This window comes from Sceloporus occidentalis, unplaced genomic scaffold (assembly GCF_023333645.1).
Source record: "Sceloporus occidentalis isolate IW3139 unplaced genomic scaffold, rSceOcc1.0.p SCAF_43, whole genome shotgun sequence".
Lineage (NCBI taxonomy): Eukaryota > Metazoa > Chordata > Lepidosauria > Squamata > Phrynosomatidae > Sceloporus > Sceloporus occidentalis.
This window is the reverse complement of record NW_028317023.1, coordinates 2,257,521-2,329,609: the sequence shown is the minus strand read 5'-3', so window position 1 is coordinate 2,329,609 and position 72,089 is coordinate 2,257,521.

Sequence of the window (72,089 nt, the reverse complement as noted above, 5' to 3'; positions counted from 1 at the left end):
TAATACAAGATAATTGCATTTTGTTTATCGGTGGCATTTTAGAACTGGGCAGTAACTTTCCAACCTCTGCAATGTTGCATTGCACCATATCAGATCTAGCACAACACATAATAATACCTGTAAAATTAATCTTTTAACAGTACTGTTTTATCTGTCTAGAAAACGTGTTTTATAATAATGGTTATTCATTTTTAAATCTCTTCTCCCCCTTGGTATGTATGCAGTAGAATGAAGGTATATTAAATCAATACTTAAAGGGCTAGACAATCCTTATAAGAAACCAGTTTATTACTGAAAAGGTTTATTTGTAATTGTTAGAGTGTCAACTCTAACAGTCCAGGTTGACAGTTTTTCCAATGTGTTCTTGTTATTACCCTAACCCTATAGCAGCAGTATGCTATTTTGTGCTTAAATTTGAGGTTTATGTGATTGCTATGAACTTAAATACACTTGCTCCAACCATCCAGTGTATGAATCAGGTAAAGGAGCCACCTATGTAGATTACCTCAATTTCGTTATTTTGCTATTACAATTTACCAGGGCCATCTTTAATTATAATTTGTCCCACGGCAAGCTTCCCTCATGAAAAACTAACAATAACATTGGTTTACGTTAACTGACATTTTCCATCTTGTTGCTTCCAGCATTTGATTTCTATGCTGACCACAGAAATGTATCAGTATGGCCGTTCAATTGAACTGTGTTGCTGTTTTTTTACAAAACAGAGCGTAGGTCTTTTTTATTGAGGTGCTGACACGGTGATTTATCAAAGTATTTTGTGTGGATAAGGTAAGGTGCATTGTCGGAACTAACGCTTTGAAAAATTACTGACACAAAAGCTGGAAAACTGTAAAACGAAACAAAAATGATTCTTTAAGGCACAATGGCACAACAGTTTACTGGTTATGATAGAGTTGTATTTTTATTATATCTAGTTTGCAGATTGGAGATACTAGATTTCTGTAGTCATTCAGCAATATTGCATTCACTGCTGAGATAATGGTCTTGGAATTCTACTAGCTGCATGTATATTGCCGCTTGGAGAATTATTGAAGTGCCCATCAATTCTTACTTGTCTCTGTGTAACATATAGCAAATAATAATATAGATATCACTGTTTTTTTCTCTTTTTTTTGTAACTTTTTTAGTTTTTAGTATGAAAAAAATGGTTAAAAAATTGAGAAGTGTTAAGGATTTTGGAGTTTGATCATATATATAAATGCAAACTATGTAAAGCAAATTTACTATGAAAACATTTATTTCTATTAAAAAAAAATACATTATATATTTTTTAACCTGATCCTAAATTTTTTCATGAATACTTTTTAGTTGATATTGTGTGGTTAGTGTGATGCGGGTTAGATAGTGGGGAATAGCCCTGGTCCTTAACGGGTTAAACATGGCAGCTTTGATCTATTGTCAGTAGCATGGCATGTGGCACAAAAAAAAAAATACGCTAAGTATATGAATTAAGCTAAAAAGTCATCATGCAAGTTAGTAACGTATTTGCACTTCCAAGTGACTGTACTATCAAATGCATCAAGTTATAGATATTCACCCTGTAGCGTAACTAGGTCGTGGAGCAGACTTTACCTACTTACATCTGTGCAGAAGGTGAAAAGAAACGTCTTTTTTAGGCCACAGATCTTCCCACTACCAAAGACTCACCAGTTATAGAGGATCATAAGGGGTTCACAGTGTGAGCTGCAACACCTGTAGTTCGACCACTGCGTTCAACTTTTTTCATCTGATCACCTGTGCCTCCTGGCTCCAGATTATGTTTTCTGTAAAGAGATGATTTTTATTATTCTGTTTGCTGTTTTCTTGTCTCTCCTCTGCTACAGGACCTATGCTACAAAATAAGCCGATTAAGCAGCTAGTTAAAGCCCCCTTTGGAGGATGACAGAGACCTAGAAATGTGCACCAGAAGTTATTTCACAATATATTCTTTTGAGCTATACATTCCTTAGACTATTGGTTTGTTTACAACATGTAAACATGGGGTGGATATAATATACCATATGTTGGAATCTCCTCTGATTTTTTTGAACATATGCTTGTGGGCAATAACAAACATTTTTTTTGCAAGCTGATTGTAAACACCGATGTACCAAAATATATGTACAAAAATATAAAATGGTTATAATGGATAAAATTATTATTTTTTTGTACTATAGTATATATACTTTTTTTTATTTGGCTCACACATGGAAAGCATATCAGTTTTATAGTTTTTATATTAGCTCAGCTAGTCTGAACAATATCAAAAACCAACTATACATTTTGTATTCTTTTTGAGTGACATTGAGTAATCAATGAAAAACAATGTCTTCTGGATGCTCCTTTAATGAGGAGCAGCTTGCTGTGATAAATTTTTTTAAACTTTTTACTTTATTCAAAAACTAATCACAGAATTTGCTTAGTTATCCTTTATTTATTTATTTTTTTTAAATTAGGTATTCACATTCTCCACACGCGTAGGGACAGAAAAACAAAATAATCCCAGGTTCACATAAATCTATTGCTTCTCATGGTATCATCATCCTCTTTTCTGAAAAGTTTAAGCTTTTTCCAAAAGCAAAACCTTAAGGTATCATGAATATAATTAGATGTGGAAACATCATGGGGAAAAAGCTTTAAAGTTGCTGTTTAATTTCTTGCTGAGGGGTATGTACTGTATTTGAAGTAATGACTTCCTGCGATGGGAAGGCCCCTCAGGAAAAAGAGGATGGAGTGTCTTGGTAGCAGATAAATGATGCTGTGGTGATGTAATTGTTGAATATCATTTGTATGTCTTAAGACAAAGAACCAGAGGAAATTATATCAAGAGCATCATTAAAGTAATGCAACTGCTATATATATAGATATATATATATATATATATAGATATAACTATATATTTGTAAAAGCACCCTGGGGTTGAGGTGTTGCACAAAGGTGGTAAGTAGTAGGGATGATTTTGTAAAAATAGATGTCACTTCTATTTAGCCTAGAAGTTGGCATTAGATGTCCCATACACATTGAGGTTCATCATGTTACTCATGGAAAGATAAGGATGTGCATCAGTGGTTACTATATTCTCAAGGGATCAGAATAGTGGACCAGGTGTGACCATGACAATTAGCAACAAGAACACAGTTTGTTAGATTCCAGTGATTTACTTATTTGCCACTGATATAAAGAAAGCATTGTGTTATATGGCAACAGTTTTTGTTGGTTTGAGTGTATAGGTCAAGAAAATCACTGTATCCAATATTTAATATAAGAAATACACAATTTTTTGTTCATAGTTTTCTAAAGAAAAATATGGCCTACATAATGATAAAATGAGAAATCAATGGGACACTTGTATAGTTGTCTGAGATTCATAAAAGCCCCAGTCTAAAGGATCATTTAGAACAATTGGATCCCTATGCTAGTGTTATACTTTGCCTGGCCCAAAGTACAGTCTTTCAGCAAAATGGCATCTGAATATTGGAGGATCCAGGGTGAGGGCAACAGGGCAATTGCTCCTACCTCCAGAGACATACATAGGTATGCTTTGGGATTAGGTACAAAGAGGATCCCTAAGAGACGGGAGGAGGCCGTGTAGGAGGCAATGTAGGCTGAGCTGTATAACAGTCTGAGGCTTTGCGGGGTAAGCGAGCTGCATGTATGTTAGTGTGTGTCTGGGTATGCATGTTAGTAAGTGCATGTATATGTGGCTGGGTGTGCACATTCGTGTCTGTCTGGGTATGCATGTTAATAGTGTGGCTATTAGTGTGTGTATGGGTATGTATGTGTATGCATGTGTGTGTCTGAGTATGTTAGTGTGTGTCTGCCTGGGTATGTTAGAATGGATGTCTGGGAATATTAGTATGTTAGCATGTACACTCACTGACCTCTTTATTAGGTAGACCTGTTCAGTTGCTTGTTAACACAAATAGCTAATCAGCTGATCATATGGCAGCAACTCAATGCATTTCAGCATGTAGACGTAGTCAAAACAATTTGCTGAAATTCAAGATGAGAATTACAATGGGGAATAAAGGGGATTTAAGTGAATTTGAATGTGGCGTGGTTGTTGGTGTCATGAGGGCTGGTCTTAGTATTTCAGAAACTGCTGATCTACTGGGATTTTCATGAACAACCATCTCTAGGGTTTACAGAGAATGGTCCAAAAAAAGAGAAAATATCCAGTGAGTGGCAGTTGTGTGGACGAAAATGCCTTGTTGATGTTAGAGGTCAGAGGAAAATGGGCAGACTGGTTTGAGATGACAGAAAGCCAACAGTAACTAATTTAACTACTTACAACCAAGGTATGCAGAATACCATCTCTGTACACTCAACACTTCGAACCTTGGAGCAGATGGGCTACAGCAGCAGAAGACCACACCGGGTGCCACTCCTGTCAGGCTCACCAAAATTGGACAATGGAAGACTGGAAGAATGTTTCCTGGTCTGATGAGTCTAGATTCCAGCTGTGACATTCAGATGGTAAGGTGAAAGTTTGGCATATGTCACGTCCTCGGGTCCTGCTAGCCGCGGGCGGGGGTCTGCTCGCAGATCACGGGGACCCGATACTTCTCCCTCCGGACCCGTGGTCGGCGAGCGGACTACCTCTCGCGGCGCACAGGCACCCGAGGGACGTACACGTTCTCTCCGTGCCGGCGGCGAACAGACCGACCGCCGACACGGGAGAAGGAGGGTCGGATCCGGGAACTCCTCGACGAGCAGATCTAAGGCTGCCCGTCTATGCAGGAGTTCCCAGAGGGGTTCCCTTACCTGCTGCCCGGCCGCCGGTCCGTCCACTAGGGGCGCAGCTACTCCTTCTGGCTGGTGCCGTGGACGTGATGGACGTCTGGAGGCGTGGCCTTGACTCTGCTCGGGGCGGGATCTTCTGTTTGGCGCCAGATTTAAAATCCTTGCTGTCCTTTCACAGGCACCCTGTTGTGGTCTTTGCCTGTGACTCTGAGTTTTGCTGCTGATCTTTGTTTTTGGACCCTTGCCTGCTTGACCTCCCTTTTGCCTTTGTGATTTTGTACCTCTGCTTACCTGCTCCTGTGTACTGACCCGGCTAGTCTGCTAACCTGCTCCTGTGTACCGACCCGGCTTGTCTGCTAACCTGCTCCTGTGTACCGACCCGGCTTGTCTGCTAACCTGCTCCTGTGTACCGACCCGGCTTGTCTGCTAACCTGCTCCTGTGTACCGACCCGGCTTGTCTGCTAACCTGCTCCTGTGTACCGACCCGGCTTGTCTGCTAACCTGCTCCTGTGTACCGACCCGGCTTGTCTGCTAACCTGCTCCTGTGTACCGACCCGGCTTGTCTGCTAACCTGCTCCTGTGTACCGACCTGGCTTGTCTGACATCCTCACCTGTACCTGTTTGCCATACTCAGTACTTACCTGCTACCTGTGTTCACGGAGAGTGTCTCACTGTTGTGATCATCTAAGTCCTGGATTACCACTGTTGGGGCTTCTCCCTATTCAGCAGTTTTCTGGGCAGAATAACTCCTGCGGTGAGTACCTCTAGTGATACACGAGCGACAGCATAAACAACATGAGAGCATGGATCCATCATGCCTTGTATCAAGGGTTCAGGCTGGTGGTGTAATGGTAGAGGGGACATTTTCTTGGCACACTCTGGGCCCCTTAGTACCAATTGAGCATTGTTTAAATGTGACAGCCTACCTGAGTATTGTTGCTGACCATGTCCATCCCTTTATGACCACAGTATACCCATCTTCTAATGGCTACTTCCAGCAGGATAAAACACCATGTCACAAAGCTCACATCATCTCAAACTGGTCTCTTGAACATGACAATGAGTTTACTGTACTCAAATGGCCTCCACAGTCACCAAATCTCAATCCAATAAAGCACACTTGGGATGTGGTGGAAAAGGAGATTTGCATCATGGATGTGCAGTTGTCAAATCTGCAGCAGCTGCGTGATGGCGTCATGTCCAAATGGACCAACTGCTCTGAGGAATGTTTCCAGCACCATTAAGAAAGTATGCCACTAAGAATGAAGGCAGTTCTGAAGGCAAAGGAAGGTCCAACCTGGTACTAGCAAGGCGTACCTAATTAAGTGGCCAGTGAGTGTATATCTGGGTATGTTAGTGTGTGAACATGTGTCTTTTGGGTTTACTAGTGAAACTGTGTCTGTGTATTTTAGTGTAGCCTACTGGCAAAAACAGGAACAGATCTGCTTTGCAAAATTAAACAGGACGCCCTCTACAAAATGAGTCAAATATACGAAACAATCCGATAGGTGAACCAAGCAGGGTGAAGAATGCTGAGATAATAGCAAATTGTAGTTGGGTAACGAGCAAAGGCAGGGGCCAGGCAGCAAACAGAGAAGTCCAGTATACAGGCACGAATGAGCAACAGAAAATCCAGACAATAGTTAAATGCTAGTGAACAGTAGCGTCGGCAGGGGGGGGCCAGAAGGGGCCATGGGCCCCCCCTACATTATGCTGTGCCCCCCCAATTGAAACGATATATTACCATGACCCGGCCCACCGCCGGGAAACTGGGACATTTCCCGGTGTGCCGGCACATTGAGCTGAAATTGCAGCCGATGCGGCTGACAGTTTCAAAGCGGCTGTAAAACCGAAGCAGTTTTACAGCCGCTTTGAAACTGTCAGCCGCCGGCCGCTTAATGGCTTGCCGGCATGCCGATCACTGAGGCTCTTCGTCCCGCCCCTTTGAAGATGCACCGTGACGCTCAAGGGGGCGGGCACTTACGGAACAGATGCTCTGTGGCAGGGAGCACGCGGTAGAAGAGCAAAAGCAGCGGTGTTAAGGCGGAAAAACGAAGACCTTCAAAAAAGTAATTATTTCATTTTAAAAAAATAGTTGAGTTGATAAGCAGAAGGAGGGACATTAACAAGGGGGGGCTGCCATGGGGAAATTAAATACAAAAAGATGGTGGCTGGCAGGCTGGAGACATAATTACACATCAGGGGGGGTTAATACTGGGGGCCATTATAATAACCATTACAAGGGGCTGGTGCATCAATACACAAGGGAGGGGGGCAGGCTGGGGGCATCAAATAAATCAATACACAAGGGAGGGGGCCTGGCTGGGGGCATCAAATACATCAATACACAAGGGTGTATAGCAAAAATGCACAAAGGAGGGTGGCTGGGGGGGCACAAATACACAAGGGGCAATACACACAAACAACAGAGCAATGTGGAAAGCATTTTTTATACTAGTAGTAGTAGTATAATATAATAATAATATTAGTAGGTTATCCCATCCTGATGTGGGGGTCCATGTGGCAGCAGAGCCTGTCCTGGGGTATGTGTTTGGGTGTTAGTGTGGCAGAGCCTGTCCTGATATGAGTTTGGTCATCTGTTTCCTGGCACTTTACTTGCTGTAGAGGGTTAAATAGAACTTTGTAATTTTTATTTATCCAGATTTTGTGGTCACTTCAGAGGACAAAACTTTCTAGGCCTAGAAATCAGTGAGAGGAAAAGTAAAGGTTGTGTGTTATTTACTCTTATTTCAATCTGAATATATTATTAAAAAGGAAACGTAGATGTTGGTTCAGAGTTTGTGAAACTCAATTCTTGATTACAGTATACAGGACGCTATTCCCCTTTGGTTTCACAGGCCTTCACAGACCAAGTGCTATTCAGCTTAGTTATATGCAGCTGTATGCATTGTGTTATCTGTGATGAAGTGTTCATTTGGTGACGCAGTGCTAAGATGGTTGTGTTGCATTAATTGCTAAAATATTTCGTTTTCAAGAATATTGTTAAGAATAATGCTATCACTGTTTTGTTGCGCTGAATAAAACTGGACTTTTTCATCTAAAAATTTTTGCAGTAGCAAATGTTTGATTCCATTATGTCTAATCTTAATTTATTTGGGCCTTTTAACTTTTTTGATTTCTGGGATTTTAATAATGTGATAAAAAAGAATGATTTATAGTTGTTTGGATGTCAAATTCTGTTGATCTGTATCGGCTAAGTTTCCATACATTATTTATTTATACCTGCAAATACAGTTTTTTTTTTTGTCTAATTCAGTTGCATGTGCTGTTTCCATGTGTTGTTTATTTGATCTATACCTGAACTACAGGGTGTAAGTAAAAGAGCGGTATGGTTTAGTGAATGAGGGGACAAAGGGACTCTGGGGATGATTACAGGGGAGAGGACCTCTCAATGTCATGGTGCAGTCAGAAGGAAGGAAGACTGTACTGACTCTCACTGTCTTCCCCTGATCTTCAGTCAGTGTGGCAAATATATTTTTTTCGGCGTGGTAGCGGAGGGAGTGATTGCATGCAAGGGAGCGTTGAGCAGGGCCCAAGGAAATGCTTGGGTAGGGTCCAGTTTTTTCACTATAAAATATATTGGCAGCAGGGGCAAATATCTATATATGTTTTGGCAGCAGGGGCTAATATTTATTTATATATGGGCAGCAGGGTCTAATATTTATATATTGACAGCAGGGTTTAATATTTATATATATTTGCGGCAGGGTCTAATATTAATATATATTGGCTGCAGGGGCTAATATTAATATATATCGGAAGCCGGGACTAATAATATATACCGGCAGCAGGGTCTAATATTAATATATATATCAGCAGCAGGGGCTAATATTTATATATATATATATATTGGCAGCAGGAGCTAATATTAATATTTATTGGCAGCAGGGTCTAGTATTTATAGTCATATTGGCAGCAGGGTCTAATATTTATATATATTGGCTGCAGGGCCTATTATCAATGAATATTGGCTGCAGGGGCTAATATTTATATATATTGGCTGCAGGGACTAATAATATATATCGGCAGTAGGGGCTAATATTAATATATGTTGGCAGCAGGGTATAATTTTTATGTATATCGGCAGCAGGGTATAATATAAGTATGTATCCGCAGCAGGGGCTAATATTAATATATATCCACAGCAGGGGTTAATATTAATATATATCGGAAGCAGGGTGTAATATTTATATATATTGTCAGCAGGGGCTAATATTAAAGAATGAAAAACACTTTAGCTGTTATTTTGAAATCATATTTAAATCACGGTCTTTACTTCAAAGAGATAAGTGCATATTATGTAGTTAAAAATGCACGTCTAACGTATATATATATATATATATATATATATATATTTTGTATATGTACCGTTTTATAATTGGCCCCCCTACTTTGGTCCCTGGCCCCCCATGTGCCCCCCCTAAATATGAAAGCTGGAGACGCCACTGCTAGTGAAGTACAAGAAATGCTATCACAGGTAAGGTCCACACGTATAATGAGGGTTTAAATGTCCCTATGACAATTTAGACACTACTACTCCCCTAATTGTGTGTGGAAGGACGTGGCAACGTTCCTGCATGCTCCGCTCTGAAGCAGATTCTTAGATGCAGGGGCCCATGCCTCCATACCAGGCGGCTAGGAAGCTAGGAAACCTGAACAGGTTTGTGTTAGAATGTGTGTTTGGGTATGTTAAGATGTGTGAATATGTGGGTTTTGTGAACATGTGTCTTTGTCTAGGTATGTTTGTGTGGGTATTTTAGTGTGGGAACATGTGGCTTAAAAGATGTTACTGTGTGTCTGGTTATGTTAGTATGTGTGTATGACTGGTTGTGTTTGAGTATCTGGGTATGTTAGTGTCAAGTGTGTTAGTGCCGAGTTTCTGAATGTGTGTTAGTGCTGAGTGTCTAGTAGTGTTGATGTGAATGTCTGGGTGTGTGCATCAGTGCGAGTGTCTGGGTGTGCGTTAGTGTGAGTGACCCTCCCAAGGTCAGGCTCTGGATCCAGCATTGCATCCATGGTTGATGCTTTTGTTTGTTTGTTTTTGGGGACTCCGGATAACTGCCAGAGTTGGCTCTTTGGGTATTTGACAGTCACATGGCCATTCATTTCCTTTACTAAAAAAACATGCAATTGTAATGAGAATATAGATAGAAGTCATTTCAGCTACCTTGACGTGTTAATGTGAGATTAATGGTAGAACGCAAACTTGAACTAAAATGAGAAGAATAATACTGAAGGCAGAAATACTAAAGAAAGTTATTAATGGTATTCAAAACCATTTCATACCTGAAACTTTTATACTGTGTTACTCACCTGGGGACAATTTACCTCTAATGGTGGCCAGGCCTACATCAGCTGCTTCTTCTGCATTTGGAAAAGAGAGCTATAAGGAGATAATTTGAAATCAACTAACTCTAATGACGTTGGAGCTATTATTTTATATAACCTTGTAATTTCACATTAAACTTCTATGCTAATGTTTATTTCACTTTCATCCATGTAACAATCCAACAGTATAAATTGTGCTCGTAAGCTTTAAATATAGCAGCTCATTTCTGCAGTTTTTTTTTCATGGCCACAGTAATTATGCACAAAGATAATACAGAATCTTAATCTACTCCGAATAGTCAATTAAGACTGGAAACCCACAGCCATCTCAAATGATTATTTCATGCTGATACTGTGGTAAGAGGTGTAATTTGCACTTTGCTCAGAGATGAAACATAATAAAAGAAACCAAAGGGGTTATCAGACTTTTAAAGGAGGGTGAATTGTGATTGGATTTCACATTTTCAAGAACTGCTACTAGTTTCTGTTGGCATTGGGTTTTTATAAAGTGTTTGATAATGACCTTAAAATGAAAATTTAAATTTTTCAGAGTTGGAAAATTTACTTGAATACAAACATATTTTGTATGGGTATCCATGTAGGCAAAGGTAATTTGGGGGGTTAGTGAATTCTTAATTCGGCCAAAATCAACATGCATGGATTTCATTTTCCTACAAGATCTGACCCAGTGGATTATATAATGTCAGAACGGTTATTGATATACTAAACCATAAACTTGCACATGGTAAATGTTAGATTGGTCTAACCTAATCTAGATTGAACTTTTGTTATTGGTATTTCTTGTGCTTCTCCAAGCTTCAACATTAAGCCAGTATCACAACCTCCTGCTGATGAGTCCCATTAGGGACAAAACAGCTGCCCATGAATGGTGATCTGGCTATTGCACCTCTTTCCCGAGTTTTGTCTAAAGGCTGTGGTACAGCGGACATTTGCTCTTAAGGGATCCATGTATAAAGTGGTTATAGAGGCGAAAGGTGATCATTGTTGATCTTATTTGCATGCACCTACCCAGAATCCCTTGTGGTTGTGGCAGCATCACAAGATTTCTGAGGGAAAAACAAGCCTTCTGGCTTGTCTGGTGAATGTAGATTAGTGCTTAATAATGCATAATAATAACCCCTTAATTTTAAGTGGAAGGGTTTTCCATCACCTTTACCCCACCATAACATTTGGTAATGGTATTTCCAGATTGAACTAGTAATCATTAGTTTAAAGTAGATCTGTAACATTTACCAAAAACGACATATTGCAGATCTGTACACGAAATAAACCTATGAAATGGTGTCTATATATTAAAGAATTTGAGCGATCACAAACCCAAGTTATATGTACAGTATAGAGTAATGATCTGCATGATTATTTCTCTACATTAACTTATCTGGGCCCTGTTAAGTTGCTGATTGTTGTTAACTGGTTCTGACAGTGTTAATGTTTATTTTAATGTTTTTGTTAATTTTGTATTCTCCTTTTTGTAATAGCAATTCTGAATGTAATTGTCCTGTGTAAATAAAATGTAATAAATATAAAAAAAAAAGTGTAAAATTGTTATCCTGACAGTTCCACTAAAGTACCCCTTAGGGGCTATTTTTTAAATGGCCACTTGGCATGGTATCTTTAAAAATCTACCACTCGATCAATATTATAAAAAATTAAATAGAGAAATGCACAATGAAAAAACATGCTAGAAAAATATTTTGGATTAAATGCACAAGAAGAATAATTTGTTTTGGTGTGATTGTTAATTAAATGTATTTTCACTTCTTGTGTTTTCATCAGAGATTTAGAGACCCTCTACAGGCTCCTATTCTTGTTGAAGCACACTCTGAAATTAATTGTTCTATTTACTTGAGAGCTCTCTAAATTGGATTTCATTTCTCTCTTCCGAGCATATCCATACAATAAATGACCGTTCTGCTCCTCATTCATCAGATGAACTCATGATTTTCCTATAATAATATGACATTTTGCTCTAAGCATTTAATAGCCAAAAGTACTTTTATTTAAGAACTAGTCATATATTTCCAGATCTGATCTGTTAGTGCTATTAGTACCATTATTGTTCCAAATAATCCCACCCACAGTAAATCTTTGTTTATTTTATTATTTGTTTTTCATGCTATGTATGTGATATAGGTGTAATTAATATTATGATAGGTTCCATGTTTCTCACAACTAACACACCAGAACATAATTTAAAAAGCAAAAGAAATTAGTAGAACTCAAAATCTCACGAATAAATAAATCTGAAATCCATACAGAAGTACAGGGTTGCCAAACGGGCTGGATACTTCCAAGTGTTCCTGTTTAGGAGACTCCCCCTTTGGGACCCATATTCCTCTACCCTCTTTTTGTCTCCAGATAACTCTTTTCTAGGAGCTCAAGGTGTTTGCTGGTTATGAGTGTATCAGTGTGTCTTACAGCCCTACAGGTACAGTCTAATGTTCCTGGAACCCCTCCTATAGAAAAATGATTTTTCAAGTAAGTGAGTACTTTGATATGCATTCCCCCCTCCAAAAAATTTTAAAAAAACTGCTGTAAAATCTTCTTTCTTCCTCCATGATATGACATTTCTTGCTACCAATTGGCTGCTTAAAGCTATCAATGGCAGAAAAGTAACTCAAATCAATAGGAAGACTTTACACGTGCACATTTGACTCAAAACCGCTTTACTTAGTAGTACGTTGCATATTTTAAATGAATGAAAAGATCCCCAAACATGATTTTGTATTGTCCAAGAATATACTTGTGTATGGTAATCATATCCCTCTATAGAAATCTTTTTTTCCAAGTAAACAAGCCCAGTTTGGAAAATCTGCCGAGATCTTAAATTTCTCTGATTAGTTTTATTGCCAGCCTCTGAGACCTATCTAGTTCCCTGATGTCTTTTTTTAAATGGCACGCAATACTGTACTGCATATCAAAGGGGTGGTCTTACCAATGATATAAAAGGAGGCAGCATTTTCTCATCATGTACAGTCTTTCATTAAAAAGCGTTAATAGGTTAAGGGTTAACTTAACTGACCAGACTGAACTGAGGTTGCATGCATATTCATGCAAATGCATTTAATTAAAATTTTACATATTTCAGGAAAGGGCATGCAAGCTGAATGTAAAATAAGAAAACATTGCTCCCCCTACCCCAATAATATTAAAAATAATAATACAAGGATAACAAATATAAATAATTAAAACATTAAATGGATGCCCTGACTCAGTGTAGACCTCAGCGGTACCCCTCTTATTCCCATCCCATGTTCAGTTAAAAAATGAGGGCTGAAGTGGTTAAAGTAGGGAAAAAAAATGGGAGAGGCATCAACCTTATCCAGTGTTTCTCCTCCATGTCACAGGGCAGGAGGCTCAATGAGACCCATTGTGCCGTGTTAACCCCTGTAATTCCACAATTGCACTAAAGTCTATGACACAATTGTGGGTTTCTTGGGACCCCTCCAAGTCATCTAGTAAACAAAAAGGAAACACATGCACACACATTATTACTAAAAATACTTTTTTTTTATTTTTTTATTAAAAGACTTGTTTAGTGGTAGGTATCCCCCAAAATCACAAGGCGCTCATCATTTGGGGGTCTCTCTTGGACATATAATGCTAGCACAGTAACGTACCTAGCGGAGGGCGGGGGGCGGTCCGCACCGGGTGCCGCTCATCAGGGGGGTGCCAACCTGCCGGCACCCCTCCAGAGACGGACAGCAATGTCCGCCGCTGGAGGAGAAGGCTCGCAAGGGAGCGGTATCAGAGGTCTTTAACAGACCTCCGGCTCCCTTGAGTGATTTTAAGCCGGTTCCCTTGAACCGGCTTAACATCACTCAAGGGAGCCGGAGGTCTGTTAAAGACCTCCGATACCGCTCCCTCGCGATCCGTGCGGCAACTGCTGCTGTGCACCGGGGTTTGTTGTCAGATCCCGGCGCACAACACTGAAGCCGCGCCCACCGCCGTCCGTGCCCTCTGAACCGGAAGAAGACAGAAAAAGAGGAGCGAAGAGGAAGAAAAGGAGCTGACTGCTGTAAGAAGAAAAGAGGAAAGGTAGGAAATCATTCAGTGAGAGTGACAGTGAGAGTGGATTGGTAAGTGTGGATTGGTATGCGTGGAATGTGTGGATTGGTAAGTGTGGATTGGTATGCGTGGAATGTGTGGATTGGTAAGTGTGGATTGGTATGCGTGGAATGTGTGGATTGGTAAATGTGGATTGGTATGCGTGGAATCTGTGGATTGGTAAATGTGGATTGGTATGCGTGGAATCTGTGGATTGGTATGTGTGGATTGGTAAATGTGGATTGGTAAGTGTGGATTGGTATGTGTGGAATCTGGATTGGTATGTGTGGAATCTGTGGATTGGTATGTGTGGAATCTGTGGATTGGTATGTGTGGAATCTGTGGATTGGTAAATGTGTGAGAGTGATGGGTGTTATGCTGTACCATTTCCAATGTCTTTTTCATTATATAATTATGCTCTAAAGTACATCATAACTCCCATCACTCTATACTGTTCCATACAGGGGCAGAGCTGGGAGACAGAGGCCTTGCACCCCCACCGCAGGACTCCTGAAAGGTAAGTGAACTTCAAAGGGGGGAGAGGGTAGATAGTTAGGAGGGGGTAGATAGGGAGAAGGGAGTGAGACGGGGGGATAGGGGGTAGATAGGGAGAATGGAGTGAGAAGGGGTAGATAGGGCAGAAGGGGGTGAGAATGGGTAGGCGCACTCATCATTTGGGGGTCTCTCTTGGACATATAATGCTAGCACAGTAGCGTACCTAGCGGGGGGCGGGGGTCCGCACCGGGTGCCGCTCATCAGGAGGGTGCGAACTTGCCGGCACCCCTCCAGAGACGCACAGTAATGTCCGCCGCTGGAGGAGAAGGCTCGCAAGGGAGTGGTATCGGAGGTCTTTAACAGACCTCCGGCTCCCTTGAGTGATTTTAAACCGGTTCCCTTGAACCGGCTTAACATCACTCAAGGGAGCCGGAGGTCTGTTAAAGACCTCCGATACCACTCCCTCGCGATCCGCGCGGCAACTGCTGCTGTGCGCCAGGGTTTGTTGTCAGATCTCGGCGCACAACACTGAAGCCGTGCCCACCTCCGTCCGTGCCCTCTGAACCGGAAGAAGACAGAAGAAGAGGAGCGAAGAGGAAGAAAAGGAGCTGACTGCTGTAAGAAGAAAAGAGGAAAGGTAGGAAATCATTCAGTGAGAGTGACAGTGAGAGTGGATTGGTATGTGTGGATTGGTAAGTGTGGAATCTGTGGATTGGTATGTGTGAAATCTGTGGATTGGTATGTGTGAAATCTGTGAATTGGTAAATGTGAATTGGTATGCGTGGATTGGTATGCGTGGAATCTGTGGATTGGTATGTGTGGATTGGTATGCGTGGAATCTGTGGATTGGTAAATGTGGATTGGTATGCGTGGAATCTGTGGATTGGTATGTGTGGTATGTGTGGATTGGTATGTGTGGATTGGTAAATGTGGATTGGTATATGTGGAATCTATGGATTGGTATGTGTGGAATCTATGGATTGGTATGTGTGCAATCTGTGGATTGGTATGTGTGAATTGGTATGTGTGGAATCTGTGGAATGGTAAGTGTGGATTGGTAAATGTGTGAGAGTGATGGGTGTTATGCTGTACCATTTCCAATGTCTTTTTCATTATATAATTATGCTCTAAAGTACATCATAACTCCCATCACTCTATACTGTTCCATACACTGGCAGAGCTGGGAGACAGAGGCCTTGCACCCCCACCGCAGGACTCCTGAAAGGTAAGTGAACTTCAAAGGGGGGAGAGGGTAGATAGTTAGGAGGGGGTAGATAGGGAGAAGGAAGTGAGACGGGGGGATAGGGGGTAGATAGGGAGAAGGGTGTGAGAAGGGGTAGATAGGGCAGAAGGGGGTGAGAATGGGTAGATAGGGAGAAAAGAGGGTAGCAAGAATATTGAAATAAAGAGTCAGAATGAGAGAGCGAAAATGAATGGATTAATGTGTGGATGAATTGTGTGAATGAGTGAGAATGAATTTGTGAGAATGCATCAATGAATACGTGTAAATAATTTGTGTGAAAGAATAAATGATTGTGTAAATGAAAGTGAATTAGTGAGTGACTGTAAAAGTGTTTGTGTTAATCATAGGTGTATAGTTGATTTGTCAAAAAGGCAAAGATGGTATAAGCAGGGTGTTTATGGGACAAAAATGGCACAGGCAAGGCGTTTATGGGACAAAGATGGCACAGGTAGCGTGTTCATGGGACAAAGATGGCTGTTTGGGAACAATGCTGACTCATGCTGGGCTGTTTGGGGGCAAAGTCCTATGTGTGTGTAATTTCGGTGCTGGTCAGGTTCTATGTGGGCAATGTGGACACTTTTTTTTAGAGGGTTATTAAAGAAAGCACAATTATATGTTCAGTAAATGTCATTTAAACATATTTATTTTACTTATAAGTTATTAATTTATTTTTTCAGATTTCTTGTTGTTTACAGTTGACATACAGTTTACAGATTGGTGCAATAAATATTCTTGCCAACATAATTTTGTAGATGTCTTTACATTTGGGGGGGGGGGTGACACTTACAGGATCGGCACTGGGTGCCAAATACTCTAGGTACGCCCCTGTGCTAGCATATCACACATATGTGGCAGCTATATGTTTAGGAGACATGAGAGATATTTTTTGTGTTTCTTGCTTTCTTGCTCCAGGTAGCCCTTTTATCCATAAATATGCCCGGAACCTGAAAAATCTTCCTTTTTTGAAGGACTCCTGGTTGCTGAGAACAATTAAAACCTCAATCTGAAAATAAAGGGGTGCACTCTCAAGTACAAACAAAATGTTAGTTTAATATCTTGACCTAAGATGCAAAATTCAGCTTAAATCAGCTAGCAATAAAAAGCTGAACTTCCAGCAAAAAAATATATATGGTTTTCCATGGGCAAAAGCAAAACTTTTCACAGTAATTGCAGTTAAAAAAATTGTTGGAAATCTGTGGTCTTCCCTGGGGGAAAAATTGACCGTATTTTAAGTGTTCAAAGGGCTAAATCCCCTTGAAAAAGGTAAATGAGGTCCATTAAAACAAAGTCCCAACAAATTAATTTACTATTTTGCCATACTTAATGTTCTACATTAAGCACTCTTTCAGTACTGGTTGAGAGTGGAAAAAAAAATAAAAATCATACAGGAGCAATCACTCAACAAACAGCAACAACAAATAAAAACCCAATGATACTTGTCTAACCACATAAGTCATTGCTTTTGGGATTGTTGGTTTTGGTTTCTCACATATGCAACAGAAAACTGCTTTTCATAAAAAAAATAATTTTCTGTAATGTTTGTGTATCTGAAGATGAATAAACAAACAACAGACAGTAGAATTGTGTATGACCTGGTAGGCTGACATCATGAAGCAGATGTCACAAACACTTTTGTCATTGTCAGCAAGGACACTTCCCTCTGCTTGAACATGTCATTGTTTTTCATACAATACTGTCAACGCAGCGACAGCTGGATTTGAAAAATCAGAAAAATGGTTGAAGCAGGCGGGTGCTTTTAATAACACCTGTGGATCCTGCAAATGATTCATCTTGACAATAGAACAATGTCAGGGCTATAAAAGGTATGTTGTTTCCATGTTTGATTTTTTAATTAAATTATAATTTTCAGACTTCTAGATTATAAAGGTCTTTTTTCCCCCTAAGAGTTTGTCATTCAAAGCAAACCAATGCTTTTGATTTGTGAAAACATATATTTTGTGCTAAATGTTATTGGTCTGTTCTGATTACTAGTTACGGACTGCACTTGCTTCTTATAACTAGCCTAAATCTAAATGTCTGTTTTTTTGTTGATGAGCTTTAAGTAAACCTTGTCATGATTGGGTTCTACACATGTCATATCAACAATGGGAAGGAGTTGGCCAAGCTCCAGTTGACGGTAGGGTGGCCAGCTATGTTTCCTTGGTACATGTAATTCTCACACATTGCTGACCAGTACACATAATGTGCCGCCCTGCAGCATGAGAGGTATATAACTTAGCGTTTCTCTTCTGCAGGATTATATGATCTCAATACTGCAGGGCATCAATTTATAGGTGCTGTTAGCAATGTGTGTTTATACGTGCACACTTTTGTCACTCCGTCTTTTGAATCTTTTAATATATTGCATAATACAAATCTCCCAAGTATCCTTCTTCAAGAAAGACAATCCACGTCCTCCCCTTAAGACCTGATGCACGAATTTGTCTAAATTCTAAATACCTCACTCAACTGAATAACTAGCTACCATTAGGTCATTAAATCAGTTAAAAGGCCTATGAAAAGCCAATATGACAGTCTTTTAAGCAGGATTCGCAGACCCCATACTTTAATGTATAGCCATCAACTAGATGAACGCAGTCACATGCTGCAAAAGTTCAACTACAAATACAAGATTTTATAAGGCAAAGGACTAAAAGTGCCAGGGCTGATTCTAATCCCCAGCCTTGATTTAAAATTTAACATGACACAGAAAAGCAGTGGGTTTGGCCAGTAAACTTTACAAAATTACATTTACACATAGCCTATTCTAGAATATTGTGTGGAAATGTTAAAACATGTTTTAAATATTCCTGATGTTTCATACAATAATCCAACAGTTTGAGGGTTAAATGACAGAACGATATCATGTCATGCAGGCTTTATAACCTTTGCTGTTTAGGGAAAAGTAGAGAGAAATTAAAGTTGTCAACCTCAATGAAGGAATCAGAAATAGAATTTACCCAGGGACTAACCTGATTATTCAGAAGAGATGAATAAAATGTCAGACTAATTTTATTCTTTGATTGCAATCTTGATGAAAAGAACACCATCGATGTGGTGTGTAATTAACATCGTCTCACCTTTAAACCAAATGTGTTACCCAATTCATATTTTCTAAAATTGGATAAGACCAAATGATAGCTACTTTTAAATGACTACTCGGTGGTATAGAGCTAATCAAAATCTGACAAGTTTTTCGGCCCACAAGTGATACTGCATGAGTTAAAATAATTTTTAATTAGATAGGTAGGATTTACTATGAGCATCAAATCAGGTTAGAATTTCCAGGTTACATTACTGACTGAAGTAACACATCCTTTTAGGTATACCAGATGGACTAATAAATGTGGGACTGCACAAGGCTGCCTATCTTGATATTTTATGCTTTAATTTGGAAATCAAAATTAAAAACTGAATATATTAAAAATACATGTGATAGAGTCCCAGGATACCTGTTACAGAGGGTGTGTTTTTCCTGTAGATTCCCAAATTATGCAGTGAATGTAAACTGATTAGCCCCAGGGATTTGCAAAGAGCAAAATAGTGATTTATTGTTTATTTTACTCTGGGCATTTTTGAGTCCCTGTGTAGACTAGTGCTTTCTGATGAATGTATGAACTTTATTTTTAACATATTTTTGCACGTTTGTAGGAAACTCAAAAAACAAATGGCAATCCAAATGAAAGATTTGTTCCCTTGTTTGCCTGCTGTGGTTGAGTCATCTCCTCCCACCTAACACATTTTCTGGGATGGTTACCATTTAATTAGAAGAGGTTGCTTTTGTTGGGATCAGACACTCTTAAACAAGCTGTTATTGGTATTTTGGCAATGTTCATAGAAAATGTGGTTAGGGTTCAATTTGTTAAGCTCAGGGGTTCTGGGAGTGAATGTGGATAGCGGGCAACGAATTTCCGCTGTACCGATGAGCAGGGAAGAAATTTGTTTGCACATGTCTAATAATCAATTCGTTTTTAGGAAAATAATAATGTGATAAAACAAAGTTTTGCAGTTTGAGTCTTAGTTTTTACTATTAGAAAGGAAAGTGACAGTACATTTATGAGTTTAGATATCTACAGTTCCGGCCAAAGAAATAGAAAAACCTGCAGCATCTGGATGCCTGCAGTATTCTTGGAACAAATAAGAAACCTCTGTCACTCACAAGACACATAAAAGATTGTTCTGATTTAAGAGATCCATAAATACAGATAAGTACTGTCATCTGCTTGCCTTTTCTCTCCTCCTTTAATAAACCCTGGCATTTTATACATGTAGGAGAGAAAACATTAATAATACTGTCACTTTTTCACAACTGTTGAGAGACGTTCCTGAAGCTTTAGATTTTGCACTTGCTGGAAGTTTAAGTAGTTAATCTCATCAAAGACTGTTGAGCTAAAGCCTTTTTTAAGGGCGATCTCATGCAGAGAATACAATACAACAAAATGGGTGAAGTTGAGCATATAGAGGTAAATTCAAGGTCTTTGATGTATAATAGCTGTATCTGAACTGTTTCCTTTTTGATATTTCCCTCTGCATCAGAAACAAAAATAAACATTGAAACAAACCTTGGAATAGAAACATGCCCAATTAACCCCTTCGTGACAAAGGCTGATTTTACTTTTTGTACCCTTCGTGACAATGGCCGTTTTAACATTTCTGCGCTGCTCGTGTTTAGCTGTAATTTTCTTCTTTCCCGTTTACTGAACCCACACACATTATATATTGTTTTTTTCAGGACAAGAAGGGCTTTCTTTAGATGACATTGTTTTGATTGTATCATATTATTTACTATTAAAAAAAGTATAAAATATGGTGAAAAATTTAGAAAAAAATGACTGTTTCTAACTTTTAGTTGAAAAATCTTTTACTCATCTATAAAAGGTAATAAAAAAACCTGCTAAATAGATTCTACTATTTGTCCTGAGTTTAGAAATACCCAATGTTTTAATTTTTTTTTTTCTTTTTTCTACACATTATGGGGCAATAAGTACACGTAGCGTTTTGCTATTTCAAAGCCATTTTTTCCAAATCTGGTAATTCTTCCCCCCATGTGACTTACCCCATCAAGTCATATATTTTTGAAAACTAAACAGCCCAGGGTATTCCAAATGCTAGTATTTTAACCCTTTCCAAGCACTAATTCTACCATCATCCTTTGTCAAACTTTATGGTAGTGTTACGTACCTGGCTGCCGGTTCCTCTGGGTCCGCGGATCTTCAGCCGCTGCGGAGAGGAGGGAGACCGCCGGCTTCACCGCAACGGCATCAGCCGCCACGGAGGAGGGGGAGACCCCCCACCTTGCCGCAGCGACCTCCACGGAGAAGGGGGAGACCCCCCGCCCTGCCACAGCAGCTTCAGCCGCCGCGGAGGAGAGGAAGACCTCCCTCCTCCGCAAGACAGCTTCTGCCGCCGCGAGGACGGGGAAGACCCCGCAGCTCCACACGGCGGCCGCCGTCTATTGGAAACCGGTCCGGACCTGCCGCGTGTACTCGTTCCTCATGCCACCTAGTGGCGCCAGCCGGTACTACAGGTCTTTTTAAGAATTTGAGACCTCGCCAATCCCAAGATGGCCGCGGACCGGAAGTGACATAACGGGATTTTGAAATTATGGCGGGAAAACACTAATTGAGGTCCAGACTTCCTCTTCCTATTTAAGAGCCTCAGAAACCTTCCAGCTTTGCCTTCTGATGGTTGTACCTATCTTGCATAGTGTCTTCTCAGTACGCGTTCCTGTTGATTTCCCGTTACCGACCCGGCTTGTTCCTGTTACCGATTCCCTGGTGTTTGACTCTGGCTTTCCTCACGACGATTCTGACCTCTGGCTTCCTGACCTCGGCTTACCCTGCAACGATCCTGACTTCTGGCTTCCTGACCTTGGCTTGCTCATTGGCTATTCTGTACTGGACTCTGGTATCTGTCTATTTGGACTTGCACACGCTGTTCTACCTGATTACAGGTTCTATCTTACGCTGTGCGTGACAGAATCAGAAGGCCAACATGAGACCTGCATCGGTGGGACAGCAGAGCTCCACGGAGGATCGTTTGGATGGGATGGACCACCGTCTGGATCAGTTTGCCCAAGCTCTCCAGACGTTATTGCAACGCACCGACCCAGCACTACAAGGTCCTCAGGCAATTGCGGTTCATCCACCCCCACCGGCACCGGTCCACTCTGTACCTGCTCATCTACCTCCTCCTCAACGTTATGGTGGCGAGCCTGCAGCATGCAGAGGGTTCCTGAATCAGTGTGAGATCCATTTTGAACTTTCGCCTTATGCCTTCCCTACTGAACGGGCCAAGGTGGGCTATGTAATTTCTTTGCTCACTGACAAGGCACTGGCTTGGGCCTCTCCACTTTGGGAAAGAAATGCTCCTCCGGTTCGGTCCTACTCTGAGTTTGTCTCAACCCTGCGCTCGGTGTTTGACGTTCCTGGAAGGAGGAGTACGGCATCCGCATCACTGTTCTCCATCCGCCAAGGTTCCCGTTCTCTCCAGGAGTATTCTATTGAATGCCGTACCCTGATGGCTGAGGTCAACTGGACCAACGAGGCACTAGTCGCCGCATTTCTTAATGGACTATCCGAATCCCTCAAGGATGAGATTGCGGCTAGAGATCTTCCTTCGGATCTGGATGCGGTAATTCAGTACGTCTCCCAGGTGGATTTGCGTCTTCGTGAAAGACAAACTCAACGGGAGAGACTGAGACGACAGGAGAGAGGAACGAGGGACACCGTACGTCAGTTTTCTCAAGCTCCGTCCCCGTCCACTATGCCTGACTCCGTGGAGGAACCCATGCAGCTAGGGGCGGCTAGACTCACGGAACAGGAGAGGAGCAGGAGAAGAAGGGAGGGGTTATGCCTGTATTGCGGCCTTTCGGGGCATTTCCTGAGGAGCTGTTCTAAGAGGCCGGGAAACGCTCGCACCTAGGTAGGCTGAGGGGACCTACTATAGGTGTGATTCGACCATCCCCTGAAACCAAAATCACCCGTATGACAGTTCCGGTTCGTATAGTCTGGGCTAGGGGCTCCGTGGACACCGTGGCCTTCCTGGATTCCGGCGCCGCCGGCAACTTTATTGACTCTGATTTTTGTAAACGGTTCCTGGTTCCCACCCTTCCCTTACCCAACCCGTTGTCTGTGGAGGCTATCGACGGGAGACCGCTCCTTCAGGAGCACATCACTCTTCACACATCGCCTCTTACCCTCTTGGTAGGAGTGGTTCACAGCGAGTCAGTACAGTTATTGGTCATCAGCTCTCCTTCTGTTCCGATTATTTTGGGGTTCCCATGGTTGCGCAATCACAACCCTACGATTGATTGGTTTACGAACCAGATTACGGCTTGGAGCAGCACTTGTATGGACCACTGCCTCTCACCTGTAAAGACTGTTCCTGTGACACTAAGCTCCATTGGAACCTCAGTGCTGCCAGATCAGTATCGTTGTTTCGCGGATGTGTTCAACAAGAAGGAGGCGGAGAAATTACCTCCACACCGACCGTATGACTGTCCCATTGATCTACTCCCTGGTACCATGCCACCCAGGGGTCGGACCTATCCACTTTCGGTCCCAGAGACTAAAGCAATGGAAGAGTATATTGAGGAGAATCTTCGTCGGGGATTTATTCGCCGCTCCACGTCACCCGCTGGAGCGGGGTTTTTTTTTGTCAAAAAGAAGGATGGGGGACTTCGCCCTTGCATCGATTACAGAGGATTGAACAGAATCACCAGACGCAACACGTACCCCATTCCTTTAATTTCCGAGCTCTTCGACAGACTGCGTGGAGCTACTATCTATACTAAGCTGGATCTGCGGGGTGCTTACAACCTTGTTCGAATTCGCGAGGACGATGAATGGAAGACGGCATTTAACACACGATCAGGACATTATGAATACACGGTTATGCCGTTCGGGCTATGCAATGCCCCAGCTGTCTTCCAGGAGTTCATTAACGATTGCCTCAGGGATTTTCTGCAACAGTTCGTCGTAGTATATCTGGATGACATCTTGATTTACTCCTCAGACCTTTCCACCCATCGCACGCAAGTCGCTCAAGTACTAGACCGGTTACGGCAACACGGGCTCTACGCCAAGCTGGAGAAGTGCGAGTTCGAGGTTTGCAAGGTGCTATTCTTAGGGTACGTCATTACCCCGGAGGGGTTTGAAATGGACCCTGCTAAAGTACGTGCTATCAGAGACTGGCCGCAACCTGTGGGTCTGAAACCACTACAACGCTTTTTGGGGTTTGCCAACTACTACAGGCGTTTTATCAGAGACTATTCTAAGATCGCGGCGCCCCTAACGGCTCTCACTAAGAGAGGGGCTGACACGATGGTATGGCCGCCGGCCGCGGTTTCTGCATTCAATCAGTTAAGGGAGAGGTTCACCACAGCTCCTGTACTCCGACATCCGGATCCCCTACTACCTTTTGTCCTGGAGGTAGATGCATCGGAGACTGGGGTGGGGGCTATCCTCTCTCAACGAGCCTCCTACAGTGGGCCACTACACCCATGCGGTTACTTTTCTAGGAGATTTTCTCCGGCAGAGAGAAATTACGATATCGGCAACAAGGAACTCTTGGCTGTCATTTTGGCCTTAGAGGAGTGGCGACATCTTCTGGAGGGTGTACAAGTTCCTACCTTGATCCTGACAGACCATAAGAACTTACAATATATAGAGTCCGCGAAATGTCTGAACCCTCGACAAGCCAGGTGGTCCCTGTTCCTGTCCCGGTTTCCCTTCGTATTGACCTACCGCCCGGGGTCCAAGAATGCCAAGGCCGACGCTCTCTCGCGGATGCATACCTTTCCTGATGAGGAGAATCACGAACCCGAGAGTATTGTACCCACAACAAAGGTCTTGGCTGCTACCCACCTCACCTGTCTCACTCCTCTCGTGGATCGTATTGCCAGGTTACAGTCTCAAGCTCCGGGATCTCTACCTACGGGCAAGCTGTTCGTTCCGGTTCGTTTTAGGTCTCGTGTTCTCCGTTTGTCCCATGGCTCCAGAACGGCAGGACACCCGGGGGTTACACGCACGAGGGATCTCGTTTCCAGAACTTTTTGGTGGCCAGGTTGGGCCAAGGACGTGGTGTTGTTTGTCCGATCCTGTACTAAGTGTGCAGCTAACAAGTCCTCCAGGAGAGCGCCTGCCGGGTTGCTCCGCCCTCTGCCACTTCCCTCAGCACCATGGACACACATTGCTATGGATTTCATTGTCGACTTGCCTAACTCCAGAGGGCATACAGTCATACTCATGGTGGTGGATCGTTTTTCCAAAATGGCTCACATGATTCCATTGAAGAAATTACCTTCTGCTGCTACATTGGCTGATGTCTTCATACGCGAGATCGTCCGGCTCCATGGACTACCTACCGAGATTGTTTCAGACCGAGGCTCACAGTTCATAGCACGCTTCTGGCGTGAATTCACCAAAGCCTTGGGCATTACTCTGGCCTTCTCGTCTGCATACCATCCCCAATCTAATGGGGCAGCTGAAAGGGCTAACCAGCATCTGGAGCAATATCTACGCCTGTTCATTAACAACCACCAAGACAACTGGGTTGATCTACTACCCTTTGCTGAATTTGCCCGTAACAACTCCGTGCAGGAGTCTACAGGGGTATCCTCCTTCTACTGCCTATACGGTTTTCACCCTCAGCCTTTCCCTGGGGCATTTCCCGTCTCTACGGTTCCGGCCCTACAAGAAAGGCTGGTTGCCATCCGGGCTACTTGGTCGTCTGTACAAGAGACACTACGACTCGCGGGCAGGCGACAGGAACTTCAAGCTAATAAGAAACGTTCCCGCCCTCCTGCTTATTTGCCTGGAGACAGGGTTTGGTTATCCACCAGATACCTCAAGCTAAGGGTGCCATCTATGAAGTTGGCTCCGCGTTTCATTGGTCCCTTCCCTATAATTCGCCGGATCAATCCGGTAGCCTATGAACTCCTGTTACCCCGAACACTCCGGATTCCTCGAGTTTTCCACGTCTCCCTCCTGAAACCTCTGGTGTGCAATCGTTTTACCACCGTTAGACCACCACCGGCGGGCACCTCTGTCGCAGATTCCCCTCGACGTTGTCCTCAAATGATTTTGGCTACTCGCAGACAACAAGGGAGTGTACAGTACTTGATTCACTGGAGAGGACTTGGTCCAGAGAGTCGTTCCTGGGTTCCCGCCGCTCGTCTCAACGCCCCCCGTCTGGTACGTGCCTTCCTCGCTAGGAGACGTGTGGGTCTTGCCAGGGGTCGCCCGGTGGTCGCCCCTTCGAGGGGGGGTACTGTTACGTACCTGGCTGCCGGTTCCTCTGGGTCCGCGGATCTTCAGCCGCTGCGGAGAGGAGGGAGACCGCCGGCTTCACCGCAACGGCATCAGCCGCCACGGAGGAGGGGGAGACCCCCCACCTTGCCGCAGCGACCTCCACGGAGAAGGGGGAGACCCCCCGCCCTGCCACAGCAGCTTCAGCCGCCGCGGAGGAGAGGAAGACCTCCCTCCTCCGCAAGACAGCTTCTGCCGCCGCGAGGACGGGGAAGACCCCGCAGCTCCACACGGCGGCCGCCGTCTATTGGAAACCGGTCCGGACCTGCCGCGTGTACTCGTTCCTCATGCCACCTAGTGGCGCCAGCCGGTACTACAGGTCTTTTTAAGAATTTGAGACCTCGCCAATCCCAAGATGGCCGCGGACCGGAAGTGACATAACGGGATTTTGAAATTATGGCGGGAAAACACTAATTGAGGTCCAGACTTCCTCTTCCTATTTAAGAGCCTCAGAAACCTTCCAGCTTTGCCTTCTGATGGTTGTACCTATCTTGCATAGTGTCTTCTCAGTACGCGTTCCTGTTGATTTCCCGTTACCGACCCGGCTTGTTCCTGTTACCGATTCCCTGGTGTTTGACTCTGGCTTTCCTCACGACGATTCTGACCTCTGGCTTCCTGACCTCGGCTTACCCTGCAACGATCCTGACTTCTGGCTTCCTGACCTTGGCTTGCTCATTGGCTATTCTGTACTGGACTCTGGTATCTGTCTATTTGGACTTGCACACGCTGTTCTACCTGATTACAGGTTCTATCTTACGCTGTGCGTGACAGGTAGTAATTTTTTTTGCATTTGTTTTTTCACACACATTTTACTTCAGGTATGAATAAACAGGTTCTGGTATATGTCACTATCATAAAACACCCCAATATGTGTTTAGCAACATCTCCTGAGTACAGCGATACCTCACATGAATGATTTTGCCTGGCTGTTTGGGGGCAAAAGGGCCACATTTGGGGCATGCGCATTTTCAATGTTGAACTTTGGCGTTTGGCGATCAACTGCCCATGCCCTATTTGGTACATCTTTGAGCCGGGCCATTTCAGTATGCCCAATAAAGCTATATATTTTTGAAAACTAGACACCCCAGGGTATTTCAAATGCTAGTATTTTAACTCTTTCCATGCACCATATCTACCACCAGTTTTTGTCAAACTATGTGGTAGTCATTTTTTTGCATTTGTTTTGTCACACACATTTTACTTCAGGTATGAATTAAAAGGTTCTGGTATATGTCACTATCACAAAACACCCCAATATGTGTTCGGCAACATCTCCTGAGTACAGCGATACCTCACATGAATGATTTTGCCTGGATGTTTGGGGGCAAAAGGGCCACATTTGGGACACGCACATTTTTCAATGTTGAACTTTGGCATTTGGGCATCCACTGCCCATGCCCTATTTGGGCCATTTCAGTGTGCCCAACAAAATCATATATTTTTGAAAACTAGACACATCAGGGTATTTTAAATGCTGGTATTTTAACTCTTTGCATGCACACATTTTACCACCAGAATTTTTTCAAAGTTTGCAGTAGTATTCTTGTGTGTATTTTTCCCCCACACACCTATGTTATGTATGAATTTACAGCTCCTGGTATATGCCACTGTCACACGACACCCCAATATGTGTTCAGCAACATCTCCTGAGCACAGTGATACCCCACATGCATGGGTTTGTCATTTTTGGGGGGAACTAAAAGGCCACATTTGGTACGTGTGCATTTTTCTAATTGGAAATTAAATGGTGTGGCCATCCTTCCCCCCGTGTTAATTGGGACATTGTTGAACTCGGCCAATTCAATTTACCCCATCAAATCATAAATTTTTTTTAAGTAGACACCCCATGGGCATTTAATATGCCAGTATTTTAACTCTTTCCATGCGAGAATTGTTTTAAGCTAATGTGATAATTTTAGGACTTGCTCACAAAAATATATTTTTTATATATATATATATATATATATATATATATATATATATATATATTATTTTTTTTGCCTTTTTTTAAAAAAAAATTTACAAATTTTTTTCAACTTGAAGGTTCCCCTGATAGTGACATCAGTGGGAAATTATTTTTACATTTTACTGTTTTTTTTTACTATTTTTTTCTAATTATTTATTTTATTTTTTATTTATTGTTACTAATCACACTGTGATTAGAAAGCTGGGCTCCATTGACTGCATGGATGAATGCAGTACCTGTATTCAACCTGCAAGTGGAGCCAGAGTTCTCTAGAGGGTCTGGAGACCGTCTAGCGAACTTTTTCATCTTTATTATTTTTTTTCCCGGGCCGCCGCCATCTTGCTGATGGTGAAGATCACCGGTAGCGGCGGCTGTGACCACTCTCCGGAGCGGTCACAGCCCATCCAGAGGTAAGTGTTTGGTGTCGCTGGATGCCTCCTGAGGCATTCCAGCGACACCACTTAAGTTTAGGAGGTGATCGTTGATCGCCTCCTAAACGCTTTTAAAACGGGCGTCCGCCGCCATACAATGTATGGCGGTTGGTGACGCCCCAGGGAGGGGCCAGACATGGCCCCTGGTGCCAATCGTGGTGTTGCTGAATGCCTCGAGGTCGAGGCATTACAGCAATGCCGTTTGGGTGCAGAAAGCGAACGTAGATCGCTTTCTGCACCCGTTTAAAGACGTGCCGGTTCTGGCACGGCACGGAAAAACAAGTCGATTACGACAAATGACGTGCCAGAACCGGCACGTCTTTAAACGGGTGCAGAAAGCGATCTACGTTCGCTTTCTGCACCCAAACGGCGTTGCTGTAATGCCTCGACCTCATTAACCCCTTAACGTCCATTGCCGGGTCCATTGGACACGTCATCAGACTTAAACAAGCTTAGAAAGTGATCAACGATCACTTTCTAAGCTTAAACGGTGTTGCTGTAATGCCTCGATGTCGAGGCATTCAGCAACACCGAGATCAGCATGATGGGCCATCTCTGGCCCCTCCCCGGGGCGTCAACATCCGACATACATTGTATGGCAGCGGACCCCCATTTTAAAAGCGCTTAGGAGGCGATCAACGATCACCTCCTAAACTTCAATGGTGTCGCTGGAATGCCTCGATCAGGGCTTACCTCCAGAGAGCGGTCACACCCGCAGCTGCTTGCAGTCTTCGCCATCCGCAAGATGGCGGCGGCCCGGGAAAAAAAAAAATAAAGTTGAAAAAGTTCGCTAGACAGTCTCCAGACCCTCTAGAGAACTCTGGCTCCACTTGCAGGTTGAATACAGGTACTGCATTCAACCATACAAGTCAATGGAGCCCAGCTTTCTAATCACTATGTGATTAGTAAAATATAAAAAAAAAAAAAAGGAAAAAAAGAAAAAGCTTAAAAAAAACATGGTAACATTTAAAAATTATTATGCTTTAGAGGAACTATCCAGTTCCAGCAAAATGTAAAAAAGAAAGTCCAAAAAGTAAAATAAATAAAATAAAAAAATAAAGTTTATTATTATGAGCAAGTGCTAAAATTAGCGCTGTATCTTCCCAAAAATCCTGACGTGGAAAAATTTAAATAAAAGCATTTCAAATACCCAAGGGGTGTCTAATTTAAAAAAATGAATGGTTTGATGGGGTAAATTGGAGTGGCCGGGCTCAAAGATAGGGCATAGGCACAGACTGACCGACATGGGGGAAAAAAAAAAAAAGCGCACTTCCAAAATGTGGCATTTTAACCCCAAACACCAGACAAACCCATACATGTGGGGTATGACTGAACTCGGGAGATGTTCCTGAACACATATTAGAGTGTTTGATAGTGACGTATACCTGGAGCTATACATTTATACCCAAAGTACAATTTGTGTGAAAAAAATAAAAAAAAAAATACTACCACAAAGTGTGGCAAAGGCTGGTGGTAGAATCTGATGCATGGAACGGGTTAAATACTACCATTTTAAGTACCTTGGGGTGTCTAGTTTTCAAAAATATATGGTTTTATGAGGTAAATTGTAGTAGCCAGGCTCAAAGATAGGGCATAGGCACAGACTGACCAAAATAGGGAAAAAAAAGCGCACTTCCCAAATGTGGCCTTTTAACCCCAAACAGCAGTCAAACCCATGCATGGGTGGTATCACTGTACTCGAGAGATGTTGTTGTACACATATTAGGGTGTTGTTTAATAGTGACGTATACCTGGAGCTATAAATGTATACCCAAAGTACAATTTGTGTAAAAAAAAATACCAAAAAAATACTAACACAAAGTGTGGCAAAGGCTGGTGGTAGAATCTCATGCATTAAAAGGGTTAAAATACTAGCATTTGAAATACCTTGGGGTGTCTAGTTTTCAAAAATATATGGTTTGATGGGGTAAATTGAATTAGCCGGCTTCAAAGATGGTCCTATTAGGACATGAGGGCAGAATGACCAGATGTAAAAGTTCCAAGTAAAAAAATGTGCACTTCCTAAATGTGGCGTTTTACCTCCCAAACAACCCGATAAACCCATGCATGGGGGGTATGACTGTACTCGGGAGATGTTGCTGAACACATATTGGGGTGTTTGAAAGTCATGTATACCAGGAGCTGTAAATCCATACCTGAAGAGCAATTTTAGCGATAAAAAACACAAAATAAATTACTGCCACAAAGTTTGACAAAGACTGGTGGTAGAATTAGTGCATGGAAAGAGTTAAAATTCTAGCATTTGAAATACCTTGGGGTGTCTAGTTTTCAAAAATATATGATTTGATGGGGTAAATTGCATTGGCCGGCTTCAAAGATACCCGAAATGGCACATGGGGGGAAGAATGACCAGATTTGGAAAAAATGGTTTTGAAATAGCAAAACGCTACTTGTACTTAATGCTCCATAACGTGCAGAAAAAAGCAAAAAAACATACAAACATTGGGTATTTCTAAACTCAGGACAAATAGTAGAATATATTTAGTAGGTTTTTTCATTAGCTTTTTTGGATGAGTAAAAGATTTTTGGGGTAAAAGTCAGAAAATGTGGGGTTTTTTTTACATTTTTCATCATATTTTATTATTTTTTTTATGGGAAATTAGATAATATGATTAAAACAATGGTATCTGAAAAAAGCCCTTCTTGTCCTGAAAAAACCAACATATAATTTGTGTGCGTTCACTAAATGAGTAAAGAGAAAATTACATCTAAACACGAACACCGCAAAAGTGTTAAAACAGCCTCGGTCCCAATGGTACAAAAGGTAAAACACAGCCTGGTCCTTAAGGGGTTAAATTAGAACACTTAGAAAAATAATATGCTTTCTAGATTGTAAGCTTGCGAGCAGGGCTCTCTCCACCAAATGTATCGGTTTGTCTTAGTCTGTCAATTCTTGTCTTGTCATATCCCTTGAATTTATGTATTGTATTAAGCGCTGCGTAAACTGTTGGCGCTATATAATTAAAAGATAATAATAATAATGTTGAAAAAAACATTGTTTTATATTAGGAACACATTCCTAAAGTGATCCACAGGAATGCAACATTTGATAACCTGTGTATTGTCTTAAGGTGGACTTTAAAGAATTATCAAGCATAAAATGAAATTTTTTTAAGGATGGGACAGGTACCCAGCTTTTTGAGTGGATGATCTTGAAGTGACATGATGATGCCCAGGTCATGTAAGGTACTGATGTTGACATGTAGGTAAGTAATAGGCACATGTTTTATTGCAACATAAAATTATTGCAGGTTGGAGATCGTGAATGTTTGATATATGTGCATGAAACTTGTTTCCTAAAGGATTTTGTCTATGACTGCTAGTGCAGTCACAGTCAAATTCTGGTAGCCACACACACATGATACATAATACACCGATCAGCCATAACATCATGACCACTGACAGGTGAAGTGAATACCACTGATAATCTTTTTATCATGGCACCTGTCAATGGGTTGGATATATTAGGCAGCCAGTGAACATTTCGTCCTCAAAGTTGATGTGTAGATGACTGGGTCAGAGCATCTCCAAAAATACAGCTTTTTTTGAGTTGTTTCTGGTTTGCAGTGGTTTTCACTATAAAAAGTGGTCCAAGGAAGGAAAAGTCATGAACCAGTGTCAAGGCTCATTGATGCACGTGGGGTGAAGGCTTTCCCGTGTCGGCAAATCTAAGACGAGCTACCGTAGCTCACATTGCTGAAAAAGTTAATGCTGGTTCTGATAGAAAGGTGTCAGAACACACAGTGCATTGCAGTTAGTTGCGTATGGGGCTGCGTAGCAGCAGGCCAGTCAGGGTGCACATGCTGACCCCTGTCCACTGCTGAAAGTGCCTACAATAGGCACGTGAGCATAATAACTGGACCACAGAGCAATGGAAGGAGGTGGCTTGGTCTAATGAATCACATTTTCTTTTACATCACGTGTATGGCTAGATGCGTTGTTTACCTGGAGAACACAAGGCACCAGGATGCACTAGGCAGTGTGATGCTTTGGGCAATGTTCTGCTGGGAAACCTTGGGTCCTGCCACTCAAGTGGATATTACTTTGACACGTAACACCTACTAAATCATTGTTGCAGACCATGTACACACATTCATGATCATGTTATTCCCTGATGGAATTGGCCTCTTCCAGCAGGATAATGCCCCGTGCCACAAAAAAATGGTTTAGGAATGATTTTCAGGAACACAACAATGAGTTCAAGGTGTTGACTTGGCTTCCAAATTCCCCAGACCTCAATCCAATCGAGCATCTGTGGGATGTGATAGACAAACAAGTCCGATCCAAGGAGGCCCACCTCGCAACTTACAAGACTTAAAGGATTTGCTGCTTCAGAGGTCTAGTGGAGTCCATGCCTCGACGGGTATGGGCTGTATTGGTGGGAAAAGGGGGACCTACACAATATTAGGCAGGTAGTCATAATGTTATGGTTCATCTGTGTATATATATGTCATACATAACACTGGTATCTGGTGGCCATACTTGAGGAACTCTACACACGAGTGGCTTGGGAGCAGAAACAATTCTGGAAAAGTCGACAAGCCCTGCTATCATTAACTTTATATGAAGAACAACAAGAATGTAATGCTTACAAATACAAATATGTGTATAGGTAGATAGATAGACAGATGATGTATGCATTTGCATTATTTTTGAGAGAAAAATTTTCAATGAGGGAAACAATAGGTTTCATAATAACATTGGCCACTGCCCTTCTAGAGTACATTTACCACAATGGAGTTGTAATGTGGTTGCTGTCTTATGAAGAAAGAACCAGGGAGACAGACGTCTTGTTAACAAACAATACCGCTATATGAGATGCATTATGCGTGGTAAACAAGTCCTGAGTGCATGAGGAAAATATTTCACATTTTTGGAACACATTGTCAATTATGGGAATAGATAACTAAAATATTTTAAAATGCACACTTTTGGTAAAATTAATGCTCATAATTTAGTCCTGCCTATATACATTTACTAAAAGGAGACAGCAACAGAAAGGATTCAAAATGTAAATCTTTTCTAATCGCTTTTTTATCTATATACCCCACTGGCTCTATTATAAATTTTAAAAGGGAAATAACTGTATCACAGCCTGAGGAGCCATTTGGACTGTGTATATATATAGCACCACCATATTTCATTAAGGTGTACAATGGGATAACATACACAGAAAAAAAGGTTGGAATACAGCACTCAGTTGTGAGATGGTGCACGAGCCAGGGTACCAAGTCCACTAATAAATCCAAAATAAAGAAGCAGAGGCTCAGCACTCAAATGGTAAGGTGAGTTTATTTCACACAGGCAACGTTTCGCATCCTGGTGCCGTAACTTGGCCGGGAGAGACCACTGGTCTCCCTGCTCTATCAGTTAAATGTCCGTAAAAGTGACTTTATTGGTTGTTCATACAGACTTTTAAGTGTTGCAGCAGGGAGACCAGTGGTCTCTCCCGGCCAAGTTACGCCTCCTGTCTTTTTTTAGATTAGATTTAGATTATCTCTACACCAAGGCTAGAGTAATCCCCAATTTTATGGCAAGACAGGAGGCTTCATATTTACAAGCGACTCAGACAACCTAGAAGAAACATTAGGACGAGGACGGTAATAAAAGCAGCGAAAAGTAGTTTCCATAGACCAATCCGCCACAGAAAGAATATCGGAAAGGGAACCACCTAAATCAAAAGCGGCGGAGGCAGCGGCGCCCCGAGCAGAGTGTGCGGCGAAGGAACCATCGACACCCACCAGACAGGGGGATTCCATTTAATCCATCTGGCCAGTGTAGGGGAAGAAACTGGCTTAAAAGGAGAGACGTACAAAATAAACAACGGCCCTGACCCCAACGAGATAAGGTAGCCGTGAGATAAGCACGAACACATGCTGCCACACAAAGATTGGGCTGATCAGAAAAATAAGGGTAAACCACAGAAGAAGAAGATTTCGTACGAGAGATAGACATCAAAACACCTTCCGGAGAAAAAGAGAATGAATTAGTATCAAACGCTCTAATATCCGAGACCCCACGAAAAGAAGTCAGACAGAGGAGGAGAGCCAACTTAGCCGAAAGTTCACGCAAGGACAAAGCGTCGTTAGCCGGCCAAGATTCCACAAACCCCAGAACGAGAAAAACATCCCAAAAGGTTGAATACCTGGAGGAAGGGGGTCTAGCAAGGTGGATCCCACGAAGCTGACAGCAAACGGTCAGATCCTTACCTACCTACACTAACCCATCCTAACTCATCTACAGGAACATGGGCAGCGGATATGGGCGACCGAACCACACTGAGGTAAGGATATGACTTACCCAAAGAGAAAAGGTCAGCCGGGAGTGTCTCCGTCCCGGCTCCGGACGCCGCCGGGAGGAGGTCTGGCCGCGGTTCCCGTACGCCGGCCGTTCGGGACGGCGGGCGGTCCTCCGCTCGCGGCACTAGTAGCGGGCGAAGGGTTGTCCGTGGGTCCCGAGAAAACATCTTCCCGGACAGCGGACGACCCTCCGCCCGAGGTAGTGGGACACGGGGAGGTTTCGGTCCCGGGAACAGTAGTTCCCGGAGCCAGTATACTTACCCGTCCTCCGGTCGTCGGTCCGCCTCCCGGGCACGCTGCACGTTGCAGGAGGATTTATGGACGGCTGGGGGGCGTGGTTTTGGTTCTGGGCCGGGAGGGGCTTGTGGAATGGCGCCAGTTTTAAAAGCCGGCTGTGCCTTTCACAAGCACCCTGTTGTGGTCTTCAGTTCGTGTATCTAGCTCGTGCATCTTGTTTCCTGTTTTTGCCCTTTCGGCTTGCCTGACTCTCCCTTGCTCCACGATTCGGTACCTTTGCTTGTTATCTCTGGTTTTGACCCCTGGCTCGTCTGACTATCCTGCTCCGTGTATCAGACCCCTGGCTCGTCCGACTACCCGCTCCGTGTATCAGACCCCTGGCTCGTCCGACTATCCTGCTCCGTGTATCAGACCCCTGGCTCGTCCGACTACCCGCTCCGTGTATCAGACCCCTGGCTCGTCTGACTATCCTGCTTTGTGTTCCTGTCTCGTGCTGTGCCTTGCCGCGGCTGCTGCCGCTCAGAATCTATCTCCAGCTGGTGGGAGGTTGTCCACTGTTGGGATCGTCTAAGTCCTGGACTGCTGCTGCCGGGAACTCCCCTCTCAGTAGCGGTAGTTTGGGCGGAAGAACTTCTGCGGGGACGACCTTCCTTAATAGTCCAGCGAAACAGTGACATTACAACAGGGTTATGGATCCATCTGAGCTTGGCAAGGTACTCTCCACCCACGGACAACGGCTGGATTCCCATGAAGTCCGTTTCTCCAGCATACAGGACACTTTAGACCAAATGGCCCGGGCTATTCAAGTTTTGGTGGCCAGATCTGATCCTGGCTCTGGGGGTTCTCCGTCTGCTTCCTCCACTTCCTCTCCAGTCGTGACTTCTCCTCCTGCTGCGAACACCGGGACTTCCTCCGTTCCCTCGTCTGTGAAACTCCCTGCTCCCGCTCGCTACCATGGGGAACCGGAGGCCTGCCGGGGCTTCCTTAACCAGTGCTCCATTCAATTCGAACTAACTCCTCACTTGTTTCCTTCGGAAAGAGCCAAAGTGGGATACCTGATTTCCTTGTTATCTGGCAAGGCCCTAGCCTGGGCTTCTCCCTTGTGGGAGAGGGACTCTCCTCTTGTGTATAACTGCTCTGCCTTCATTTCGGCCTTCCGGAAGACTTTCGACACCCCAGGCAAAGCTGCTTCAGCGTCCTTGTCTCTGCTTCATACCACCCAGGGCTCCCGTTCGGTCGCTGAATATGCTATTGAATTTAAGACTCTTGCAGCTGACGTTAATTGGTCTGACGAAGCTTTCATCGCGGCCTTCTACGATGGCTTATCGGAACGGCTTAAAGACGAACTTTCCACCCGGGATCATCCTGCTGAATTGGATGATTTTGTCGCCTTGACACTCAAGCTGGACAATCGGATCCGAGAACGTTTGTCGCAAAAGGCCATGAAACGTGAACTCAGTTTTTCTCATCAAGCACGCTCCATCCCTCCTACGAATCCTTCTATGCCTTCTGAATCCTCTGAAGAACCCATGCAGTTGGGAGCCACCAGACTATCCACCATGGAAAGATCTCGCCGTAGATCTGAGGGACTTTGTTTCTACTGTGGCCTCAAGGGCCATTTTGTTCGCACTTGTCTCAGTAAACCGGAAAACGCTCGCACCCGGACCAAGTAAAGGAGCCTTGCCCGGGTGAGCTTAGTACCGCTCCTACGTTTTGTAACAATTTACTTGTTCCTGCTTCGCTGGAATGGGATGGAAGAAAGGTTTCAGTCTCCGCCATGATTGACTCTGGGGCCGCTGGTTCATTCATTGATAAATCCTTTGCCCTCCTCCAGAAGATTCCTCTCGTCGAAGTACACCCTCCTATTGCCGTCTCGGCCATTGACGGACGACCCCTTCAACCCTCCTTCATCACACACCAGACGTCGCCGTTGCTTTTCTCCGTGGGCCTGTTCCATCGTGAAACCATATCCTTCCATATCATTTCGTCCCCCTCCTGCCCTATGGTTCTAGGACTTCCTTGGCTCCGCGTCCATAACCCGACCATCAAGTGGTCCACTGGAGACATCCTAGGTTGGGGTTCGGACTGTTCCCAGCGATGTCTTTCCACCACCACCCCCATTCGTTCTGTTTCTGCCTTGCCTATACCCTTGGTGTATTCTGAATTCAAGGACGTGTTCGATAAAAAGCAAGCGGAGGTTTTACCTCCCCACAGACCTTACGATTGTCCTATCGAACTTTTGCCCGGGACACTTCCACCGCGAGGTCATATTTATCCTTTGTCATTACCCGAGTCTCAAGCGCTTGAGGAGTATATTAAAGATAATTTAGACAGAGGATTCATCAGAAAATCTACCTCTCCTGCCGGTGCCGGATTTTTCTTTGTGGAGAAAAAGGATGGGGGCTTAAGACCTTGTATCGACTACCGGGGCTTGAATCGTATCACGGTCAAGAACAAATACCCGTTGCCCCTCATTCCGGAATTGTTTGACCGATTGCGGGGTTCCACTGTTTTCACGAAACTGGATCTCAGGGGAGCGTAAAATTTAGTTCGGATACGTAAAGGCGATGAATGGAAGACGGCCTTTAACACACGTATGGGCCACTATGAATATACGGTCATGCCCTTTGGACTATGCAATGCTCCCGCTGTGTTCCAGGAGTTTGTTAATGACATATTCCGCGATATCTCCCTTCAGTTTGTTATCGTCTATTTAGATGATATCCTTATTCATTCCTCTGATATACAGTCTCATCGCCTTCACGTACGTATCGTCCTACAGCGCCTGCGCCAGCATCGTCTCTACGCCAAACTCGAGAAGTGCCTGTTCGAAGTTCCCCGAGTCTCCTTCCTGGGTTTCATCATTTCCGCATCGGGCTTTGAAATGGATCCTACTAAACTTGCGGCAATTTCAGATTGGCCTCAACCTCAGGCTTTACGGCCCCTTCAACGATTTTTAGGTTTCGCAAACTATTACAGAAAATTCATTCAGAACTTTTCCAAGATTGTAGTCCCTCTAACCAACATGACCAAGAAAGGTGCTGACTGCAAGAATTGGTCTAGGGAAGCTGTCCTGGCCTTTATCCACCTTAAGAAGGCCTTTGCTTCGGCCCCGATTTTGCGTCATCCAGATGCCTCCAAACCGTTTATTGTGGAGGTTGATGCCTCCGAAGTTGGAGTTGGAGCAGTCCTTTCTCAGAGGAAGGACTTCAATGACAGGCTTCATCCGTGCGCCTTTTTCTCAAAAAATTTTTCTCCTGCTGAGATGAATTATGATGTAGGTAACCGTGAACTTTTAGGTATTGTTATGGCTCTTCAGGAGTGGAGACACCTTCTGGAAGGGGCGAGGAACCCTATCACAATTTTGACCGACCACAAGAACCTAGAATATCTTAGTCACGCTAAAAGACTGAACCCTAGACAGGCCAGGTGGTCATTATTCCTTTCCAGATTTTTGTTTATCATTTCATACCGGCCTGGATCAAGGAATGTCAAAGCGGATGCGTTATCCAGGCAGTTTGTCTCCGACCAAGACTCCAAGTCTGAACCTGAACCTATTATCCCTCCTTCTCAAATTATTGCCTCCGTCTCCACTCATCTATTTTCTACTTTGGTCTCTCGTATTCTCGCAGCTCAATCTAAAGCTCCTGTCCACAGTAAATGGCCCATGGACACCCTGTTTGTGCCGGAGCGGGAGAGGGAACGCGTTATGTCCTGGGGTCATGCGTCCTTAACCTCGGGTCACCCTAATGCCCAGCGAACCTTTTGGTTCATTCGTAGACAGTTCTGGTGGCCTACTATGCATATTAACTGCTTTGATTTTGTCGCCGCATGTACTAGGTGTGCTACTGCTAAAAACTCATGTAAAACCCTTGCCCGTACCCTCCCGCCCGTGGTCACATTTAGCCATGGATTTTGTTGTGGATCTTCCCCCTTCCCAGGGCTTCACCGTCGTTTGGGTAGTAGTCGACCGATTTTCTAAAATGGCTCATTTTGTTCCCCTCCCCAAATTGCCCTCAGCCCCGGAGTTAGTTCCTGTGTTTATCAACCATGTCGTTCGCCTGCACGGTCTCCCGCTCCAGGTTGTGTCTGATCGGGGGGTGCAATTCACAGCTCTGTTTTGGAGGACCTTCTGTGCCTCTCTGGGTGTTTCCCTAGACTTTTCTTCTGCCTACCACCCCCAAACTAACGGTATCACGGAAAGAACCAACCAGACGCTTGAGCAATTTTTACGTCTTTTTATTAATGAACACCAGGATGATTGGGCTTTACTTCTACCTTGGGCTGAGTTCGCTAGGAATAATACTGTTCACGAGTCCTCCAAGATTAGTCCTTTTTTTTGTAACTATGGTTTTCACCCTTCTTCTTTGCCTTCTTCTTTCGCTCCTTCTCAAGTTCCGGCAGTAGACCTATATGTAAAACAATTACCGTTAGTTTGGGACGAAGTGAGCCCTTCTCTGGTTGATGCTGCTCACAAGTATAAGCGTTATGCAGATCGGCGTCGCCGTTTGGGTCCCTCCTTCATGAATGGGGATAGGGTATGGCTCTCCACTAAGAACCTTAGACTTAAAGTTCCGTCTATGAAATTTGCCCCCCGTTATAATCGGCCCTTTTCGAATTCGTCGCAAGATCAACCCGGTCGCTTATGAATTAATTCTTCCCCCCTCCCTTAGGATACCCAGGGTTTTTCATGTTTCTCTGCTCAAACCCCTCACCTGTAACCGCTTTACCCGATTGACTCGCCGTCCTCGTCCTGTTGTCATTGATTCCCAGGTGGAATATGAGGTGCAGTCTATTTTAGATTCTAGAAAAATTAGGAACTCCGTCTCCTACCTGGAAGGGGTATGGTCCTGAAGAGAGATCTTGGGTTCCTGCTCGGGACCTACACGCTCCTGCTTTGCTCCGGTCTTTTCATAGGAAATTTCCAGATAAACCTAGTATGTGTCGGCCTATGGCCGGCCCTCAAAGGGGGGGTAATGTCACAGTCCCGGCTCCGGACGCAGCCGGGAGTGTCTCCGTCCCGGCTCCGGACGCCGCCGGGAGGAGGTCTGGCCGCGGTTCCCGTACGCCGGCCGTTCGGGACGGCGGGCTGTCCTCCGCTCGCGGCACTAGTAGCGGGCGAAGGGTTGTCCGTGGGTCCCGGGAAAACATCTTCCCGGACAGCAGACGACCCTCCGCCCGAGGTAGTGGGACACGGGGAGGTCGTCGGTCCGCCTCCCGGGCACGCTGCACGTTGCAGGAGGATTGATGGACGGCTGGGGGGCATGATTTTGGTTCTGGTCCGGGAGGGGCTTGTGGAATGGCGCCAGTTTTAAAAGCCGGCTGTGCCTTTCACAAGCACCCTGTTGTGGTCTTCAGTTCGTGTATCTAGCTCGTGCATCTTGTTTCCTGTTTTTGACCTTCGGCTTGCCTGACTCTCCCTTGCTCCACGATTCGGTACCTTTGCTTGTTATCTCTGGTTTTGACCCCTGGCTCGTCTGACTATCCTGCTCCGTGTATCAGACCCCTGGCTCGTCCGACTACCCGCTCCGTGTATCAGACCCCTGGCTCGTCCGACTATCCTGCTCCGTGTATCAGACCCCTGGCTCGTCCGACTACCCGCTCCGTGTATCAGACCCTTGGCTCGTCTGACTATCCTGCTTTGTGTTCCTGTCTCGTGCTGTGCCTTGCCGCGGCTGCTGCCGCTCAGAATCTATCTCCAGCTAGTGGGAGGTTGTCCACTGTTGGGATCGTCTAAGTCCTGGACTGCTGCTGCCGGGAACTCCCCTCTCAGTAGCGGTAGTTTGGGCGGAAGAACTTCTGCGGGGACGACCTTCCTTAATAGTCCAGCGAAACAGTGACATGCGGGTCATCCTCTCCTGCTACACCACTGCACTGCCTACAGAACAATACCAGAAACTGAGGCAAGTGGTTCGACGGTCAGTATGGCAGAGGGCTGTTATACGACGGGGTCAGTGTCTTCCAAACTCCGAACAAAAGATTAGAGACCAGCGGGAACTACGGATGTCATTCCTGGGACAACAACCCCAGGAACAATGGGTATCTGAATTGGACAAGCTGGTCCAACAGGAGGTAGAGCTGGAAGATCACTATAGGGCTCTGCAGTCGTATACAGAACAAGCATATTGGGGAACTGCGAAATAATGTTCTCCAGAGGGCTATGACTTTGGTGGCCTGGGATTATTATGGGATAGTTTTCAGGAGGATCCGGACTTCGGAAGTACAGCGGAGTGGCGGATTGAGGACATCCGGGATTTCAGGGAGTGGGACCTCCCAGATGTACTAGGATTTAAAGGTGATTTAGACTTTTTAATTATACAGGAGTAGGAACTGGAGAAGGCATATAAAAAACTGTTCGACCGCGTTCAACAGAATGCCCCAGTGTCCAGGGATTTTGTGGATGTTATTGAGTGGTCATCTGAAGATGTAGACCCAGGCGGGGTGGATGGGACTGTGGTCTCCACCCCTGAGTCACAGGGATACTGGGCAGCTAATCCAGATCCGATACCAGAGCTATGTGACTTTACGCCACAACCGGATTCAGAGATTGTGGATCTAATTGGTTTTACATCTGAGGATGTTGGTCAGGGACGGCTTGCAATTGGCTTTCCTTCCCAGGGAAAGGAAGAAAGTTTTCTGGGGGTAGTGGATGGGACTGCGGTCTCCACTAGCACCCACCCCGCTGAAGAGCTGGCAACAGGGCAGAGCTCTGCTGGCTTCTGCCCCACACCTTCAATGGCTATAGGGATCCAGGGAGATGCGGCAGCCGGCCCATCTCCCCAGCGGCAGCTCACATGTCCGGGAGCAGAGGAACCGGTCCTCCCTCCCCAGCGGCAGGCCGACCCACAAGATTCCCTAACCCCAGCTGAAGTGCTGGCAACCGGACAGAGCATCGCTGGCCTCTGCCCAGCACCTACCAAAGCTGCAGGAATTCAGGGAGATACAGCGGCCGACCCGCCTCACCAGCAGAAGCAGGGAGGTGGAACAGCCGGTCCATCTCCCCAGCGGCAGAACCTAATTCCGGGACTGGATCAACCTGACCTCCCTCCTCAACGGCAGCAGGAGCACCAGGGAGGGGATGCAGGAGGCATCCCTCCCCAGCGGCACCCGGGAGATGGTGCAGCCGGCCCATCTCCCCAGCAGCAGCAGGAGCACCAATTTTGGGAGGGCATTGATGGGCCAAATAAACTGACTGACTACGGAGTCAACCCGTTTGGGGTCTCATCCTGTGTCAGTCCAATTCGAAGGGGGGAGAATTGTGACGGAAGCCTCCATCACTGGGACCACTGGAGAAGCCTGACTGCCAGCCTCCTCCCTATTGACTATGGGCCCTGGGTTTGTAAAGGCTTCTGTGGCTACCCCCAGCAGTATCATCTCATCACTGGCTGAGGGGATTATCTCCAGCAGACAGCCAGGATCTGCCACCAGGGAGTGACCACCATTGTTTCAGTTTAATGTTATATAAATCAGTCTCCCCCCCTATTGTATTGTTAATCCCAATACTGCCCCTGTTGTCTCTGGGAGGCAGATTAAGGGGCGGTTTGTGTCCCAATATCTTGTTTTATGTAAATATGTGTTTTGCTGGATATATCCAGTCCTGTGTGTGAGAAATAAATCAGTCTTCGTTTGGTTTTACCCTACACTGAGTCTCGGCTAGTGACTGGGGAACCGAAGAAAGTGTGTTGTCCCAGGCTAAGGGAGCACAAGACAGCGGAGGTAGTCGGTCGGACAAGCAGCTCCGTGACACTGAGAAACCCCAGGAACCCCGGAAACTGTCCAGGCCACTAAGGACAATTGGCTGTGGAGAATCAGCGGGTGAGGGTTGCCCTCCGGATCCAGGAGTATATTCTGCAATGGAGGGAGCAAAAGTGGGTCTGCACACGACATCTCCAGTAACAGAGGGAACCACGGCTGGATTTTCCATAAGGGGGTGATCAGCAGCAGCGTGACCTGTTGTCTGCTCGCCTGGTGGAGGGTCCGGAGAATCATCGAGAAGGGTGGAAATGCGTACGTCCCCGAGGCAGGCCAAACTTGAAGGAAAGCATCCACCGCCAGAGAGAGAGGATCCAGAAGCCAGATTAACTCCGGCAACTGATGATTGGTCCTGGACGCGAAGAGATCCAAGGTCAGTGGGCCTTGAATGCAATCCAGAGTCTTGAAGACCTCGGGAAGAAGACACCAATCGCTGACGTCCCTCCAATGCCTGGAGAACCAATCCGCTACCGTATTTTCCTTTCCCGGAATATATTCCGCCCTGATGGAAAGATGGTTGTCCAGACAGTACTGATACAGATCCCTGGTGAGATCTGACAGAAGTTTGGACCTGGAGCCCCCGAGATGATTGATGTAGTGGACGGCAGACACGTTGTCCATCCTGAGGACCAATGTTCTTGGTGAAGCTTCGAATGGCAAAGGAACTGGCGATCAGCTCCAGGCAGTTTATATGGAAACCTCGTTCCTTTTCTTTCCAGAGTCCGCCAGTGGCCGAATCCCCACAGACCACCCCCCAAACAAGGAGGCTGGCATCTGACCCCAGGTAAAAGTCTGAAGCGTGGCCGAAGATAGCTCGACCGTTCCAGGCATCCATGTGACGGAGCCACCAATGCGGTTCCACCCGAACTTCGTCCGTAAGTTGAATTGGTTGATCGTAGGAATCCGACCGACACAGGTAAGATGTTTTGAGGCGCTGCATAGCACGATAGCGGAGATGACCCGGGAATATTGCCTGAATGGAGGCCGAAAGCAACCCCAGTACGCGCGCAAGGTCTCTCAGGGAGATACAAGATGAGCGAAGAGGGCGACATATATTCTTCCTTATGGCAACCAGTTTTTCTGACAGAAGTTTCAGAACAGCCTCCACGGAATCCACAAGAAAACTGAGGAACTGGACAGACTGGGAAGGAGAAAGTTCCGACTTCTTGTCGTTAATGATAAATCCCAGCGACTGGAACAGCTGGACGGCCATCCGAGTGTCCTTGAGAAGAGTATCCCGGTCCTGTGCCATAAGAAGGACGTCGTCCAGATAAATGATGGACCTTACGCCGCGTTCCCGCAAGAACTCCATGACCGGCTTCAACAATTCTGTGAAACACCATGGAGCCGAGCTGAGGCCAAAGGGAAGGCAAGTGAATTGCCAGAGTGTGTCCTGCCACCAAAACTGGAGGAACCGTCTTCTGTATGGACTGGCACAGTAAGGTAGGTGTCCTTCAGGTCCAGCCGAGTGAACCAGTCCCCTCTTCTTAGTAGATCCCGCAACAGATGGATCCCTTCCATCTTCAAATGCTGATAGGCTACGTAGGCATTCAGGGCCCGCAGATTGATCACTGGCCGGAACTCGCTGTTCTTCTTTACCAGAGAAATGTTGCTGACGAAAACCGGCGATTGCGATTGCGCACTTCTCTCGAAGAGAAGAGAGTTCTGCGTGAACTAACTTCTAACAGTCCCGTGACCTTGGAAGGCAGCTCTGCTGGTGACCAAGCCCCGTCGACCAGCCCTGGACAAAAAAACGGTCTGAAGACCTTCCAAAGAGATGTCTGCACCTTATTCAGGGAGGTAAAGATGGTTACATGGTGATTCAATTCTTTCAAGAATTTGTCTCCTAATAAAAGGCCCTTGGCCTCTGGTCCCAGCTCCTTGGGCGCCAATTCTGACAGTTTAGTGTCCAGCTTGAACAAGGCCGCCTTCCTGCGTTCGGCCAAAATAGCTGCGTTGGCATTGCCCAGGAGGCATACCGCGCGCTGGGCCCATTCCCTAACCAAATAGGGATCCAGTTGGGAGCCATCATTCAGGGCGTCATCAACCATGGACAGCACCTGGGTCAGAGGACCCGTCACGTCGAGCAACTTGTCTTGCGCCGTCTGAAGACCCTGCTCAATGCATTTGCGTGGATCACGACCATTCCTAGTCATGAAGGAGACAAAGGTGTTATTGAATTCAGGTGTCTGAGCCACCTTGTCTGGGATCGTAGGCCTCGGGCACTCCATGCAAAGTTTCTGGCGTGCCTCCCTTTCCAGCAGGCACCACAGTCAGAACCACAGGAATTCGGCAACATGTGCAGAGGGAGACCATTCGGGCGATCTCGGGTGACGTAAGGCCCGTGGGTCAAACATGGAGAGGTAGAGGATTGCAGGTCTGTCGCCGTCTCTTGAGACTGAGATAGAACGGGGGTGGGGGGGAAACAGGCCTGGAGGCCATAATCATACATTCATCCACAATATCGTAATCGTCATCCAGCTCCGCAGGATCCAGAGTGGTCGCAGATGGACATGAGGGACCCGGTAGCGGACGTCTAGACCGCTTCAGGGGGGCCTTGCCCTTGAGGGAGACTTCTCCGTCAGTCCAGAGCAATTTGCGTGGACAGTCAACCTTGATGATGGTTAGATTGGATTTATCAGATTCGGACACGTCTGCACGAGGTGATCCACCCATCACTCAATGGGCAAGAGTGCAGGCCAAAGCCCGCCTCTGCAAAGTATGGGTTCACCCAAGTATAGGGCAGTGACCAAGCACTGCAGTCAGATGGAGAAACAGCTCCCCGTAAGCCGTTTTAATAAAGACATGAAATCATGCCAGGCAGTAAGGCCTACCCACAAGGGGTTAACAGCAACAATAAAAGACCAGCTGGGACATACAACTTAAATTGACAACATCAGAGAATGGGGAATATCTTAAAGTCAGTTGTATGAATGAGTGTACATAGTCCCTTTGAAAGTATAGAAACTTATTTATAAAATTGAATTTCCTTACTTTGGGGACTTAACCCCAAATAACCCAAACAGTCACCAATTGAATAAAAATACAATAATAATGCAATAATAATGAAATACAATAGATATAATCCAAACTAGCCGCACAGAGTAGCACGCTAGAATGGAGGGTGCTCACCTGGAGGCCAGCAGCAAAGAAGAGGAAGTGGGTTTTGGAGTGATATTTATGGACTTTTCCTGTATCCTGGTTGGTTGTTTTCTTATTAACATGTTAACTGTTTCTTTGCTGCTGGAGGTTTGGAGTAAAGAAGTTATGCAAATATGAAGCCTCCTGTCTTGCCATAAAATTACTTTACGACGTAATAAAAAAAATTAGAACTGATATAAGACCATTTCAAATAACTTTAAAGATCTCTAAATCTATCTACTTTTTGTGGAACGTCATTACTCATGAAGCTACATTAGTGTGAGTAACTGCTATAAGCTAAGGCAAAAAAATGCTAATTATATAGCAAAACCATAGTATATTTGGAATTTACAGAATATATATATATATATATATATATATATATATATATATATACACACACACACACACACACATTTTTTGGTGACATTTACCTCAGTTCATTCTGTACTTGTTTTCATTTTTTCAAACTGGCAGCATCTTCCAACATTGTAATTGTGGAATTTAGTATGTGTGGAATGGACGGTAACCAGAAATGACGTTGTTCGCAGTGCCAGTGACCTGTGGAAACATGTGGTTTTGGCTGCATGTCTACATATAAAAAGCAAATTAGTACGTGTGAAATGCCTCTTAGAAATTTTCGGAACAATGCTACTTTCAGAACAAGCAATTTTTATTTTGTGAATGTGGAATGAGGGTAGATAAGTATATGGCACATACAACAAGCAGTTGTATGTTTGTGGTGTCATCATGTTTGCTCTCATTTTAGAGAACTTTTGCTTTTATAGGTATTCTGGAGAGTAGAAAGGGTATGTGAAGCTTAAATCATGACTTCTCTCACACCATCCCTATGCCCAGTGAGATGGGGAGTTAACTATAATGAATAAAAAAAAAGCTATGGGGAAGCAAATGTAATGCCCCCCTTGTTATTATGAGTTGTCATGACAAATACGCAGGTTACATATTTTGGGCAGCTTGTGCAAGTTTATTGTTCACCTGACATGTAATTAACAGACCTTGCTGTTTGGATTTGAGCAGTCAAATTGTATCAGTGAAGAGAACTCTATATATCCCAAAAAGTACATGAGATTTTGTAAATAGTGAGTAAATATATATATTTGGTTTCTGAAAAAATAGTTTTAGAGTTTATTGGCTCTGTGGCAACTCTCTCTTAACACTGCTACTTATAGTCAGTGGGGATTAAAGATGCGGCACAGCAAAACCATTTTACATAGATTAAAATGTATCTATGAAATTACTATTGAATGCATCATCTGTGAAGGGGTGGATCAAGGTCAGATCCAAGGTCAATCAATTTAGGGCTTTTTTGTCCGTTGGACCTAACTGCTGGATATGTGCATTATGAAACACAAGACTGCACATACCCTGCTCATGTCACACTGAGATAATACATACATGGAGCAAATGACACCCAAATTCATTGTTTCTGTTCATGTTAGGATGAATTCAAGGAGGAGAAATCTGAGGTAATTACTCACAATAGGATACTAATTGGATGGTTCTTGATATTAAATTAAAAGTAAAATTTCACGCCTAGCTGACACTGTTGATTAGAGAACAAACCTGGATGGGAGAATACATCAACAAAATTGGGAGATTTTTCAGCAGTTGGAACATGTATCAGTGCTCACAGAATTTTTCTAGTACCCTGGAATAAGCATGGAGCTGCCACAGAAACAACAACAATAATGATGCCTCTGCCTTCCTGCTGTACAATTTAATAGTGGAGGAAATGCAATTTGTTGTCTCTGCTCTAGAGAGCTGATGTATTATGAACAGACTTTCAGACACGAAACAGGCAATGTATTTTGCACAAATGGAAGATGTTATTTAAAATATTTATTACATTATGGATGAAAGACTTCGAAGTTAATCGTATGTAATATTTACAGTAGCGATAATGAGTCAACCAAGATGCATAATCCATGAAAACTGTACATAATTTAATAAAACGTTTTTCCGGAGCCAAGAAGTTCCAAGGTATGCACATGTGTGTTGCTTTCTATTATCTATGTTCACAACTTCACAATGTAAACGTTGTATAGGCATCAGGGCCTTTAATTTTGTTTTACCTAAAATACCTTAGTACACTTCCCAAGACATTTACAAACTAGCATTCAGATTCCTTTATGATAGAAAGTAATGAAGCAATCATAAGAAACATCTTATTAAAATTTGCATTGTTACAGTTTACAGCTTTCTGTTTTTGCAGAACTCATCAGCATTATTATTATTCTGATTGAAAATAATGCCTGAGCATTTTGGTATACAAGTAAAATGACCACGTTTATGTTAACAAGCTAAGGTTTTAAAAGCCTGTCTTCGCACTGTTGTGCACTTTGTAAGCTTATTCATTAAAGTAGAAATGCATTCTTTAAGGACCATATCCCTAATTAATTAGAATGTTAGTTTCATTGTCTACTGACTCCTTAATGTCTTTTCATCACAATTTAAATTATTTTCAAAGATGAACAAATTGGATGCTAATTGCTTGAACCTTGCTGATCCATGTTTCAGATTAATGTCCTTGCTATTAGATTGGCCTGTGATAAATTAAGAGAACTACCGGTATATCTCATTTGCTCATAACAAAATTCATTTTACAAAACAGATAACTACCACATCTCCCCATTTTACAGCCTGCAGTAAAGCAATATGAGCATGGTTTTCATTAATGGTAATCATATTCTTAGTCTATTGCAGCATTTTTCCCCTTTGTATTCTACATGTACTGAAGTTCATCCTCTGAAGACATGGTTAGGGTATACCTGGGAACTTTTAGGCTCTGGCCGTCCGGAGCAGGATGCGGTCAGGACTAACCGCTGAAGTCAGTGGCAGGGCCGGGCCGGCAATGGAGCCGGGTGGGGCAACCGCTCCAGGCGGCACTTTTGAAGCCCCTTTTTTTTTTAAAGCCGAGAAGAGGGAGGGAGGGAGGGGCGCCGAGTGGTTTTATCTTACCAAGTTGTCAGTACCCGCTCTGCGCCCCTCTGTCTCTCCTCTGCGAGCCCTCTAGCTCGGTCTCGGTGCCAGCTTGTAATGTTGAGCGCCGGAAGATGACGTCATTTTCGCCGCTCAGCATTACAAGCCGGCACCGAGACCGAGCAGGGAGACTCACCGCAGGACTGCTGAAAGGTAAGTAAGGGGGGGTGAGAGGAAGGGTAGATAATGGGGGGGGGCATTTTGTCTTGGGCCGGCCCTGGTCAGTGGGCATTCCCACTGACGCTGAGGGAGACACCCCCATTTAATGGGGAAATCGCACCATTGACCCAGAAGTTCAAATGTCGACCCAGAGAGTTCCCAGGTAGACTCTGTGAAGGACATTGCTAGTATTTGAATTATCTATTACCTGTTTTATGTTTCAGTTGCCTTGAACATCTATATACACGATTAGCTTCTTTCTTCATTTCCTCCTCTGGTTACTAAGAAAAACAAATAGAAATGCAGGGCTAATAACAATGGGTTTATTAATGATAACACCCCCTCTCTGATTTCATCTAACCCTTTTTTAAACCTGAACGTTTTACAGTCTAATTAGCAAGGCTATACACAATGTATAGGATTATAAAATCCCTTGTGCACTGCTGGTGGTTTCCTCTCACTCTGATATTGATTCGAAGTTTTGGATCTGTCATTTTGGATTAACCCCATGTATGGATTGATTGCTTAAATCGTAGCAATTATATTTCTTTAGAGTAGGAAACAGATTAACTCCTGGTTTGACTTACAAGAAATACCTGTGTTAATATTGGATGGACATGTATTTGTTTTATAAGTTTCTTGAATAAATACAATCATCACTTTTACTTACTTCAAAATACATCGTACACCTTCATTTATTCCCTACAAGGCAGGAATTACTATTTAAAACCGGCATCAGTAGTTTTTGGATACAGAGGGGGTTTTAACCATTTCCATCACTAGGGCCATCTTTAATATTGATTGGACCCTGGGGAAGCATTTGCTCCCATTATTGTATAGATTAACCCATTGACGACAATTGACGTGCCAGACATGTCATGGAAAGATTTCGAAATGGCAATATGCTACTTGTACTAGAATCTATTTAGCAGTTTTTTTCATTAGATTTTGTAGACAAGTAAAATATTTTTCAAATAAATTACACACATACACAGGGTTTGCCCAGATTGGATCCACAGGATTTACCCAGCACACCTACGGTAGTCTCCTCTCATAGTCTCAAGTATTTTCTCAGACAGGTGGCCTATCAGAGTTTCAGGTCTCCTCTCAGTCAGGGCTCTTGCCCAACCATGCTCTTGAGATCGAGTGCCAGGTCATGTCACCACTGATGCTCTGATTACTGCATACATGCGGGGAGCGTGAGAGGCTGCCTATCTGCCAACGCAGAGATGGGCTGGTGAAGGGAAATCTTTTGGGCAAGGATGGAGCCACAAAATGAGCAGAAACACTCAATGTTGCATGATCCTATGAGATTAATCTTCAGGCTCCCTGACAGTGGTACATCACAACTACCATCATTATATAGCGAGCCATACACAAACAGTGGTATAGTATGAGTCTTATTGTTATATAGTGATCAAAACAATGAGGGTGGTATAGCATTACTCATGTCATTATCTAGTGATCCAGACACAAAACATCATTTTTGTTTACATTTTGTTGCTTTTTCACTCACACACTAACTCACTCACTCTTATTCATGCTCACTCATTTTTACTTTCTCACTTACTCACTCTCATTCAGTCTTACACATGCTTGCACATACTTATTCAATTTTATTCACACTCTCTCACACACTCTTAGTCTCTCTCGCAATGTCTCCACAGCTCATCTTTTCCTTCTGTCTTTTTTTTTTTTTTAAAAGGTTTCCTCATACCTACCATATCACAGACCTTCAATCACACCTCACTCCCATCACACAACACTGCTATAACACCCAGCCTTCACATCTAACACCCATTACACCTAGCCGCCATGCATCACACTTCACTCCTATCACACTCAGCCATCACTATTTTCACACCCAGCTATCACATATTAAACCTCACTCCACAAAAATCACGACTCACAATGTAACCTCTAGCCTATGTTGGAGATGTGGCTGTGAGGAGGGGACTCAATTCCATATTTGGTGGGCATGTTGTAAACTGGATAGTATTAAGTTAGAAGTTACCAAGCTTCTTTCATTTATCTTTAAATGCAACCTTGCCATCCACTCTTATACTTGGCTTTTTCATTTAGCTCTTCCTCCTTCAACTAGCGCATTTAAATTATTGGCAGTTAACATCTTATTAGCTATTAAAATATGCATTGCTAGAGCTTGGAGGAAAGCTGAATCCCCTACTTGGAAAGAAGTAATGGATCAAACTACCCACCAAGCTAAGATGGAGAAACATTTCTATCTGATGAATCAAAATCTGCTGAGATATAACCAGATATGGTCCCTGTGGTTTAATTATATTACGGATATTCATTCAAACGATTCTGTCTCTATCACATAGATATACTCTTTTGGGTACTAACCTTAATTCCCTTGAAAGACCCCAATGGGTATAGTGTCCTCGGAGTACATTATAGTTACCGATAACTCAACCTCTACCCCTCCCACCGCCAATCTCGTTTGTTTGCGTCTTGCGTGTATGTGTATGAATGTTGGGTAATATGAAGATTTATATACGTCTTAGTACTGTTTAAGGATATTATTGTAGTTTATGTGAAGTGGACCAGAGTAGTTCATTTTTTCCTTAATGGTTTTGTATCAGTAAGAGTTGTAACTCTGGTTTACCAAAGAATTGTTGTGTATATTCTTCATATGCTCTGTATCTTTTTGATATGTGTTTTATATATTTGAAAAATTCCAATAAATTATTTAAAAAAAAAAAAAAAAAAAAAAATCACGACTCACACCCATCACACCCCACATCCATGAGACTATCCATCACACACACTTACCCCCTCTTACCTTGAGCAGTGCTAGGATCTCCAGCAGATGCAAAAGGGGGTGGGTCAGACCAGAGGAAGCAGGAACGGAAAGGAAATGACAAAACAGAGATCCTCAGGGTAGTGGTGGGGAAAATGAGAAAGGTGGTAGATGGCTAGATAGTCCCTCGCCTGTGTCTCTATTAGCGCTGGTAGATGGAGAGAGGTCTAAATCCTGCTTCCCCCGCCACAAAAAAATATCGGGTTTGCATTGCTGGTATTTCTCTTCTGCCAGCACAAAAGGCTGATTACCTGCAGAATGGCAACTCTAGTTGTTGTGGGCTCAAGGGCCAGCTGCTTTGGGTCCCCAGGAATGTCTTGTGCATCACATATCTCTTAATGCGCCTAAGGGACCATAGACGTTCGTAAGCCGTGTGATTACTGGTGTTCATTTGTTGTTACATTGTATACCTTAGCATGATGGTGTTGAGAGCCACATTACTTGTGAATATAGCTTTACACAAATTTTATTTAACGTTCCTTTGGATGTGTTTAAAATGCTTCCCTATGGCTTTGGCTAAGTATTTTCAATCTGGGCAGTCAAGTGGTGTTTGGTCATGCCCACTCCAGACTACGTGTACCAGCTATCCCAATCTTTATGGAGATGGGGAGCTCTAGGCAGCCAACCCCAGGAAATTGGTACTTTGCAGTTACATTATAGGTGTTCAGTAACTACTGTATTTTAAGAGAGTTAACACTTCACAGCTCCAATTAAGTGGCGTTTCATGGCTGTTATATAGCCACAGCTGAATCTTATCCATGCATTTTCACTTTCATGGTGTCTACGCTCTCATGCTGAACACATTATCCCTTAAAAAAACATCTTGGTAAACAGCTCTACAAAAACTTGAGGCCAGCCCAAGTACACTAGTAGCTACCAGGCCTTTTCTGAATAACGAATTAAGATGACATTAAAGAAACATGAATTGACTATTGAATAAAAAAAATGAATTAGGTTTAGCATTTTAGGATCTGTGCAGTTTTTTCTGTGAATAACAAAATAACAGATGTTATCATTAAAAGCATTTTCAGAAGATGACTAATGGCTTTTAATGAGATGACGGGATTTATTTTGGCGACTTCCACTTCCAGTTAATTAGATCTCTGATGATCCCCCGCCAGGCATAAGCACAGAAGCTGTTGGTTGATGTGAGAGGTGATATAGACAATAAGAGAACTTTTAAATTATCAGTTTTGCTTATTACATTAAAAAAGCATGATTTTTCAAATTATAGAGTACATGCTTCAGAGTTAATATCACTTTTTAATAATTTATTTTGAAGTAACACTACAATTAGATGTTATTGATCACAGTACATTCTGTTTAAGCAATGTTCTCAAAGGCCTTTAAAATTACCCCAGTGCCTTGACAAGACGTATGGACGCTTGTTCCTTTTCTAACAGCTTTTCTCATTTTTATTATTAATTATATTGTTGTTGTTGTTTTATCCATATAAATGAAACTGCCCATGCTGATGTTAACATTAATCTATACATCTGAGTCTACAGCTTCTTCTGGATTTATAAAACCAAAAACCTTAAATTAGAAGGCAATTGCTGCTTATCATTTTTCTATGCAAGTATCACATTTGGAAAAAATGCTAATTAATTTGTATTTGAGTCCTCAGAAATTGATGGTTAGGAACATCCTAGTATTTACAAAAAAATACAGGGTCTCATGTAAATTTTATACATCTTTAGCAATTATCCATGCTAACTTTTTTGTTCACCTTGTTAACAATACCTATTAATGTACATGTATTTTTGTATGTATATTGTTAACCTTTTCTGGCACAATTGATTATTGTGGTATAATTGCTGATACCTAAAGTATGTATGTATGTGTACATTTTTTTTTTTATTATTATATCTTTGTTTCTTTACTTACCATTACATAAGTTATGGTGGGTAAAAGGTGATGGAAACCCTTCCACTTAAATTTAAGGGGTAGTAGAAGTATTATTAAACACTCATCTACAGACACCAGACAAGCCAGAAAGCTTGTTTTTCCCTCAGAAATCATAATTTTCACTTCAGAAATAGCATTCAACATTTTTTACCTCTTTCAATGTGGCTGTGATATGAGAAAAACCCAATGCGAATGTAGAATGTAGTGGTTCCAAACACTGTTTTCAATATTAACTAAGTGTTCAAGAAGTGATCTCTCCTATCTCAGTTTCCCGAAGCTATGGGTATAAATGGATATTCTATAGGAGAGATTCCATATGACTCTACTAAATGTGTTAAAACTATTCAGCATTCTAATGTTTGCTTTTTAACACTGAATAATGGACAACATTAATATTTATATTGATCCCTTTTATTATTCTAAGCTTCTAGTTTAATCACCTTTGAAACAGGCAATGCTGCTGGAGGCGAAACAATGAGTTTAAATCAATAAAAAGGCAAAATAGATCAATGTTAAAAATATCAGACTCCTGTAAATAAAAACAATGTGTTCACATGAATAGAAAATGGAAAAATCTATTATACATACGTTTCATAAACAGATTCACTATTGTATTCAGGTGGAACCAGATAGAGTACCTTGTATATAATTATGTGATGGTGGACCACAATGATTTTGCAGACAACTGGTGGTCCACAAACAAACATGTACTGCATTGCATTGAATTGCATGCATAAAACCCCAACATGGTTGAGGAGGCACAATAAGGATGTCATAACTATTATTTTTTGATACATCCAAATAAAGTAGAGTGTTTAACATATTGGAGGTACAGTGCTTTTAAGGTGCTAAAATACTCGTACATGCTTCAAATGTTGGTATACAACATTCCCTATTACCATACCTGGGAGCCTCCAAGGTATGCAATCCCAGAGTCCCTGCATTACTCATTCTAGAGATGGCGATGGTAGTGGGACTGGCTGTACCAACACATAGCTACCCATCAATAGGTTGGTGTGGCAAAGGGGTAGAGCTAGGTAAGCAATTGGTGAAGCTAGATTCTCTTCTCTCAACATACAACATGTATTCTGCTCATTCCAAACAGCATTTTTTTACACACCAGGGACTTCCCATTAGAACATACGGTTTCTTATTTAGTTAACCATAAGTAAAATAATTTTAGTTTAATGTTTAGAAACAGGACATACATTAATAAATGTCTAGCATTTTCAAATATGGACATTAAATAATAAATTATAAGTATTTTAATTGAGTTCATTTGGAAGTATGATAAACCTAATAAACGTTTTATTCTTAGGTGGTGTGATACTTCTTTCTTTTGGACAAGCATCCCTGCCCATCATCTTGTCAAAAGCATAATGATTTGAAGTATGAATAGGTGATAAAGAAAAGTGAAGATAAGTAGAGTCATTCGAGGAAAGGCACAAGAAAGAAAATACAGCAAGACTGTCAACACTAGCAATGATATAACAGCGAGTAAGGAATGAAGAGTGATCATGTAAAGCCATTAATTATTATTATTATTTTTTATTTAGATAGCGCCAACAATTTATGCAGTGCTTAATACAATACATATATTAAAGGGTTTGACAAGACAATAATTGACAGACTAAGACAAAGCGATACATTAGGTGGAAAGAGCCCTGCTCTCAAGCTTACACTCTAGAGGGAATGGGGTGACAAACAGCCTAGCAGCAGCATTTAGGACAGACTGCAGAGGAGAGAGTCGAGACAGTAGTCAAGGCGGGAAATAATAAGTGAATGAACCAGAGTTTTTATGGATCCTTGGGTGAGGAATGGGCGGATACAAGAAATGTTTTTTAGGTGCAAGCTGCAGGATCTGGCAAGGGACTGAATGTGAGGGATGAAGGAGAGGTTTGAGTCAAGGATTACCGCAAGGCATCGGGCCTAATTAGTAGGAGAGATAGTCGTGTTGTAAATGGTGATAGAGAATTCAGGTAGTGTAGTGGAGATGAAAGGAGGGAACAGTTCAGTTTTAGCGTTGTGACATCCATAAAGAAATAGCAGACAAACAGTTGGTAATTATGACAAGATGGTAGAGAAAGGAAAAGGATAAGAGTGGGACAAATGTTCAGGGTGCAGACAGATTACTAATTTGGTAGAGTAGAGGAAGAAAAGGATAAATGATCACAATAGAAATTGACAAACTAAGAATAAAGAGAAGCGTAGTTTATTGGTTTATACTGTTTAAATAAAGTATATTGTAGCTAGTCTTTTTTTAAAATCTAGCAAGGTCCATTAGGACATTGTTTGGATGAGTTTGGTGTGGAAGAACTTGACCGGCCGCACAGAGCCCTGTGTATTCTTATGATTGTGCTTTGCAAAGTACAGTATCTAATTTAACATTTTATACTGGGGAGCATCTGTAATGCAAGTATTGTCAAGAACAATAGTAAGATAAATACATATACCCTTACGAAAAAATTACTGCAGTTTTTCTGAAGTAATACTGCTGTTTTTTGGACATGAAAAAACTGCAATACTGCACTTTTACTGCACATTTACTGCCGTTGTACTGCATTTGTACTTCACTGTACTACAGTTGTACTGCAGTTATTTTTGTACGGAAGTACAAATGCAATAAAGCTGCAGTACATTGAAGTACAACTGTAGGTTTGCAATATAAAAAAAAAGTGCAGTAAATGTGCAGTAAAACTGCAGTACAGTGAAGTACAAATGCAGTACAACTGCAGTAAATGTGCAGTAATACTGCACTAAAAGTTTTTTGATGTCCAAAAAACAGCAGTATTACTTCAGAAAACTGCAGTAATTTTTCATAAGGGTAGTTAAACATAATGTGGTACTCTGCAGAAGTTGCCAAAATCGTGAAAGACAAGAAGTTAGCCTTTAGTAGATACAAAAATACCCAAAGTGAGGAAGATAGACAGATCTATAAAATTAGGCAGAAAGAGGCAAAGAAAGTTATAAGAACTGCCAAATCACATCCAGAAGAACGAATTGCCCTCTCAGTAAAAAATGGAGATAACATTTTTTAGATATATAAATGAGAAAAAGAAAGTAAAACAAGGATTAGTTAGACTAAAAACAAAAGGAATATATGTAGAAGAGGATAAAGGTTTAGCTGACTGCCTCAATGAATATTTCTGTTCAGTTTTTACAGATGAAAATGATGGAATGGGACCTCAGCTGGGAAAAAAGACTGAATCATTTGAAATATGTGAGTTTATCGAGGCGGAGGTTCTACTTCAGTTGTCTAAGGTAAAGACAAATAAGTCGATGGGGCCTGATGGGATACACCCCAAGTTATTAAAAGAGCTTGGGGGTGTACTAGCAAAACCGTTAACTGATATATTTAACAAATCATTGGTAAAAAAGTCTGTCCCTGGGGATTGGAAAGTAGCGAATGTTGTGCCCATTCGCAAAAAAGGCAGTAGGGAGGAGTCGGGCATCCACAGGCCAGTTAGTCTTACATCTGTAGTGGGGAAATTAATGGAAACAATGTTAAAGGAAAGGATTGTTGAACATCTGAAGTCACATGGGTTTCAAGATCAAAAACATGGGTTTTCCTCAGAAAGATCTTGCCAAACAAATCTTATTGATGTTTTTGATTGGGTGACTAAAGTAATTGATCAAGGTGGTGCAGTAGACATTGCGTATCAGTAAGGCCTTTGACACTGTCCCACATAGAAGACACATAAATAAAGCAATCTCTGGGTTTAGATCCCAATGTTGTTGAATGGATTAAGGAGTGGCTGAGTGACAGACAACAGAGGGTTGTAGTGAATGGCGTATATTCAGAACAAGGTCTTGTTACCAGTGGGATACCTCAGGGATCTGCACTTGGACCCATTCTCTTTAATATTTTTATTAGTGATATTGCAGATGGACTTGATGGAAAGGTATGTTTATTTGCTGACGACACAAAAATTTGCAGAAGGTTGATGTTCCTGGAGGAAGAAGCAAAATGGCAAACGATCTAGGAAAACTGGAAAAATGGTCAGAGCTGTGGCAATTGGCATTTAATGTAGATAAATGCAAAGTAATGCACCTGGGGCATAAAAACCCATGGGCAGAGTATAGAATATTTGGTACTGTCCTAACCTCAACGTGTGAGGAAAGGGATTTAGGGGTAATTATTTCTGAGGATTTAAAGGTAGGCAGACAATGCAGTAGAGCAGCAGGTAATGCTAGCAGAATGCTTGGTTGTATAGCGAGAGGTATTAGCAGTAGAAAGAGGGAAGAGCTCATGCCGTTGTACAGATCACTGGTGAGACCTCACTTGGAGTATTGTGTACAGTACTGGAGACCGTATCTCCAGAAGGATATAGAAATGTTGGAGAAAGTGCAGAGAAGGGCTACTAAAATGGTTTATGGATTACAAGATAAACCTTACCAGGACAGGTTAAAGGATCTTAACCTATATAGCACGGAAAAAAGACGGGACAGGGGGTATATGATAGAAACATTTAAATACTTAAAGGGAATCAACAAGGCAAAGGAAGAGAGTTTATTTAAAAGGAGAAATACTACCACAACCAGAGGACACAAGCATAAACTAGAGGGGCAAAGGTTTAATGGTAACATCAGAAAATATTACTTTACGGAAAGGGTAGTGGACGCATGGAATAGCCTCCCAGCAGAAGTGGTAGATGTTAATACAGTAAAGTCATTTAAGCAAGCATGGGATAGGCATAAGGCCAAGCTAGATATAGGATAAGGGCAAGTACTAAAGGAAAGTACTCAGAGGTTGGGCAGACTGGATGGGCCTACTGGTTCTTATCTGCCGTCACTTTATGTTTTTATATCATGGGGCACAGTGGCATATAGGGTTAAAAGGCATATCATGGGGCACAGTGGCATTTAGAGGGTTAAAAGGCATATCATGGGGCACAGTGGCATATAGGGGGTATAAGGCATTTCTGAGGCAGATGTGCATAACTGGGGGGCAGGTTGGAAAATAGAACGAAATAAAACCAAAATATTTTTCTCAATCATAGCTTTTATTAAAAAAAAATAGTTTAGATGAATTAACATTTACTGGTAAAACTTTTTTCCTATAGGGTCGTCTTATATTCAGGCTTTTTCTTTTTTTCCTAAATTAATATTCAGATTTGGGGGGTCGTCTTATAATCAGGGTCGTCTTATAATCGAGCAAATACAGTATATACATATTTCTATTAACCTGAATAACCTGCAGTTTTGTATTTGTATCCATGTATTTCTTGTTAGAATTGCACTGCACTCACTAAGTGATTCAGTATAACAGTTTGAATTTAATAGTCTTTGACTTTGAGAGCAGTCATTTGTAGATATTGAATGTTTCTATGGAAACCTAAAACATTTTATATCTCAAATGATCCATACTTCACCTACTATAGAATAAGCACATAACTTCTTATTGAGAGTGTCATGCTACTTATTAAAAAATAATATAATTAGTCAGAACCAATATGATCAGTCTATTTATAACAGCTTTAATAAAGCATGTAATTATTATATGCCATATGCCGCAATAGCGTTTTCCTTTTGCGCCATGATACATGTTGTAGCAAATATAGATCATCTGAATGTAAAATAGCTGACAAGTGTTACATTACACAATCATCTTACTAAGCATCACTAGAGGGAATCGGTATGTTGTTACTCATCGGGCAGACAGACATATAGAAGGCCATTAGTCAAGTTCCTTATGGTTCTATTACTAATGTGTTGGGCCCATTAAAAAAATACCCTACAAGGTTAGAGTTATCTTATCCAAAATGTTACAGGGGACATTGTACGCAGTGTGCTCCATTCATTGTGGCGACAAGGTAAAGCGCCGCTTCTCTGGGTGTCCAGGTCACTAATGGGAAACTCCAGCACTGTGGCATGTCCCGCTCCCACTGACATGAGCAGGACCACCCGTGACACATAACCAAACCCCGTAAGGGGGGGCTCCAGGTAACCCCCAGGTTATTCCCAGGTATGCCTATAAATTAGCAGTTTAGTGAACTACAAAAAGATCATTCAGCTATCCTTTGGCTTGCAGACTGTTTCAATAAGAAACGCTCTGCAGGATACCCAGGTTCTGCTTATTTTATGATGGTATGCTGTCTAGATGGATTGCATCACGATACAACACTGAAACTGGTCCCTAGGTGAAAATGTATTGCGAGGTTGTGAATGCATGCAGCCAATGCCTGTACATGTGTGGTGCCACATGTACAAAAGACAGTAGTCAGGAAGCAACCACCACTTGTGAGTTATAAAGTAAATGAAATAATAACATTCACGTCAAACTTTGACAGTGTTGACAGACTTCGGCTGTTATAAGCCAGAAAATATTCATTTTAAACAAAACATTTACATTTACTTGTAATCTGGTATTTATACTGCTTTTTATGGTTTAATTTACTAGTTTCAGTCATTGTGTTGTTTGGTCCAAAATTTTCAGGGCCCTGGCTTTATAGAGACAAGAATCAGTGATACAAACAGTTTGTTAAAAAAAAGTAAAATAAATGTGCCTTGTTTCTTTAGACACTAAAACAGATGCCTATTGCATTGTTAGACATGCAGAGTTCTTTTATCTAGTTAAAACGTTTTTGCTTGTTGGATAAGGGGTATTGCCAGATCAACATCTGTCCCATAGTAATAACACTATTCTTCATGCACAGTTTGTGTTTGTAATTCTATGGTATCTCCATCGCTTCATGTAATGCAGTTTTACAAGTTGCCTCTCCTAGCAGTCATAATATTAGATTCTGCATGCCAGCATTTAATAGACTGGAATGCTGATTTCTACAGGTGCACTCATTTGTACAAGGCCAAAATGGGAAATATAGCATGCATTTCTCAGGATGAATGCTAAAAAGCCTTTGGTTACCTCTGGTGGATGCTGCACAAGCACTCTCAAAAAATGATTATTGAATGGATGTTCTGTCTTTGAGATTTGGCACCATTTAAATGATAATTTAGACTGAATACATTTTTAGCTAAACCAGAATTTTTTTGTGTGATTTCCTGCGCATTTGTAGATGAGTAAATATTTGATAACTTTGCCAAGTAGCTTTGGAAATGTGCTCTCTCTCTCTGGTAGAAATATACATAACCAGAAATATGCAACAAAAAAGTCCTTCCCCAAGGAAAAAAAGTAAATAGGTAGAGCGTAGAAAGGGTAGTGATCGGGGGATGGGAATGGTCAAATTGCACTCCCTTTTCTCAGTGAAAGAGTTAAGTGATCTTGAGACCCAGGAAAGCAGCAGTTCAAACATGAAGAGTTCCAGGCATGGGCATAACTCATACATGGATCTGCATGCAACACAACACATAGAAATTGTAAAGATAAAAAATATCTATACATAGAAAAGATGTGCTTTTTTCTTTTGTGAACAATTCATGTGGTGATATAGGTACAATCGTAATTTATTTGCTTAGTATTAAGCATGATGCAGCAAGATAGCTTGATGTTTGACCAGCATGGTCCCAGCTACAGCTGCTATGCTTTTCTCCATCCCCAGGCTTTAAATAGGCAATGTTTCGGTCACTCTAACCTTCATCAAGTGTTTCATCTTTCTGCACAATTGAGCTCTTTAAGTCTTGACTTTCTGATTATAGTGATATGTCATCAAATTTCCCATAAATACAGTATTTACTCTTTCCCAGTGTGTATTGCATCATATACTAGCTATGGTTTAAATTATGGACACATTGTCCTTTTTATCTTTCTTGCTTTTATAAGTATGTCTATTCACAAATATTTAAGTTGTCAGCTGAGTTATAGAAGTTACTTGACTTGGCTAACTCAAACAGCAACTGGTTGTTTATGAAAAATGAACCAGGTGAACCAGAGCCGGCCTTAGGCGTTGTGGCACCCTGTGCGGACTACTCCTCTGGTGCCCCCCCCTTCACTATACCCCCCTCTGCCCCCTCAAACTACACCCCCCCAGTCCTCTGCCCCTTCAAACTACACCCACCAGTCCTCTGCCCCTTCAAACTACATCCCCCCCCTCCTCTTCCCCTTCAAACTACATCCCCCCTCCTCCTCTGCCCCTTCAAACTACATCACCCCCCCTCCTCTGCCCCTTCAAACTACACCCCCCCTCCTCTGCCCCTTCAAACTACACCCCCCCTCCTCTGCCCCTTCAAACTACATCCCCCCCTCCTCTGCCCCTTCAAACTACATCCCCCCCTCCTCTGCCCCTTCAAACTACACCCCCCCCCCTCCTCACTTACCTTGTTGCCGGAGTCCTGCAGTGAGAGCGGGAGGCATCGGTCTTCTCGCTCTGCCGCGGTGCCGGCATTTCATGTTGAGCGCCGGAATAGTCCAGCACCGCGACGGAGTCACGGAGAGTGAGGGGCGTCGAGCGGTTGCTGAGAACTTCACGAGCAACCGCTCGGCGCCCCTGCCCGGGACTTAGATTAAAGCATCGGTTTTTTTTGTCTTTTTTAATTTATTTAACATGAATGATGTTCAATAAAGTTTTTAAAAAACCCGATGTTTTAATTTAAGTCCCGGGCAGGTGCTCCTGCTACCATGGCGCCCTGTGCGGTGGCACAGGTCGCACACCACTAAGGCCGGCCCTGAGGTGAACAATGTTAGGTTGGATATTGCTAATATATAGGCAGTCCTGAAGACACATAGGCAGCATGACTAGGGTAGGCAGACCGAGCAAGTGGTTAATATTTCTAGTGACGTAACTGTCATTTATCTTATTACTTGTTGTATACATATCTTCATAGTTTTTTGTAAGTTTTAAATATGCATAAGGTTTACACTGTCCATGTGGCAGGGGGAAGGAGTTGGGGCACGACTTATCAAGAGAAAAAGGTCTCATGATATGCCGAGTCAAACTGGTCACAACACTAACTAACAAGAGAGCCAACACATTATCAAGAGTTATCAGAGTTCTTTCTTGTATATAAGGTTGATTAGTTTGTTACGCAAACCCCCTGAAAAGGCTTAAGGTATGTATATTTGTTCAAATCACTATGTATTAATAATAATGCCACAGATATAGTGTATATGGATAAGTCATTAACGCATATTATTTGTATTTTGTTCAGCTCTTGTGGTGAATTCCTGGAGTTAAAATGGATAGTGTATAATAAAACTTGTTCAGTAAAGTAAAAATGATCAGTAAAGTTTTGGCGATCATTGATAAGGGGGTCTGCTATAAGGTGGGGGCTACACGAAGGGAGCAGGATTAAGGAACAGACACATGATCTGACTAGGGGATATATGTGAGTCATCTAAGGTGTGTTGCCTGTTGAAAGACAATCACTGAAGATGCCCGCCCGCCTGCCTGCCTGCCTGCCCTTGTCTTGGTGGGTTTTCTGACTGTCATAGCTGCAAAGTAAGTGGATAAAAGGATGGATCTTATGGTACTTTGGAGTGACAAGTTACGCAGTGGCCTTCTCTATCCAACTCAGGTTTCTTGTGTTTTATTTAGGGGTGCGTAAAGGAGGAGGTTACTTGGCTATGCCCTAGTCTGTGGAGTTGCTGGCTAGTTTCACTATATAGATCTTGAATTCAACCAAAGCTTTTCTGTTTGTGTTTTTTTTTTTACAAAGCTTGTTAATAGCATTCATTTCACAGCATCTGTAAAGCATCTGTATAGGCCATTATGCTATTTGTGTGTTCCTTATGTGTTACTGTCTTTCTTGTCTTAAATTGATGCAAGCAGAGAAATACGTGCCTTTTAATTAACAGTAATTATAACAATATGCAAATTATCTCTATTTGAACTTAATTAGATGGTAATTACAGCTCTGTGTATTCAAATTGAACTCATGCCTTGAAACCAGGCTGGGTTAGGGGGTTGTGGCTGCTGAATCAGTGTATTTGTACTATTGAGAAAGTGCCATCATTTAGTTAATCATTTGATGTGCTTTAATAAAGTACTGTATTGATAAATGTGCATTTTTTTAAAAAGAACATGAATTCTACTTGAAACCGAATAAACATGCCACAAAAATGTAAAACAGTCTCCTAGTTTCAGAGTGAAAATGAAGTCCGTATAGAAGGAGACGTTCACACTATTTTAGTTTTTCAAAACCTTTGACTTTGACTGTTATTCGGCACAGATGTCTGGTTCCATTTCACAGCCCATTACAAAACAGGTGCTAAATTGCCTTTGGCTGGCTTTCCAGACCTAAGGGCTTCTTCTGGTTATCCCTAATGTAATTAAACATTTACACTCAATTAAGTGAAGATTGTGTAGCCCCTGCGTGCTGAGCTCTGTTATACACTGTTACACCCCTTCAAATGGTGTTTGATATACAACCTTGAAAGAGAATGCTGCATTAGAGCACTTCAGATTTTGTAATGCCATTTTTTTTAAATATCCTAGCCAGTGGCGTCGCTACAGGGGGGCAAGGGGGGGCAATTGCCCCCCCTAGGTTAATCTTTCCCCCCCCTGTTGCCCCCCTGCTAAATTTGGATCCCGTCTTTCTTTCTTTTTTTTTTATTTATTTTTAAACGCGGAGGAGAGAGAGGGTGCGGCCCGAGTAAGATCGGCAGCCAAGGCAACCGATCTTACGCGGGCCGCACCTCGAGCCCGGCTACTTACCTGTGGGAGGGTCTTCTGTACTGCAAAGAGGAAGCGGAACCTAGCAGAGTTCACGTGACATCACATGACTCTGCTCCAGTCCCGCTTCCTCTGTGCTTTACCAGAGAACGCAGAGGGAGGCCGCGCCCTCTGCTGAAGTCTGTGAGCGGCATCAAGGAGCTGCAGTGCAGGTAAGGGGGTGGGGAGGGAGTTTGAATGAGAATGTATGATTGAGGGAATGAATCTCTGAATGAAGTGTGTGATAGCATGGATGTGTAAGTGCTGGAACCTAGGCATGATGGGACTTTGATTGCTGTTAGCAATCAAACTCCTATCATGCCAAGTCAGCCAGTACATGCTGAAACCTAGCTAGCTGCCCCCCTTGTCTATGGATGCTGCCAGCAGTATGGGGTCTGCACATCACTTACAGCCATCCTGTACCAGCATGTACTGGCTGACTTGGCATGATAGGAGTGTGATTGCTAACAGCAATCACAGTCCCATCATGCCCAGGTTTCAGCATTTACTGGTTGGATGTGTAAGTGCTGGAACCTAGGCATGATGGGACTTTGATTGCTGTTAGCAATCACACTCCTATCATGCCAAGTCAGCCAGTACATGCTAAAACCTAGCTAGCTGCCCCCCTTGTGTATTGATGCTGCCAGCAGTATAGGGTCTGCACATCACTTACAGCCACCCTGTACCAGCATGTACTGGCTGACCTGGCATGATAGGAGTGTGATTGCTAACAGCAATCACAGTCCCATCATGCCTAGGTACCAGCATTTACTGGTTGCCTGGGTATGATAGGAGTGTGATTGCTGTGTGGGCAGTGTGGACGGCAGGGCCGGCTTTGGGGTGCGCAACCTGTGATCTATGCATGTAATTTAGGGGGTTTTAAATATACCTTTTAATGACGTGTTTTTATGTGAATTCCAATTGATCTTTACCTGCAAAGCTGGGTTTTTGCGTTATTCTGTAGATCCATATCTATATATTTCCATACATTATTTATGTATACCTGCAAATACAGTGTTTGTATGTCTTATTCAGTTGATTAATACCTGCAATGCTGTTTCCATGTATTTATTTGATCTATACCTGCAATGCTACGTTTCATATACTACTGTATACCTGCAAATACAGGATTTGTATGTCTGATTCTGTTTATTTGATATATATCTTCAGTGCTGAGATCACAGGTGAATTTCAGTTGATCTATCCATGCAAAGCTTGGTTTGTGTGTTAATGTGTTGATCTATACCTGCTATCGGCAACTGGGGCTAATATTAATATATATGGGCAGCAGGGGCAAAAACACTAAGGGGGGTATAAACGACAATGCAGTGTGAAAAATCCATCCTGATTCAGACGTCTGTGACGTGAATTGTGTCCTGCTGTTTGTGTGTTTTTGGTTATCAGTGTAGCAGAGCCTGTCCTCGGGTGTGTGTGTATAGGTGTTGGTGTGGCAGAGCCTGTCCTGGTGTGTGTTTAGTTGTCAGTGTGGCAGAGCCTGTCCTAGGGTGTGTGTTTGGGTGTCAGTGTGTCAGAGCCTGTCTGTGTGTGTGTGTGTGTGTTTGGATGTGGGTGTGGAAGAGCCTGCCCTGATGTGTGTGTTCAGTTGTCAGTGTGGCAGAGCCTGTCCTGGTGTGTGTGTGTGTGTTTGGATGTGGCAAAGCCTGTCCTGATGTGTGTGGGTGTCTGTGTGGCAGAGCCTGTCCTGGTGTGTGTGTGTGTGTTTGGATGTGGGTGTGGCAGAGCCTGTCCTGATGTGTGTGGGTGTCTGTGTGGCAGAGCCTGTCCTGGTGTGTGTGTGTATGTTTGGTTGTCGGTGTCGCAGAGCCTGTCCTGGTATGTGTGTGTCTGAGTGTTGGTGTGACAGAGCCTGTGTTGGTGTGTGTGTCTGAGTGTTGGTGTGACAGAGCCTGTGTTGGTGTGTGTGTCTGGGTGTCAGTGTGTCAGAGCCTGTCCTGGTGTGTGTGTGTGTTTGGATGTGGGTGTGGCAGAGCCTGTCCTGATGTGTGTGTGTGTGTTTTTGGTTGTCGGTGTGGCAGAGCCTGTCCTGGTGTGTGTGTCTGGGTGTTGGTGTGACAGAGCCTGTCCTGGTGTGTGTGTCTGGGTGTTGGTGTGACAGAGCCTGTGTTGGTGTGTGTGTTTGGCCATCTGTTCCTGGCACTTAACTTACAGTAGGAATTATTTAATTTATATTTATCCAGAGATAAAATGCCCTCCTGAAGTTGTAGTGACTTCAGGGGACAAAACGTTCAAGGCCCTGAAATCATTTAGTGGAAAAGTTATTTATTGTGTTATAATATTTATTTCAAGGATTAGTTGCACTCAATTGTGGCTTCAGGCTTCCCATGTTGAATGATCAAGTATTATTTTAGCCCAATAACAAAAGTATAATTCCATAGCACATTATTTTTGGAAATTATGAATGCCCCCCCAGTTTGAATGTGATATCTTGTGTGCCCCCCCTATATATTGTTTCTAGAGTCGCCACTGATCCTAGCATTTTATTGACTATTATTAGAGTCATATGCGTGTCTGTTCGTGAGAAAGCGATATCAAATTAAACAAGCCAACAGTCTTTTGTGTAGATAACATTTCCGTCTGCACAGATATTCATCATGTACCATAGCTGAATGTAGCACATCCTATGTATTGTACACTTGTATTTTGTGATCTGTATATATACACAACATTTTGATGAACGTGAGAATCTCGGAAGATATAATTTTTTGCTGAAGAGGTACATGCTGGCTGAGATTTCGGTCAGATTCCTACAAAAGCTGAATTATTCGCACATCATTATCACCTTGTTCACGCAGATGCAAACTAATCCTGCTCAGATAAAAAACATATCACATTTTCACCAGCAATGCAGCAGCCTCACTAGTGAGACACGTCCTCTAAAAGGAAGCACTCTGTGCTTATCCTGCAGTTTCTTTACTAATAATCATATCCAGGTACCCTTTTAGGTCCTTAGAAAAGAAACAGTTGTGGATGGGCCCAGGGGATTGTTTGGGTCCTGTGCAGCTGTTCCACTTTGGAAAGATGAATTAACCCCTCAGGACAAATGAGGGTGCCCTGGAGGTTCTGCTGTAGGCCAAACTTAAGAGTAACCTTTGTAAGCACATGGAAGCGCTGCTCTACACTATAACCAAATAGTTGCTTTTTTTCTCAAACTACGTACAGTATAAATTATGTTTATACTGATGATGGCAAATATAAAATCATATACCATCTAACGCTTTTTTAAATCCCTAACAAAAACACTGACACACAAATGGGTTGATTTGTATTATTCTCTTGGCTGTGCTAGTTGCTCTATCAGAGATGAACAGTCTCAATGGAGAATTCCAAAACACTAAAGCTATGAGTGACAAGTTCTATTGAGGTGTTTGTGAATAATGCTATTCTGATCATTTTTCTCAAAAGTTACCACAAAGCGCTATAGAACATAATTAACCTGCCTTTTTGATGTTCCATGATTATGCATATTTTACTTTACCTTTTGTGTGCAAGAGCGTTTTGCAATCAATTGTATTTTACTACATCACTTTATTAACTGAAAATAAAGTAGTATGCATCATTCAATAAGAGACTACATATTAGACTACTTTATTAGTCTGCGCTCCACCAGATGGCGCTAGATGCATGCTTGCACCTTAATGAGGCAAGGAATCCTGCCATTGTTTGTGCCACTGTTTATGTGACATAAGTATAGGCATGTATAATTATTTATGCTAATAAACCTCTACATTTATGGTAAATATTTCATGAAGATTATAGTTCACAAAGGCCTGGGCATCTTTCATGGGAATTGTTGAGTTGGCAGATTAGTCAAGTTGCCTACACAGTTAAATCAAGAAACAAGGTACACCATAGTGAACTGAACAGACCAACATAGGAGTGATAAATGTGACAAGTGTAGGTCCAGGTCAATTAGAAATATAGTGTTTAAAGTAAGATACGCTTTAGAAGGGTAAATACTTATAATTATTGCAGTTTGCTACAAACACAATGCTTTTTCTGTCATTTTCATGCCCCAAAGTACATTGAAGCACCCATTTAGCTCCTGATGTAGAGAGCAGTGGAACATTCAATTAAGTAGCTATCATTCTGTAGATTCTTATTGACTATCACTATTGTGCAAACAAAATCAGACACGGGTACTGGATTAGATGATCATCATAGAGTTCTATGCAAGCATTCTAAGGCGGCTTTTTTTTTAACTAAGATATCTAATAGAGTTTCGCGTAAATTTAGACTGATAATCCGTAAGCACTTTAGGTAAAAAAAAAAATCATAAATTAAGATCTTAAACGTTCACATGAATGGGAATTCAAACATAACTTGTTTAAAAGATCAGTTTTCCTTTGAAGCCTAAATATTTCATAAGCCTTTAAAAACTAAAAAAAAAATAAAAAAATCAAGAGACCATTATCCTAATGTTTATAATGTGATACGATTCTTTAAAATCAGATGTAGTGTAGGTAAGCACTTTAGCCACTTTCTTATCAGGATGGATGTTATGGAAAGATTAAATATTTTATTCTCTTTAATCTCTCTTTCCCTACTGACTAATCTCTCATACAGTAGTAACCTGGTAAATGTATAATGCAACCAAATATTTCAGTTCCTAAAGAAATCCTGTGAAAATACAAAAACACTTAAACATGCAAATATGATTTAACCACATAATACCAAATTTGTGGATTCAATCAAATTATTCTTGTGATTATAATAACAATAGTACAAAAGGAATTTGCACTTAGTTTTTGGATCTTGACATGGATCTATTACTTCCCGAATCCTACATTTCCAAGCTCAGTGCAAGGTAATGATGCCCAGAGATAAAAGTAATTGTATAAGTAAATATATGTCTCATGAACTCACCTTGCTTTGTTTCAACAACCCGGAAGACCCCTGTTTGATAGGATGTGAATAGAGGCCAAAAAAAAGTTCATCACTCCAACCTCAATTGATTTGTTCCATTCTAGTTAATAGTGCAGTTCCTCGCCAGAGTATATCCTCTATGACAAGAAGTGTTCCTGTAACAAGAACAGAATTATTTTCCTCTTTTACATGTCCAAATGCAGATGAGTAAAGGTAGCGTACATATTGTCATTCATTTCATTACAAAGACAAAAGAGCATTGATTCAATCATCTATATTAAAGATCACAAAATTTGCATCAATAATTTACCAAATGTATTAAGGTCCCTCCCTAACCCTACTTAACTTGTTGCCGGAGCAAGCAGCAACTGCGGCCGGGCCCGCAGCAGGACCGGGCTGACTGGGCCTATGCGGCCTCTACGGCTGCATTAACGCAACTGCGACCGGATCCGCCACTCTAAGGGGTCGGGAAGCCCCCACCAGGGCCGGCCTTACGGGTCTGCGGCCGCACAGGGTTTAAATTAAAACATCGGGTTTTTTTTTTTTTACTTTATTTAACATCCTCCATGTTAAATAAAGTTTTTGTTAACTTTATTTAACATGGAGGATGTTAAAGTTAAACAAAAAACCCTGATGTTTTAATGTAAGCCCTGTGCGGCCACAGACCCGTAAGGTCGGCCCTGGAGGGGGCTTCCCGACCCCTTAGAGTGGCGGATCCGGTCGCAGTTGCGTTAATGCAGCCGTAGAGGCCGCATAGGCCCAGTCAGCCCGGTCCTGCTGCGGGCCTGGCCGCAGTTGCTGCTTGCTCCGGCAACAAGTTAAGTAGGGTTAGGGAGGGGGGTGCAGTGGGAAGGGGCAGAGGGGGGTTAGATAGTGAGAAATGGGGAGAGGGGATAGATAGTGAGAGGGGGTACATAGTGAAAAGGAGGAACAGTGAGAAGGGGCAGATTAGATGGGGAGAGGGGGTAGTGTGAATGCGTATAAGAATGAATGAATGAATAAATGTGTGGATGAATTGTGTGAATGTGTATGACAATTAATGAATTCATGTGTGGATGAATTGCTTGAGTGATTTGTGAGACTGCATTAATGAATGTGTTAATGATTTGTGTGAATGAGTAAATGCAAAGATGGTACATGAAGGGTGGGCTTTAACAATAAATAAATAAATATGGGCTGCTCGGGCTTAAATGCCCTCATATTGATGACCTGTCTAAAATTTAAATTTTTGAAAAAAAGGAAAGGCTTATAACCAAAGTTCAATTTTTCTTCTAAGCCACAATCTTCTGTGTTGTTGCAACAGCTCAAACTTTTTACAGCCAATGAGGTAGAGCCAGTAAGTTAAGTACTTTTTATATCAGCTCTACAGGGTAGGAACCTATATTCCAAATTCATTCATACTTGTTCTACATCACTTTTATTATACCGTAAACTCTAAAGCACTAAACAAATACATGTTTGCTGATGCCTTTTTAGGATGCCTGTTTACCCCTGTGATAAAATATATTTCTTTTGAAAATGATAAGTATATTCCAATATAGTTGATTTAGAAGAAAACAACATCATTACGTTTATACCAAATATTGGGACAGTAAATGTGTTGTGGTATTATTATTACCTTCTATGTATTGGCAATATATTCAGGAGCACTAAACAAGTCCATGTCACTGGTAGCACTGCTTCCCTGGGTCTCTTTCTTCTTCCTCCTGGTGGGGGAGTGACATTTTGCCCTGCCTACACCCCACCATTTTAAGGTTGTCTGGGTTCTCGGGTAAGCCCATTGAACTGCTTAGTATTATTTTTTTGCAGTTGCAGTCTAGAATTCATGACCACAATTTGGGGTTTTGTTAGGAAGTTAAATCACAAACCATGCATTTTCAACCACTATTAATATTAATTAAAGTTAAACATAATTGTGGCTTACAGTATATGTAGGACTACAGTTTGTCAGCCTAAGTGATCAAATTACTTTTTTTCTTGAGGCGTAGTAGGCAAGACTTTTTCTTTTAGCTCTGGAGATATTCAATTGTGTACACGACAATGCATTATAAGTCTGAATAACACAAATTTAGGATATTACTTGGAGGAAGTAATCATATGAACTAAAAAAGCCAATGAATTGTAATATTGTGCTTTTTCTGCAAGTCAGAGCATGACGTACCCTCTTCTATATAGGCCAATTAAATGTCAGAACTGACAAATATAAATATGAATATAGATTTTGGTGCTGGATTTCATCTTGGATGTGACAGTTTCCCTTTAAAGGGACAGTTTAATGTCTTGGACAGCCCCAGTAAAAAGAATGCATATTAAAGCAAATAAAAAAATCCCCACAAAATAAAGCACTTATCTAATTTTGTATTGTTGCCCTTTTTCTTGCCACTGATTCAAATAAATGGGAGGACTTGCCGCACATTTGCACAGGGATCTGAACCGACCCCCGCTGACAGTATTCTGTGAGCCAGCGCTGGAGCTGACTGGATGTGAGTATATCATGGGCAGAGAGATGTGTTTGGCTGAACACATCTCCTGCCAAAAAATAGCTGAGGGGCAAGGGAGGGGGAAATGCATATGGAAGGCAGAACCCTCCACATTCATTTGCAAAATTTTAATGCACCATGAAAATGTGATGAGACGAAGCTGTTATCACAGACATTAAAGTACATATGATGGCTGGAGTGTCCCTTTAATCTTCTTACACACCGCTTAACAGGT